This window comes from Notothenia rossii (genome assembly GCF_949606895.1).
Source record: "Notothenia rossii genome assembly, chromosome: 10".
In the NCBI taxonomy this organism is placed as follows: Eukaryota; Metazoa; Chordata; class Actinopteri; order Perciformes; family Nototheniidae; genus Notothenia; species Notothenia rossii.
Window position 1 is genome coordinate 9,947,904 of NC_136908.1, and position 67,437 is coordinate 10,015,340.

General features: G+C 39.3%; 6 protein-coding genes across 13 annotated transcripts in view; all 6 read left to right on the forward strand.

Annotated features, from left to right (window-relative positions):
• LOC307021256 (uncharacterized protein) overlaps positions 1 to 1,461 on the forward strand; it is a 6,114-nt gene extending 4,653 nt beyond the window's left edge. For all 4 annotated transcript variants that reach the window (XM_079653213.1, XM_079653216.1, XM_079653215.1 and 1 more), the window contains one exon: positions 1 to 1,461. This exon is cut by the window's left edge and continues 830 nt beyond it. In XM_079653213.1, coding sequence (XP_079509339.1) covers positions 1 to 1,395 — 1,395 coding nt within the window. In that variant the 3' untranslated portion in view covers positions 1,396 to 1,461.
• Positions 1,462 to 1,593: 132 nt separating this feature from the next.
• Positions 1,594 to 4,707, forward strand: LOC307022070 (uncharacterized protein; the record flags this gene model as incomplete). Its single annotated transcript, XM_079654643.1, has 3 exons — positions 1,594 to 1,624; positions 2,930 to 3,791; positions 4,574 to 4,707. The coding sequence occupies 3 exons, from the start codon at positions 1,594 to 1,596 to the stop codon at positions 4,605 to 4,607; spliced, it is 927 nt and encodes a 308-aa protein (XP_079510769.1). The 3' UTR covers positions 4,608 to 4,707.
• A 5,189-nt stretch (positions 4,708 to 9,896) lies between these two features.
• Positions 9,897 to 12,347, forward strand: LOC307023367 (uncharacterized protein). Of its 2 annotated transcripts, XM_079656596.1 has the most exons (4): positions 9,897 to 10,279; positions 10,373 to 10,490; positions 10,606 to 10,779; positions 10,944 to 12,347. In XM_079656596.1, exons 2-4 carry the CDS (start codon positions 10,437 to 10,439, stop codon positions 11,574 to 11,576), a joined length of 861 nt encoding a protein of 286 aa, XP_079512722.1. In that variant the 5' UTR covers positions 9,897 to 10,279; positions 10,373 to 10,436; the 3' UTR covers positions 11,577 to 12,347. The 2 variants fall into 2 exon arrangements, with proteins under 2 accessions (XP_079512722.1, XP_079512721.1); XM_079656595.1 differs by lacking the exon at positions 9,897 to 10,279 and having other exon boundaries at positions 10,331 to 10,490.
• A 19,205-nt stretch (positions 12,348 to 31,552) lies between these two features.
• Positions 31,553 to 37,034, forward strand: LOC307021779 (uncharacterized protein). Of its 3 annotated transcripts, XM_079654207.1 has the most exons (7): positions 31,553 to 31,617; positions 32,345 to 32,400; positions 32,798 to 32,829; positions 34,500 to 34,537; positions 34,647 to 35,029; positions 35,144 to 35,273; positions 36,571 to 37,034. In XM_079654207.1, the coding sequence occupies exons 2-7, from the start codon at positions 32,380 to 32,382 to the stop codon at positions 36,621 to 36,623; spliced, it is 657 nt and encodes a 218-aa protein (XP_079510333.1). In that variant the 5' UTR covers positions 31,553 to 31,617; positions 32,345 to 32,379; the 3' UTR covers positions 36,624 to 37,034. The 3 variants fall into 3 exon arrangements, with proteins under 3 accessions (XP_079510333.1, XP_079510331.1, XP_079510332.1); XM_079654205.1 differs by lacking the exons at positions 31,553 to 31,617; positions 32,345 to 32,400; positions 32,798 to 32,829 and adding an exon at positions 32,971 to 33,900; XM_079654206.1 differs by lacking the exons at positions 31,553 to 31,617; positions 32,345 to 32,400; positions 32,798 to 32,829 and having other exon boundaries at positions 32,974 to 34,537.
• A 12,247-nt stretch (positions 37,035 to 49,281) lies between these two features.
• LOC307022412 (uncharacterized protein) lies at positions 49,282 to 52,607 on the forward strand. Of its 2 annotated transcripts, none has more exons than XM_079655224.1 (5): positions 49,282 to 49,386; positions 51,005 to 51,027; positions 51,121 to 51,238; positions 51,354 to 51,527; positions 51,675 to 52,607. In XM_079655224.1, the coding sequence occupies exons 1-5, from the start codon at positions 49,384 to 49,386 to the stop codon at positions 52,302 to 52,304; spliced, it is 948 nt and encodes a 315-aa protein (XP_079511350.1). In that variant the 5' UTR covers positions 49,282 to 49,383; the 3' UTR covers positions 52,305 to 52,607. The 2 variants fall into 2 exon arrangements, with proteins under 2 accessions (XP_079511350.1, XP_079511351.1); XM_079655225.1 differs by lacking the exon at positions 49,282 to 49,386 and adding an exon at positions 50,848 to 50,863.
• Positions 52,608 to 59,338: 6,731 nt separating this feature from the next.
• On the forward strand, positions 59,339 to 61,923 carry LOC307021778 (uncharacterized protein). Its single transcript, XM_079654204.1, has 5 exons — positions 59,339 to 60,120; positions 60,246 to 60,628; positions 60,740 to 60,869; positions 61,018 to 61,445; positions 61,626 to 61,923. Exons 1-4 carry the CDS (start codon positions 60,009 to 60,011, stop codon positions 61,326 to 61,328), a joined length of 936 nt encoding a protein of 311 aa, XP_079510330.1. The 5' UTR covers positions 59,339 to 60,008; the 3' UTR covers positions 61,329 to 61,445; positions 61,626 to 61,923.
• Positions 61,924 to 67,437: the final 5,514 nt, after the last annotated feature.

Genomic DNA, 67,437 nt, shown 5'->3' on the forward strand with positions numbered 1-67,437 from the left:
AATGGAGAGAAGCTAATCACTGACTCACTCAAGCTCTTCAACCGCCTCATCATCATTAGTGAGCGTGAAGTCAAGACCAAAGAAGCTTTGCGCTTTGAGTTGACGCCAACACCAATGTCTCTATTTGACAAGAATCAGAAGTTGCGAAAGCCAGACAAGGCTGCCCTAGCAAAGTTCCTGAAGGCTTTTGTGGAGCCTGTTGAAAAACTAACCTGCACAAGCCTGGTGGTTGATGGCGGTTGGCTCCTGCACAGCGTCAAATGGGAGGCTAACCTCACGTGGAAGGACATCACTGAGAGCTACCTCCGGTTTGTGATGTCCATGGGTAGCCAGCACGTCCGGATCACTGTGGTCTTTGATGGATATGGTAGCTCCACCAAGGACCATGACCACCTGAGACGAACCAAGAATGCATGCTGTGACATTCAGATTCGTCCAGACTTAAAAAACATCATTCCGCGGGAAAGGTTTCTTGACAACAAGAACAACAAGGCTCAGCTCATTCTGCTCCTTGCTGAGACCTTCCAAAGAGCTAGGATCAGTGTTCAACTATGCTCTGATGATGCTGACACCTCCATCGTGTCTGCAGCACTAAATGAGGCAATAGAGTCTTCTGTTGAGGTGAGGGCTGAGGACACAGACGTCCTGGTTATGCTGGTCCATCATAGGGCAAACCACCCGGTCTTCCTCACGACAGCTAAAGATACATCTTATGATGTCAGAAAGATTCGAGAGGCACTCCCGGAGAGGTACCGTAAATACCTTATATTCCTACATAGCTTCTCTGGCTGTGATACTGTATCAGCAATTTCTGGGTTTAGCAAACCAACGTTGCTCAGCAAGCTCTGCCAGACTGACAAATCAGAGCGGGCCATGGATGTGTTCTGTGACATCAGAGCCAAGAAAAGTGACATCATCGAAGCTGGCTGCGAACTGTTCAAGAACATATTCCGTGGTAATCCATCTGGAGATTTGGAAGATTTAAGATTTGATATCTTCAGCAAGCGGGCGGCAGCTGGGAGCATCAAGCCTGAGAAACTGCCTCCAACTACAGGAGCTGCAGCACAGCACTCACTGCGGGCATATCTCCAGACCAGAGATTGGCTAATGCTACAAAGTCCATCTTTGGATGTCCTTGAGTATGGATGGAAACAAGGAAAACATGGTTATGAACCAGTCCCTACAACAGATCCCATGGCACCAGATTACCTTCTGAAGTTAGTCTGCTGCAACTGCGCAGGTGACTGTGGCACTCTCAGGTGCTGCTGTAAAAAGCAAGGAGTCAAATGTATTTCTGCTTGTGGGAACTGTCATGGTAACTCTTGCCAGAACATCAACCAGCCAGATGATAATAATAGTGAGGGAGATGCAGGGGAGTTTGATGAGGTTTGTTAAAATGTCAACTAATAACGCTAGTTTTGATTTGCAATTGTTCAATAAAACCACTTTTTATGGATTGTTTATGGAGTTGGAGTCATTTTTACTCAAAACCAATGACTGGGACAGATTCAGCACCCCTAAAAACCCCTAGTTAGACATCTCAAAAGTCACTTTTGGTAGAAACATTTTTTTCACTATTTTTACCCACGCCCTATGGGCACCCTAACTTTGATTGGCTCTCAAGGCAATTCCCAGAGGATTTGGCTGTGGATAAATCGGGAGGTGTTACTAGACACCTATAGGAACATATGGTAAAAAAAGCTATTGGTAATAAATTATTTCACGATATGGCTAAAAAAATACCTAACTTTCCCTAACTATAAAGGATGTCAGTGGATTATCCCTAAATTAGTAGATTTAGGGAACGTTTACAGATAACAGATAAAGCTAGGATACCGGATCAAGTTAGCAACACACGTTGAACAGCCTTTTAATTGTAAATTCCGTTCTCTTAATGTCATTTCGTCCAACGTTGTTGAATTAGAGAAGAGGGGCTTCTAAACGGGATTGTATGCGGGGTTGGAGGGAGTTAAATATTAGATAAATATAACTTTGGTGCGTGTAAGAGTGAGTGTTTTTAGCAGAGCCATATTGTGTCCTTGTGATTATGTTGATTATTACCTGTCTGTATAATGTTGCAGCTCAGCTGATTTTGGATTGATGGCAAAGGGAGAGGGACTTAAGTGAGAGTGAAAACACAAGGTAAGTTTAATACTACTGTTTTATATAAGTAAGCATACTAAACATGTATTCTATCACTGTATTATATAAGTCATCTTGTTAGTAACCTACTGTATGACAGGTGGAGGGGCATTGATGTTACAGGTGGAGGAACAAAACTGCAAGACTGCAAACTCACAAGAGAGAGAAATCAAAGTTTGTTCTCCAGAGAAGAGGTTGATTTCATTTCATTTATTTCATATTTTCTAAAGATGTGGAAATGGCAACAAAAAAAAACTTGAGAGCTGCAACCAAGACAACTGTAACAACATGAGTAGAGAGCCACCAAGGTTTTTGTTGTTTGCTTTCCTCTGGCTGGGTGCTGGCAGGTGGAGGGCAGTGATGTTACGGGTGGAGGGGCAGTGATGTTACGGGTGGAGGGGCAGTGATGTTACGGGTGGAGGGGCAGTGATGTTAGCTGTTACACACCAGGCTCAAACTTAACACATTGCATCCTTCTTTGCAGTGTCCTTATTCCTGGAAGGGGAATCTGAGATTCCTGCAGAGTTTTGTAACCCGTTGGTCCGCACGCAAAGCACATTTTTAAAGCCTTCTTAATTGTCTCATTGCTCCATTTCATCCCCTTTGTGGTGAGTCTGCCTAATGCTTTAAGTTGGTCTTTTGAAAACGTTTTCTTATATTTGTTGTCCCTAATTTTCATTGTTTTCTTGAGAGCTGCATTTTCCTTCCTGATTTTTCTTAGTTCAGACTTTGCTTTTTTGGTGATTCCTTCTTGGCTCTTTAATTTTCTCTTTAATTTTTTTAATAGATCTGTTTGACTGGCTGCTGGTTCCCTCGTATGCTGACTGGCTGCTGGTTCCCTTGTATACTGACTGGCTGCTGGTTCCCTCGTATGCTGACTGGCTGCTGGTTCCCTTGTATGCTGACTGGCTGCTGGTTCCCTCGTATGCTGACTGGCTGCTGGTTCCTTCGTATGCTGACTGGCTGCTGGCTCCCTCGTATGCTGACTGGCTGCTGGTTCCCTCGTATGCTGACTGGCTGCTGGCTCCCTCGTATGCTGACTGGCTGCTGGTTCCCTCGTATGCTGACTGGCTGCTGGCTCCCTCGTATGCTGACTGGCTGCTGGTTCCCTCGTATGCTGACTGGCTGCTGGCTCCCTCGTATGCTGACTGGCTGCTGGTTCCCTCGTATGCTGACTGGCTGCTGGTTCCCTCGTATGCTGACTGGCTGCTGGTTCCCTCGTATGCTGACTGGCTGCTGGTTCCCTCGTATGCTGACTGGCTGCTGGCTCCCTCGTATGCTGACTGGCTGCTGGCTCCCTCGTATGCTGACTGGCTGCTGGTTCCCTCGTATGCTGACTGGCTGCTGGCTCCCTCGTATGCTGACTGGCTGCTGGTTCCCTCGTATGCTGACTGGCTGCTGGTTCCCTCGTATGCTGACTGGCTGCTGGTTCCCTCGTATGCTGACTGGCTGCTGGTTCTCTCGTATGCTGACTGGCTGTTGGTTCCCTCGTATGCTGACTGGCTGCTGGTTCCCTCGTATGCTGACTGGCTGCTGGTTCCCTCGTATGCTGACTGGCTGCTGGTTCCCTCTTATGCTGACTGGCTGCTTGTTCCCTCGTATGCTGACTGGCTGCTGGCTCCCTCGTATGCTGACTGGCTGCTGGCTGAGTGGGTGGTGTCCACCCTCCCTGTCTCTCCTCACTAGCCATGTCCTCTCTTTCTTCACCCTCACTTTCCTTTCTCTCAGTCTCCTCATCCCTTCTTACCTCAATATTTGAGACTAATGTAAGTAGAAGACATGGCACTGTAGATTTTCGAAACATTTAAAATATTATACCACTTAAAAATAAGAAATATGACTTTTGTTACTAAGAGTTCATACTTATTATACCTGTGTCACCTTTCACACTATAGCTGTGATCATGAGCTATGGGCTTTGTAGATACAGATCCCGGGGTGAATCGTGGTGCAGGGGCCCTTCTCTTTTTGACCACAGGGCGATGCACGAAGATGGTGGGTATAGCCTCTGCTCTCAGCCTAGTCTTGCCCTTTTTTGTCTTGACAAACTGGTCTGCATCAAAATGTGCCTGCGGAGTGACTTGAGGTTACTTCATACACAGAACAACTCAGTTTTGTCTGCCCACATACATATTCCATAGTGATTGAATACACAGTATTAGGAAACAATTTATACTTACTGGACATGTTATACTCATTACATACTGTATATAAAATATGACCAAGAATGTGAGACAACTTCATAGAAATTCATATCACATCTGTTACTGATGCCATTTGTCATACTTTGTTAAACTCACAAATAATAAAGTTCCATAACTTCAGTTGGGAACAAAGACCACACCTTATCTCCCCAAGGCAATTTCTCATCCAATAGGTGTGCTATATAGGTGTGTATAACCCTTTCTCCTGTCTGTTACTCCCTCTTTCAGCACAAGAACCAGAGGGGGATTCAATGGAGCCTGAATACCTGCACTGAGACCCTCACCCTGCACCCTGAGTCTCAACTCTCAGTGTTTTTCAAGCCTTTCCCTGTTTTTTTGTATTAAACAAAACATTAAGCTTTCCCAATGGTGTGGTTTTCGTTTTGTGAAAAAGTGCAAATGCAGTGTTTGTATATAATTACCTCACATATTTTTTTGCTGTTGGTTGTAAAATGGCTCCTGCTGACTTGAGCCAGCCATTTTTTCCTGCGCTCTGTGTCAGTGGGGAAGCCGTACATTCGTACTCCTTTCTCTGAGCGATTTGAGCATCCCCAGGCAGCACAGCAAACCATGGTGGCGACTAGGAGGCAGCACAGCAAACCAGCACAACACGGAGGAAAAGGCACAGACAAACTGCATGATATGCTATTCAATGTTTATTGAATTCCATGTATTTGCAATGGATGTTCCTAAAACAACACATTTAACATCATCATCATCATGCTGCTGCTGCTGCTGCTAGTCCTTTGATAGTCACCTGTCGGTCTCCTGTCCTTTCTGAAAGCCATAAAGATTACATTAGTCATTTAGATAACTTGTGTCCTCAATTACCATGGGATTACTGAAACTACCATGAATTTAAGAAAATGGTAGCAATGAATCTAATCTGAATTTTGAAGCATTCCTTTAGATCCCCTCCCTCTAAATATATCAATAAACATTAGAAAGTGATGCTCCTGACTACCATACAAGTTTAAGAAGATAATATTGGTTTTAAAGAATTCAAAGCTATAAATAAACAGCAACAGGCTCTTTAACCAAGGCACTGTTAGCCTAACATGTAAACTAGTTGTTCACACCAATCCTAATATTATCACTTAATATTAGCAAATTCTATTTTATTTTTTAAAACATATTGATGTAAATACATACACATATCGATTTGTTGTATAAATATTGCAAATCAAAACCTTTATTCACTAATAATTACCAAAAATCGTAGTTCTATCTCCTGTTATCAATGCATTCACATTGCCCGCCATGAACTTCCGGGGAACGATCCTCGTCTGCATGAACCACGTGACGATAACCGTTTTTGGACTTCCGCTGTCTTAACTCTTCTATCTATATGGCGCTGGATACTACCCCAGTTCCTCACGAGTCTAAAAAACAACTCACGTCAACGCACGTAAGCAACGTGGGCGCCAACGTGAGCGCTCTCAAAATGAGACCAAAATATTTGACGGCGCTGATTGGCTGAAATTATGTTTCGGCGGCACAGTTTACTATTGAGACTTTTGCAACGTGCTGGTTGCTGCTGTTTGGCTCTGGGGCAGCGCCCGTAATGATAAACTAATGCCAAGGGCAAGGTCAGGCAGGAAACATGTGACTTATCAGTAACTTTAGACATCGTAACACAATTTTAAACAAGATTTTATTGTAGATTATACATTTTACTGATACCAATTGTATGATATTTACCTTGTTCATTAAAAATAGAAAATAAAAAAAATATATATTTTTTTAAATATATTTTTTTAATTTAATTTAATTTTTTTTTTTTAAAATTGTATGTGGGAAGAGGGGGGGCGGCGCCCCTAGCGCCCCTAGGGGCCGGCCGCCACTGCCCAACAGCATTTTAAAGTCTAAATATCCCTGCACATGCAGCAATGACATTTCTGCTGCTATCTTTGCAAAACGAGTTAACAGTCACATCTTATCTGGATGAGTGCTGCAGAATACCGTTTTTATAAGGGATACATGTGTGTGTAGTCTTTCATATTAAACATGATCGCTGGTAGATAGCCACAGTAGTCGTCACAGTTTAGCCTGGGCGGGTCACAGTTTAACACAGATGAGGGACTTCTCCACGCTGCTTTCAAACTGTGAGTAAACACCGTGTGCTTCATTGGGAGGCTGTCTGAAGGTGTACATACAGTAGGTCTCAAATGGACTTAGTATTACATTAGGAACGATATTCAGTGATAAATCGGGCAACAATAGCTGGTTTTAATGATTTATTGGAGCTTGCAATGTTTTGAACAGACATCCCCTGTCAACTCGTTTTTATTTTTGTAGTCCTCGCTGTTCGTGTCCGGATATCGCCATCGTAACCACAACCTCACACACTGGTACTGAATGTGTTACGGTTGAGTGAAAGAAGCAGGACCCAAATGCAGATAACTCTGATTAACCTTTATTTCAAGGATAAAAAGAAAATAACTTGGACCAAAAAACAGAACACACACCGATGAACTCATTCACAAACAAAAGACGAACCAACACTGAACACAGGAAAAGACAAGACTAAATACAGGGAGGGGTAATCACAAGACGAGAAACAGCCGGGCAGGGGAGGAGAAACACAAGGGCCACAGGTGAACACAATCAGACAACTAGACACACTAGGGAAACTAACGACAGGAGGAAAAACACAGGGAAAAGGACCAGACAATAAACCAGGAAGAAAACAAGACAGGGAGAAGAGCAAAATAAACCCAAACATACAAAACTACAAACGTGACATAACATAAGAATCTTGACAGAATGTGCATCAAAGTCTTCCTACCGAGCCAAATATACCAAAAGATGTATGTAAACTGTGCCCCAGTTGATCGGGAAACCAGTTATTCGGGAAACCAGTTAACGGGGAAACCAGTTAATCCGGAACACCGGCACCTCCGCAACGCCTCACATCGCAAATAAAATTGCATCCTATTTTGAGCGGAGCCCAGCGCTGGTACGCTGCTGAGCCGTAACATGGCGCGTTTGGTGGAATAGCACCCATTGGGTGGTCGCGAGCGTTGCGAACGCTGCGGCGCTGCTGTAACGCGGCGGCGCAGCCGTAACTCGGCCGTAACCCGGCCGTAACGTGGCCGTAACTCGGCCGTAACGCAAAGCAGACGGACCCGGTGGAATCTAGGGGTGAGGAGGAGCGCGAGGAGGAGCGCGAGGAAGAGCCAGCGGCAGCATGCGGCTGAGCTGCACCCTTTCTTCCTCTAGCCGATTGAAGCGCTGTGTGACCGAGGTAATCGATCCAATGAGCCCCTCTGTGGATACGGGGGCCCCAAGGAGATCCTTTCGGTCCTTCCTGGACAGCGCAGTGAGTCCCAACCACACGTGACGCCACTGTGGCCAGGGACATCACACGTCCAGCAGCGGCGGCCACACCGTGGGTCAGATTGTTCATCTGACCAATGCAGCGGTCCGAATAGTTGCGGGGGGGGCGGGTGTGTCCTGCTGAGGGGTGACCAGGGAGACCCCTCCGCCCATCCGGCTGCCTGTGGAAGCAGATGAGCCACCAGGCTCTCATCAAGGGGGGGCACGCCGAGACACTCCATGTCCGAGCGGCCCTGCACCCTCAGGATTCCCGACAAACCTGCCACTGGAGCCTTCATTCTTAGTGGCTGCCACCACTTTGCCTCCACACATTGCCAGATATCTGGCAACGGGGGCGAAACGAAGGCCGGTTGCGCCGGACGCACCGGGCTGTAGAACCCCTGACGAAGGAGGCTTACCGGCCTCGGTGGCAGTGGTGCGGTAGGCCTACACGCTCTGCCGCCATGGTCATCACCGCAGGGTTAGGGTCCTGACGCTTAGACCTGTGTGGCTGACCCTCCTGGGTGCCGGACCCGGAAGCACCAGACAACGAGGCTTCGTCGTCGTCTTCCTCCTCGACGAACGGGGCCGCCTGTCCCGCCGTATAGTACAGCTCAAACAACACAAATGATCAATACTTACATATATTTTCACTTGTAGTATTATAATAATTGAAATGCTGGTTCTTCTGGGGGTCTTCTGTCCATGCTCAGCTACCGCAGCTGCACTGTACAATCGCCGGAGGACTGGGCTGTCACTCAAAAACTGAGTAGCCAATGGGAATGCACTCCTGAAAGTCCCGCCAACCTGGGATGTTTGTGTCAGAATCGAAAACAAAAAATGAAAAGATATGTTAAAACAGAGAACAAAGACTTATAGTTTACATGATTACACAAATGATGTGTTTGCAACTTATAGTTTTATTTTTTTTATTTACATTTATTTTGCTTGACTCATGAGTTGCACTGTATGATCTATGGTGTAGTGGGCTGTCACTCAAAAACTGAGTAGCCAATGGGGACACACCCCTGAAAGTCCCGCCCACCTGGGACGTTTGTGTCAGAATCGAAAACAAAAAATGAAGGAGCACAAACGAGTGAGCTGCAGCGAGGGCAAAAGTCTGATCATTGAGAAAGAAGCAAAGAGAATTGCAAAAGAAAACGTATGTTAAAACAAAGAAAAAAGACTTATAGTTTGACACAGTTTTTTTTTCTCTTAAACTCTTAGTTTTGCTTGATTCTGAGAAAGTGTTGCTTTATCTTTATGACACAAAACTAATCCCATACTTGCCTTGCCCCGCCTTTACATAATGCAACCGTTTAAGGCGTGGTAGTTCAAAACACGATTCATTTATTTCCGTTCATTTACTCCTGGCCAACCATGGTAAGTAGCTGCTTTTAAGCGCTTTCCTTTGCTAATATTTGAAGTATTTCTGAATAAATTCTATATTGCTAATTTACCTTTTGTTGTCAGTGAAATATGTAAGTGTTATAATCATGGTTTAATGTGTTGTGTGTTATTACTTATTTCTCACTTTATTTTTCCATTGCAAGTGATTATTTTCCAGAGAATAATTAGTATTCCGATATCATCTCTACTATCTATCATGGTCAAAGCCAAAATCATACTAAACATAAAGTTGTAAACACACTGTTTCTTTTCTTTTTAAAACTGACTATGAAGTCATAAGTAACCTAAACATATTTAAAGATATCTCAAGACTTGAGATTCTCAGGTGAGGTTGAAAATTAGCCTTTCCATAATGTTTAAAAGGAGTTTAGCTTGCCAGCCTTAAACAACAAAAATGTTGCTAGCCCCAAACTTTCTCTTTTAACTGGTCGCATGCCTGGACAGTTTCCAAATAATTGCAGGGAAATGTCTAATGTGGGACAGAAGAAAGCTAATCTAACACAGTTCAAAAGTAAAGATCATCAATCGTCATCCTGATACATGTTTCTCCATTAAAGGTTAAAAATATACTTTGATAATAATATCTGATTAATTTTGGGGTAAAACGACGGAAACCTGCTTAGTGCAAGTAGGCAGTTTGACCAACTATTAAAGGACAATCTTCCAATTTAGCCTAGACAATTATTACCTTAAAAGGTATATCTGAAGTTATTGTGTTTGAATCCAGAGAAACACATCAAAACCAATCTTCAAAATCTCATTCAAACTCTTGAGAGGCTTTTTTCTGCTGAGGAGAAAAACTCAAAGTTATCGATATTTCTCTTTAGATTCATGAGCATTCCACAAAGTCATTTGATCCAATATGTTTATGGGATTATACTTTAAAGATTTTTTACACAAATTAGATGCTTTTCCCATTTATATGAAACATGACCTTATTGTTATCACAACGTTTTGACTAAATAGTTTTTGGTTATTGACTAAAAGTTATAAGCACACTTATCACTAAATTCATTTATTTCCATTCATTCACTCCTGACCTACAATGGTAAGTAGCTGCTTTCAACTGCTTTCCTTTGCTGATATTTGAAGTATTTTTGAATAAATTCTACATTGCTAATTTACTTTCTATTGTCAGTGAAATGTGTTATAATCATGGTTTAATGTGTCGTGTATTAATTCTCACTAGGCTTCTAGAGAGCAGAGGTGAGTACGCTGATTCCCTGAACAATACACTAATACTGACTTGGCATTTAAAATGACTGAAAACAACTTAATACTGACTATATATTATTATAGACAAGAAGAATTTGAGGAGAGGACAGACCCTTTCAGAAGAAATGCTTATGTGATTATCAAAAAAATGATGCAGCTGAACCACTCCAGTGAAAATCGAACTAAACAGTTAGTAGATGAGGTATGTATGATGTGGCTTTTATGAACTTTTGAAATTATGTGTTTTTTGGGCATAATGCATCTTTCATAGAGCATTACAGTTACACACATTGAAAATGGCATGTCTTTTTTGACAGATTCTTCACAGCATCTTCTTTTTGGGAAGGATCAACACACCACCAATTTCACCGGAAGATATTTTGAATGACAACGAGATGTTAGATGCGTTGAGGCTCTGCTACCCTCTGCCTTTTGAACTTTATTCCTCTCAACTACCCAGGAGGAGTCCATTCTCATGTGTGCTCGACATGGTAAGATTACAGTTAGTCAATTCTTCTATTTATATAGTTGCTTTTCCCCCTAAAATCATCCTGAAATATAAGGGTTGTATGCACATATTCAAACATGAAGTATGACATAGTTAATGACTTGTAGGGATTACAGCAGCTTGATAACATTTCCAAATTATTTTCAGATTGTTTTCCTGGAAGGACGAGAGAACGAAAATGAAATAAAACGGAAGCTTCAAGAGATCATCAGAGAACTCCATCTTAAAAAAGATGAACCTCTGGTCTCCTCCACCATCTGCGTCTCTCAGAACACGGAGAACCCAAACTCAGAAAAGTACTACGGGGTCTCCATGTCCACTTCTGGCAAGTTTCCTGGGCAAATCATGGTTGCTGCGTCCTGTCTTCCTGGTAGCTGGGACAATCATGTTGCTGGTGCAGTGATGAGTTTCAATCCAAACAAGAGCAAGAAATCATATTTTGATGGAACCATCAAACTGCCTGAGCATGTAAGGTGCAAGGCGTATAGCCTCCACGAGGGAGAAGCAGTAGTACCACCTTGCATATCCTGTGTGAGGTTGTTTGGTTTGGGTGGAGGTAATGAGGAGATGTTTCCCTATGGCAACTGTGCTGAGGTTGAAAGTTTGAGCAAAATGTTTAAAAATGATTCAGGAGTTAGGGAGCAAGCACGACCAACATCTGAGAAGTTCACAGATGAAAACAGGAGAAAGGCGAAGAAAAGTGTCAGGGATGTACTCAAGAATTTGCCGAACACATTTAAATCAAAAGGTCATTTTGAATTCTACAACCCCTCCGAGTAAATGGAGGGGGGAAATATTGGACATTAAATATTGATAAGTCTATTTAGCATGGTCTTTTATTATTTAGTGACCAGACAGATATCTTGTGATATTATTCACAAATACTTAACCTTCAAACAAATCATCTCATTTTGATCCTCTTGTGAAATTCCTGTTCTTCATTCAAATATGTTGTGGTGACTATTGCCACTCAATATCCCCTGGGGGATTGGTTAAACTGGGTAAACTAATTGGATGCTTGCAATTTCCATGTACAAAGAAGTTTTTAGCTTTCAATATGTTTTATTTACAAAGAAAAACAGCGTGTTCACAGACACGTTAAAAAAACTATTGCTCTCCCAGTCACGATCAATCACACCTGTGCCAGGAGATCAGTTATAAGTAAGTAAAACTTTATTTATATAGCACCCTTCTCAACACGGATGTAAAAAGTGCTTTACAGTACAGTACACAATTCACAGTACAACTAAAATGTAGAATAAAAGGCATAAAACAACAGCAGGTAATATATAGGATAAAACATCAATAAAAGACAGCTACTAACTCAGTTAGTTATGTGTTGTTGCCACATTACGCCATCTATTGTTCAAAATAACAAAAACATATAAACCATTCTAATGGGTGCAACATGTCATTCTTTAACTTTGCTACTTGATAGGTTTAACAGTGAATTTATAAATGTAAATGTTTGTCAACTGTTTGAATGAAGCATGCAGGCAATGATGTATTGATCATATTATTAAAAATTCAATAAAAATAATGTATAAGGTTCATATTTGTTTTTTTTGCTTTCCATTGCAACTTCAAGTGATTATTTGCCAGAGAATAATAAGTACTCCAATATCATCTCTACTATCTATCATGGTCAATGCCAAAATCCTACTAAACATAAAGTTGGAAACACTGTGTTTTTGTTTTTTAAAAGTCTGACCATGTATTGGCTCTTAAAGTCATTGACAACATCCATAATGTAAAAATGTGTTCAGCTTGCCAGTCTCAAACAATACAAATGTTGCTAGCCCTAAACTTCCTCTTTTAACTTGTTGCATGCCTGGACAGTTTCCAAATAATTGATCATTTCTAATGTGGGACAGAAGAAAGCATTTATTTGATTCTCAAAACAGTTCATTGGGTTTACTTTGACTTTTTCCCATGAATACCGGACAAGTAAAGATCATCAATTGTCATCCTGATACATGTTTCTCCATTAAAGGCTCAAAATATACTTTGACAACATTATCTGTTTACTTTGGGGTAAAACGACGGAAACATGCTTAGTGCAAATATGCAGTTTGACCAACTATTACATTTACAGTCCTCCGATTTAGCCTAGACAATCTTATTACCTTAAAAGGTATATCTGAAGTTATTGTGTTTGAATCCAGAGAAACACATCAATTACCTCCTGGTAAAACCAATCCTGAAATTCTCATTCAATACTCTTGTGAGGCTTTTTTCTGCTGAGGAGAACAACTCAAAGTGATCGATATTTCTCTGTAGATTCATGAGAATTACACATAGTCATTTGATCCAATATGTTTAAAGATTTTTTACACAAATTAGATACTTTTCCACTTTACATGAAACATGACCTTATCGTGATCACAACGTTTTGACAGGTTATTGACTAAAAGTTATAAGCACACTTATCACTATCACATTGGAAATACGAATTAGGGCATTTCAATCCAAATCATCAATTCTATAGTCAAAGTTAAGTCAAGTTTCATTTTATTTATAGCTAAACCTCACTTTCCCATCACACTCTGATTTTAATGGGAATTTGCTCATTAAAGGACTATGCAGTAGGAAGTCTAATGTTAGAAAAATAGAGAGTTACACAAAGGACAATCATGTAAATAATTAATTATTGAGTTGTTTGTCAGGGCACTTGCCGTAGACGTCTTCTACTGATGAATTGTATGTTTAAGCAATAGCTCACGACAGGCCGCGGTGTATGGTCATTATATCACAGCTAAGGGACGTGGTTTTATGCAATTATAAAACAGCTTTTGTCTGTGTGACTACTCCGTTTGATACCTTTGTTGTTTACCTGACAACAGATATAACAAATCAGTATTATATTAGGTATCCTTCAAAGTGACTCCTCTCACATGGAACGTTTACAGAGCGACAACACTTCAGAGGTTCCGCCCACTGATCTCCTACCTTGTCAGGCAAGGGAATGAACATTCAATAAATGAAGAACACAAAATTACTAAATATAAAACACAGAATGTGTGTTATTATACTAAATGATTTACAAATAAACCCCACTGCATATTTACAACTGTTACGGACCCGTAATGTTTTCATTAATTGTAAAGCAATTGTGTTGAAACGTGCTATATAAATAAAGAGTAAGATAAGTGGTTAAAACACGCTGGTATAGCAGATGTAAGAATGAAAAAAGCACAGTGCGTTACAAAGTGAGTGAAAACAAATCTGATCATCAGACCGCTAAACCAAAAGCATCTGGTCTCCCGCGCCTTCTGTGTCTCTCAGAACATGAACAACCAAAACTCAGTCTGTAGGCACTACGGGGTCTCCATGTCCAGAATGTCGCCTGATTTCTGCCGTATCACGATTTCTGCGTCCTGTCTTGAATACTGGGACAGTTATTGAACATCCGGGTTTTGATGGAGCCATTACACTTTGCCGTTGCCAGACGTTTAAACTTTTCACGGGGGAGAAAGTGACCATGCCTCCTTGCAAATCATGTCAGAATTTGTTTGGTTTGAAACCTAAACCGTTTCCCTATGGCAACTGTGCTGAGGTTGAAAGTGTGAGCAACTTGTTTAAAAATGATTTAGAAGTTAGGGAGCAAGCACGACCAAATCCTGAGAAGTTCACAGATGACATCAGAGAGACGGCTGTAGAGAGGGTCAGGGCAGATCTCATGGAAATGTTTGCCTGAAGGACTTACACAGGATATTCAATTATACAACCCACAGTTGTAGAATTGATTTGATTGAGTTGATGATGAAAAAGGGAAAATATTGAATATATTGATAGGTATAATTGTTATGGTCCTTTTTCATTAAGTGACCAGACAGATCTCTTTTGATATTAGTCTCAAGAACTTAAACTCAAATCTCACTTTAATCCTCTGTGTTATGAAACATGAACTTATTGTTATCACAAAGTTATTGACTAAAAGTTATAAGCACATTATCCCATTGCAAATAAGAATTAGGAAACGTCAAACCTAATCATTAATAGTATAGTCAAAGTTTGGTCACGTTTTGTTTTGGTTATAGCTAAAACATACTTTCTCTTTTTAATTTAGTATTTGCTCATTAAAGGTATATTCAGTAGGAAGTCGTAAACATATCTGCTAGTTAAGCTGACTGTGTTACAGAATGGTGAAAATGGAAACCAGAGGTAAATCAAGTTAAAACATAAATAAAAATGATTAGACAAAAATGTTTGGAGATATATTCAGACTTTTCTATCTTTGGTTTAACAGTAGAGCTTGTGCACAGTCAGCTCTGAAAGTATTATCAAAAAGTCCAAGAGAGCAGCACATGTAATGCTCCTTTGGAGGACGCCAGACTTTGATTGTTGTGTGAACTCGGTGAAATTTAAAGGACGTTCACTTTATGACATTTTTCGAATTCTTTCGGCTGGATCACTATGAAAAAGTTTGGCTTTAGGGAATCTTTTTGTACCTGATTCTATCTGCAAATCTTCAGAAATCCAGAAATTGACATTATTATTCAGATGTTCATTGTCAAATTTCAGACGGGCCTTTCATGAGCCTTCTCCAGCAGGGGGGCCTTCAGGTGCTGCAGGATTTGATCCATTATGGTGTAGTGTGTAACCAATAGTTTTCTTGGTGACTGTGGTCCCAGCTGCCTCGAGATCATTAACAAGTTCCTCCTGTGTAGTTCTTGGCTGATCCCTCACCTTTCTCATGATCATCAATACCCCACAGGGCCAGATATTGTGTGGAGCCCCAGACCGAGGGCGACTGATGCTATTTTTGTGTTTCTTCTATTTCCGATCAATCGCACCAACAGTTGTCTCCTTCTCACCAAGCTGCTTTCTGATGGTGTTGTAGCCAATTCCAGCCATGTGAATTCATCAGAGGGTCTAAGGACCTCAGGGGAAATCTTGTCCTTGAGGTCCTTAGACCGCTCTTTGTTCTTGCCCATGGTGGAAAGGTTGGATTCTGATTGATTGATTCTGTGGACAGGTGTCTTTTATACAGGTAACTAGTTTACATTATGAGTACTTTCCTAAAGGAAGAGGACTTATGTAAGCGATCTGTGGGAGCCTGAATTCTTGTTGGTTGCAAGGGGGATCTCTTATATGATGCACATATCTCAATATTCTTTTTGATTTCTGTCTCTCATTAGTAAAATAAAGCTACCATTGAAATGATAGACTGTTCATTTCTTTGTAACTGGGTAAACTTGGGATCAAATACTTATTTCCTGTTTGTTGTGTGAACTCGGTGAAATTTAGAATGACGTTCACTTTTTCACATGTTTTTATGGACTTATGAGCCACATTTAATTTAAATGAACTGTTAAATTATTTCGGCTGGATCACTGTGAAGAAGTTCGGCTTTAGGAAATCTTTTTGTTCCTGATTCTATCTGCAAATCTTCGGAAAGAGGGCACTTTTTTTGTTTCAAAGGGCCAAGCAAAAAATAAAGTGTGTTATTTTAATGAATGATGTTTGACCACTGCAACAGTATTTCTGATGTCTCGTAATCGACAATGGTGTATTACACAACAAGTTTTTCAATTCAGTGGGCCTCAGTTGATGCCTCTGTTCCGCATCTGATCTGAATCTATTTTTACCGGATTTTATCACGAAAGCTTCAGAGAGAGGGCCCTTGTTGACGCCTCAGTTTTGCATCTGATATTTCTGTTTCCTCTTCTATTCACATTGACCCATCTCTTTGCAGGCATCTTTTGCATTGCGAAAATCTCCCTGCATGTCACCTTGAAAAACAACAACACTCTCTGTCAGATGTAACAAACTGGTCGTCAACAACAACAACATAGAAACATCAAACATCTACAGTGTGTGGGCGCAGCGAAACCCGAGTACACTGGAAGATCTTTGTTTGATGCAAATTAAATGTAAAAGGCAGAAAGAGAAGCATGTGTTTCCATACATACTGAAATGAGTGGATAAATCATATTTAATACAACAGATGTAAGAATGGAAAAGTGTTTGCTTATTATGCTTCATCTGTATGTACAGTCGATATTGAAAGTAAGTAAGTATCTACAGAGAAGGAAACACATATTTGATCCCTTGCAGGTTTGCCCACTTACAAATAAATTAACAGTCTATAATTTTAATGGTAAGTTTATTTTAACAGTGAGAGGAAGAAAATCAAAAAGAAAATCCATAAATTGACATTATATAAAATATAAAAATGTATTTGCATGTAACTGTGGGAAATAAGTATTTGATCCCTTTGCAACACATGTCTTAGTACTTGGTGGAGAAACCCTTGTTGGACACACAGAGGTCAGACTCTTCTTGTAGTTGCTCTCCAGGTCTGTGAACATCTCAGGAAGGATGTTGGTCCACTCCTCTCTGAAGGTCCTCTCCAAATCATGAAGCTTTTGAGGCTGATGCTGGGCCTCTCGAAGCTTCAGCTCCCTCCACAGATTTTCTATGGGATTAAGGTCTGGAGACTGGCTAGGCCCTCCATCACCTAACTGCTCTTCTTCTTTAGCCTCTCCTGTGTTGCCTTGGCCGTATGTTCAGGGTCATTGTCGGGCTGGAAGACCCATCCAGGACCCATTTTCAGTGTCCTGGCTGAGGGAAGGAGGCTATCGGCCAAACATGGCCCTGTACATCCTCTCCTCAATGCAGTAAGTCGTCCTGTCCCCTTAGCAGAGAACCCCCCCCTAAGCCTAATGTTTCCACCTCCATGCCTGACGGGGAGATTGTGTTCTGGGGTTATAGTCAGCATCTCTCTTCCTCCAAACACGGCGTGTCGAGTTGATGCCAAAGATCCACATTTTGGTCTCATCTGACCACGTCACCTTCTCCCAAGCCTTCTCTGAATCATTCAGATGTTCATTGGCACATTTCAGACGGGCCGTTCATGTTCTTCTTGAGCAGGGAAACCTTCAGGTGCTGCAGGATCTGATCCATTATGGTGTAGTGTGTAACCAATAGTTTTCTTGGTGACTGTGGTCCCAGCTGCCTCGAGATCATTAACAAGTTCCTCCCGTGTAGTTCTTGGCTGATCCCTCACCTTTCTCATGATCATCAATACCCCACAGGGCCAGATCTTGTGTGGAGCCCCAGACCGAGGGCGACTGATGCTCATTTTGTGTTTCTTCTATTTCCGAATAATCGCACCAACAGCTGTCTCCTTCTCATCAAGCTGCTTTCTGATGGTCTTGTAGCCAATCCCAGCCTTCTGCAATCTCGTCCCTGAGGTCCTTAGACAGCTCTTTAGTTTTAAGGTTGGAATCTGATTGATTGAGTCTGTGGACAGGTGTCTTTTATACAGGTAACAGGTTGATATCAGGAGTACTTTCTTAAAGGAAAATTACTTATTTAACCGGTCTGTGGGAGCCAGAGTTCTTGCTGGTTGAAAGGGGGATCAAATACTTATTAATAATAATAAACAAATGAATGTATATCTCTTATATGATGTACATTTCTGGATATTCTTTTTGATATTCTGTCTCTCATTAGTCAAATAAACCTACCATTGAAATTATAGACTGTTCATTTCTTTGTAAGTGTAAACTTGCAAAATCGGCAAGGGATCAAATACTTATTTCTTCCACTACATGTATATTCGCAAGAAGTGACAAACAAATCAGAGACAGAATACTCAAAGCATTTCCTCATATCAAACACTTCTTCTCTATATTCTATAGGCTCATGATTAAAACTGAACCCTTATCAAGTGTTTGCTGACTTCACATATATCCTGCAACTGAAAAAGTCTTTAAGCGGCCCTATTGTGCTATTTGGGGTTTTCGCTTTCCTGTAGAGTGTTATATAGGTTTTTGTACATGTAAATGGTCTGCAAAGGCTAAAATCCCTGTGTTCCCTCCAGAGGGAGTTTCTCTCCCACACACTCTGCATGAAACACCTCCGTTGGACTCCTTTGTTAACTACCATAACATAATGACATCACAATGTAACACTCACGCTTCTATTGGCTTGCGCTCCGACACTTTAGATTTGACAGACTAAGGGGCATCAGAGCCGGCCAGCTAACCAATCAGAGCAGACTGGGCTCTGGTTTCAGACAGAGGGTGAAAAGAGGTGCTGCAGCACAGGCAGTATGAGAGAAATAAAGAGCTTTTTGAACATTAAAGCATGGAGACATGTCACAGTAGAGACACTAACTACAAATATGAAACCTGGAAGTGATAAGAATAGGACCCTTTAAAGACTGGTAGCTGATTTTAACTGAACATGGTGTTGCTGCCATCTAGTGATGCTTCTTTGCATCTGAAACAAATTATTTCAGAGAAAAAGTAAATTTGAGTTTGAATGTAAATCATTGGGTTATGTTTAACATAAAGCAGATGTGTAAACTTTTTGATAAGTTTATAGGAACCTTTACATTGTTGTTGGTGTCTCTTGATGGTTTTTGTGTTTGCATATTAAGATACTGGTTAGATTCACACCATACTTTAATAGACCTTTAAATAAAAAAAAATGTTTTAATTAATGTTTGTGTCAAAGTCTTTTACCACCTTTACCTGTGACAGGCCAGACTGTTTCTTTCACAGCAAACAACGACAGAAGGCGTGCTGTGGTCCGCAGAATCATTTCCCATATTTTAAAGGGAATAATAGGAAAAGTGCAGCAGGTATATTCACAGCCACCTGTCATCAGACGGGCTTATTGAGTGCTATAGGGGTATACACCTTTATAGCTTATAATTAAAACATTTACCCCAGAGCATTAATGTAATACTGTGCAAACAAAACCAAATACATGCATTCTTGTACTCAGGAGGGACATTGACAGAGGAGTACTGGAAAAGTACACTATGAAAGAGTTTGGCTTTAGGGAATCTTTTTGTATCTGATTTTATCTGCAAATCTTCGGAAATACAGAAATTAACGTTATTATTCAGATGTTCATGGTCAAATTTCAGACGGGCCTTGCATGAGCCTTCTCCAGCAGGGGGGGGGGCCTTCAGGCGCTGCAGGATTTGATCCATTATGGTGTAGTGTGTTACCAATAGTTTTCTTGGTGACTGTGGTCCCAGCTGCCTCGAGATCATTAACAAGTTCCTCCCGTGTAGTTCTTGGCTGATCCCTCACCTTTCTCATGATCATCAATACCCCACGGGGCGAGATATTGTGTGGAGCCCCAGACCGAGGGCGACTGATGCTCATTTTGTCTCTCTTCTATTTCTGAATAATCACACCAACAGTTGTCTCCTTCTCACCAAGCTGCTTTCTGATGGTCTTGTAGCCAATCCCAGCCTTCTGCAGGTCTACAATCTCGTCCCTGAGGTCCTTAGACAGCTCTTTAGTTTTGAGGTTGGAATCTGATTGATTGATTCTGTGGACAGGTGTCTTTTATACAGGTAACGTTGATATCAGGAGTACTTTCTTAAAAGAAGATGACTTATGTAACCGGCCTGCGGGAGCCAGAGTTCTTGTTGGTTGCAAGGGGGATCAAATACTTATTTCACACAATTAAATGCAAATGAATGTATATCTCTCATATGATGTACATTTCTGGATATTCTTTTTTATATTCTGTCTCTCATTAGTAAAATAAACCTACCATTGAAATTGTAGACTGTTCTTTTCTTTGTAAGTGGTTAAACTGGCAAAATCGGCAAGGGATCAAATACTTATTTCTTAAACTGTACATGTATATTCGCATGAAGTGACAAACAAATCAGAGACAGAATACTCAAAGCATTTCATCATATCAAACACTTCTCTAACCGGTCTGTGGGAGCCAGAGTTCTTGTTGGTTGCAACAATTAAATGCAAATTAATGTATATCTCATAGGACCCCTGAAGACTGGTACGATTACCTGAACCATCAATCAATGAATCAATGAATCAATCAATCAATGAATCAATCAATCAATGAATCAATCAACCAATCAATCAATGTTTATTTATATAGCCCAATATCACAAATGTTACATTTGTCTCAGTGGACTTCACGGTTTGTACAGAATATCAGTATGACAATACGACACCCTCTGTCCTTAGACTATTAAAAAAAGAAATCATGCTTCAAATAAGTGGGGGTATGGCGTACCCCCGTGTCCAACGCCCACTACACCACTGACTGCAACTACAAAAAGCTAAGGTTTGTTTTCTCATCAGGAAATGCAGACCGGCTCAAACAAAAGATTTTTAAATCATCATCCTCACGATCATTTAATGTATCATATGTTCGCCTAATTGACATGAAAGCACTAATAAATGTAGTTTCATCCACTTGAGTTTACAAAAATAATCGATTTGTTTTTATATCACATCCGACGGGAGGAAATTCAGCAGCTCTCACTACCGATTTTTAATCCTAATTTAATCATCATCTTCACCACGAGTATTTATGTTTATGTTCGCCGAATTGACATGAAAGCACTGACAAATATGAATATACTGTAGTCAACTTCATTAAAACATTATTAACGTGCCTAAACTCAGTAATTCACCATTTCTACGCATGACCACACACTTTGTCCGTGTTTGGCTCTCTCGCCGCACAGTGAAGCGTTCCCGCGTCGACGTCACTTCCGGCTTCCCCCAAAACCTCAAAATGAGTCGAAGGAATTTTCCCGCGATGTTCGAAATTATTGATATTTATCGGAACGGTATCGCTTTTTCTTTTTTAAACTGAAGGTTCGAGATTACTAGTAGCCCACTATTTCATTGCACAACAGTTGTTGTGTTCGTGTCACAGGCTCTTTAAGTGACCAGACAGATCTTTTTGGATATTAGTCACAAGAACTTAAACTTCAAACAAATTATCTCACTTTAATCCTGTGTTGTGAATTTATTTATGTGGAAATCAATATGTCATGCTTTATCTTTGCTACTTGTTATGTGTAACAGTAAATATATAAATGCAAATGTGTGTCAACTGTCTGAATGAAGCATGCAGGCAATGATGTATTGATCATGTCGTTAACAATCAATTCTAATAACGTACGCTAAGCTTCATACATTGTTTTGTTTTTTTCTCCTGTCACTTCAAGTGATTATTTGCTAGAGAATAATAAGTTATCCAATATCATCTCATCTATCCTTATTGTTATCTATGGTCAAGGTCAAAATCATACTAGACATCAAGTTGTAAACACACCGTTTTTTTGTTTTTTAAAAGTCTGACCATGCAAAATATTTGAAAATATCTCAAGACTTGAGATTCTCATTATGTAAAAAATGTGTTCAGCTTGCCAGTCTCAAACAATACAAATGTTGCTGCTAGCCCTAAACTTCCTCTTTTAACTGGACAGTTTCCAACTAATTGAAGGGACATTTCTAATGTGGGACAGAAGAATCATTTATTTGATTCTCAAAACAGTTCATTGGGTTTAGTTTGACTTTTTCCCATGAATACCGAAAAAGTAAAGAGTTGAATCAACTATTAAAGGACAGTCCTCCGATTTAGCATAGACACTCTTATTACCTTAAAAGGTATCTGAAGTTATTATGTTTGAATCCAGAAAAAAGTTGACTAAAAGTTATAAGCACACTTATCACTATCACATTGAAAATAAGAATTAGGAAACTTCAATCCAAATCATTAATACTATAGTCAAAGTTTAGTCACGTTGAAGTCGTAAACATATCTGCTGTTTAAGCTGACTGTGTTACAGAATGATGCTGTGAAAATGGAAACCGTATGCTATGCCATTTCTCCACATAAACATAACAGTCTGCAAAGAAACGGTTGTCTCCTCTGTGCTCCACTTCCTACTTGGCGCACCGGTAACTTTCTTGTGCGAACGAGAAACTAACAAAATACTTCCTCGTTCGCACAAAATACTATCTTGCGCGCACGATACTTTTTTTTCCCTCCATGAACCTTTAGGGCTCCGTAGTAAATCAAGATAAAACATAAATACAAATGTTTAGACAAACATTTTGGAGATATATTCTGATGTCTCTATCTTTGGTTTAACAGTAGAGCTTGTGCACAGTCAGCTCTGAAAGTATTATCAAAAAGTCCAAGAGAGCAGCACATATAATGCTCCTTTGGAGGAGGCCAGACTTTGATTGTTGTGTGAACTCTGTGAAATTTAGAATGACGTTCACTTTATCACATTTTTTGAATGTTTTTATGAGGACTTATGAGCTTCTTTCAATTTAAATGAACTCTGTTTATGCTAAATTTTTTCGGCTGGATCACTATGAAATAGGAAATCTTTTTGTTCCTGATTCTATCTGCAAACCTCCAGAAAGAGGGCAAATTATTTGTTTTAAAAGGCCCAAGCAAAAAATAAAGTGTGTTATTTTAATGAATAATGTTTGACCACTGCAACAGTATTTCTGATGTCTTGTAACCGACAATGGTGTATTACACAACAAGTTTTTCAATTCAGTGGGCCTCAGTTGATGCCTCTGTTCCGCATCTGATGGACTTGGTCGGACTTGACCCTTTTACTCTTCAAGTTGCATAGTGAAAATTAGTAGGCTAGTAGTCTTACTGCCATTGTGGGCAGTGTCCGTCAAACAAAAAACGTAGAGCCAATCAGGAACTGAGAATTTACTCCAACTCACTTCCTTTTCAATCATACTCTCTCACACACATAACGATTCTTATGCACACACTCTATCATTCTGTTTTATACACATACATACAGGGGTTGAATTGGGATTTGATATGTGGGGGGGCTCTGTTTTAATGGTGCGAGGGGGGGGGAGCTCGGCGCTCAGCGGAGTCCGGGCGATGCTGCTCCTCCAAGGAAGAGACGGTCACTAAGCCGTAAAAACTATATCCGGTCACAGAGATCTGCTATTTTAAAGTGAAGTCAACATATGAACACATATGAACCCTAAAAAGTTTTAACATATCGTTTTTTATAAACATATGACAAATGTGCGAGGGTGATGACGTCAGAGCATCGTCCCATGTGCCGCGGCTTAGCCCCGGACAGCCTCGGCCCAATTTAACCCCTGCCTATATAGTCATTCACATTAACTATTATTACCTCTTTTATAAGCTATTCACTGCTATTCTGTTTTACATATATGACTATTGTTATTAACATGAAATACTATTCCATCTTACATAGGTTATTATTCTGTCTTACATACATTGTTTACCGATTACACATACTACTATCCTCTTTCACATACACTATTATAATGTGCTATTAGATTATAGTTGTTTGTGAAAGACCATATTGGTGTGTGTACGAGAGTATGATGGTGCGTTTAAGAGATTTAGTTTTTGTGTGTGAGAGAGAATAGTTATTTATGTATGATAGTATGATAGTAAATGAAGGAAGGAATGACAGTGCGTTAAAGACGGAATGATACTGTGTGTGAAAGATTCTGGTGGTGTAATGATATTGTTTGTAAGACCAAGTATGAGTTGTGAGCTAGACGGCCTCTCATATTAGCGCCTCATGGCACAAAAACTCACACCCTACAAAGAACCATGGGATATACAGATAACCATATCTCTCTTCCTGTAGTGTCATAAAAACCCCTCCCAAAGACATCTGTTTACCACACATACATTTACATGACATCCCCAGGATACAGCTGTTACATTTCATTATGATTACACTGTATTAAGCTTCATCATTTCCATAACAATACCTTATTATGGCAGTCATAACATAATGTAACCGTATAAGGCGTGGTAGTTCCTAGAGCTTACGAGTTACACACATTGAAAATGGCATCTCTTTTTTGACAGATTCTTCACAGCATCTTTTTTTTGGGAAGGATCAACAAACCACCATTTTCACCGGAAGAGATTGTGACTGATGAGAAGATGTACGATGCGTTGAGCTACTGCTGCCCTCTGCCTTTTCAACTGAAGTCCTCTACCCAACTACCCAGACGGAGTCCATTCTCATGTGTGCTAGACATGGTAAGATTACAGTTTGTCAATCCTTCTATTTATATAGTTGCTTTTTCCCCTAAAATCATCCTGAAATATAAGAGTTTTATGCACATATTCAAACATGAAGTATGACACAGTGAATTACTTGTAGGGATTACAGCAGCTTGATACAATTTCTAAATTATTTTCAGATTGTTTTCCTGGAAGGGCGAGAGAACGAAAATGAAATAAAACAGAAGCTTCAAGACATCATCAGTGAACTCCATCTTAAAAGAGGCGTGTGGTGCAGTGGGTTGAGCGTTGGTGTTCGGATCAGGGGGTCACAGGTTCAAACCCCACTGCAGTCAGCATGTTGTTGTGTCCCTGAGACACTTCACCCCAAATTGCTCCTGTGGGGATAGCCCACAGTATTGAGTATGTAAGTCGCTTTGGATAAAAGCGTCTAGCAAGTGACATGTAATGTAATTAAAAAAGATGAACCTCTGGACTCCTCCACCATTCTGCGGATTTTATCACGAAAGCTTTGGAGATCATCAATACCCCACAGTGCGAGATCTTGTGTGGAGCTCCAGACCGAGGGCGACTGATCCCCATTTTGTGTTTCTTCTATTTCCGAATAATCACACCAACAGTTGTCTCCTTCTCACCAAGCTGCTTTCTGGTGGTCTTGTAGCCAATCCCAGCCTTCTGCAGGTCTACAATCTCGTCCCTGAGTTCCTTAGAAAGCTCTTTAGTCTTGAGGTTGGATTCTGATTGATTGATTCTGTGGACAGGTGTCTTTTATACAGGTAACAAGTTGATATAAGGAGTACTTTCCTAAAGGAAGAGGACTTATGTAACCGGTCTGTAAAATACTTATTTCACACAATTACATGCAAATGAATGTATATCTCTTATATGATGTACATTTCTGGATATTCTTTTTGATATTCTGTCTCTCATTAGTAAAATAAACCTACCATTGAAATTATAGACTGTTCTTTTCTTTGTAAGTGGGTAAACTTGCAAAATCGGCAAGGGATCAAATACTTATTTCTTCCACTACATGTATATTCGCAAGAAGTGACAAACAAATCAAAGAGAGAATACTCAAAGCATTTCATCATATCAAACACTTCTTCTCTATATTCAACATGAGCTCATGATTAAAACTGAACCCTTCTTTTATCAGACTGATCTGGCAATAAGCCCTTTCAAGTGTTTGCTGACTTCCCATATATCCTGCAACTGAAAAAGCCTTTAAGAGGCCCTATTAGAGTAAGGTGTGAATCAAACCAATATCTTAAGGTGCATACAGGGGCGCCGTAAGGGGGTGAAAAGTTAGGACGATTCTAAGGGACTGACAGGGGCCCAAACTATTTGAGAACATTCAGAAAAAAATGTTTAAATAACCAATGTGATCATCTTTTCATGGGGCCCAAAATCCCTGGCGGCGCCCCTTATACAAACACAAAAAACAGCAAGAACAATGTAAAGTTTCCTATAAACGTATCAAAAAGTTTACACATCTGCTTTATGTTAAACATAACCCAAAGATTTACATTCAAACTCAGATTTACTTTTTCTCTGAAAGTATTTGTTTCAGTGGCAAAGAAGCATCACTAGATGGCAGCACCACCATGTTCAGTTAAAATCAGCTACCAGTCTTTAAAGGGTCCTATTCTAATAACTTCCAGGGGTCATATTTGTAGTTAGTATCTCTACTGTGACATGTCTCCATGCTTTAATGGTCAAAAAGCTCTTTATTGTTCTCATACTGCCTGTGCTGCAGCACCTCTTTTCACCCTCTGTCTGAAACCAGAGCCCAGTCTGCTCTGATTGGTCCCTAGTTGACGCCTCAGTTTTGCATCTGATAGTTCTGTTTCCTCCTCTTTTTGCATTGACACATCTTTTTGAATGCATCTTTTGCATTCACGATGTCTCCCTGCATGTCACCTTGAAAAACAACAAACACTCCCTGTCAGAAGTAACAAACTGGTCTTAAACAACAACATAGAAACATTAAACATCTACTGTGTGTGGGCGCAGTGAAACCCGAGTGCACTGGAAGATCTTTGTCTGATGCAAATGAAGTGTAAAATGCAGAAAGAGAAGCACATCTTTCCATATACAGGATAATGAAATGAGTGGATAACTCATATTTAATACAGCTGATACAGCAGATGTAAGGATGGAAAAAGGGTTTGCTTATTATGCTTCATCGTACAGTCGATATTGAAAGTAAGCAAGTATCTCTATTCGCAAGAAGTGACAAACAAATCACTTCTCCTTCCTGGCAACCAGTGTGACTGCCCTCAACACTGGCAAATAAATCATCCGTATTTGCACCATGCACACATGAGGAGGCTGATAACTGCATCCTACTGCACCTAGGAGATGTGTGAAGGAAGGCTATAGCAAGGTGCCAATACGCACAGTTGACACGGATGTGGTAGAACTGGCAGTCACAGCAGCCCAATCCCTCAACATCACTGCTGTGGGTTGCATTCGGAGCTGGGAACAGTTTTCGGCATTTAGCAGCTCATGAGATGGCGAGATCACTAGGTCCAGATCGATGCATAGCCTTACCAATGTTCCATGCATTTACTGGATGTGACACTCACTTTCATAATATCAAACATTTCTTCTCTCTATTCAACTTAAGCTCATGATTAAAACTGAACCCCTGCTGACTAAACAAACTAAAACGACCTGTCAGAAGTGAGCAAACTGGTAGTGTGACATTCATTATCATGTGACAACATCAAACAAAGCCTCAGTGCACTCAGAGGTGGAAGAAGTACTCAGATTATTCAGTAAAAACAGAAACAAAGTCTGTAAACATTCCTTAGTAAAAGTACTGCATTCAACATTGTACTGTACTGTAATATCTGATCATCACTTGAATGTTGCACTTGGTAAAGGTGTGGTTTATTTGAATCACCTTAGGCTGGGCTCACGTGAACAGCAGCAGCAGCAGCAGCAGGGTTGAGGCTGTGTGTGTGTAATATGTTCATGTTTTAATAAATGCCCACGTCGGGTTATATTTTTGGACGTTCTGCCTCTGCCTCCTTGCTTGGTCGGGCTGCTCAACGGTCAGTCTCACAATCATTCAATAGACTTACTGGATAGCTTAATTAATATATAATATATTTATAAATTGATTGAAATTGTTCATTTATAAGCTAAATGTTTAAAGAAGCTGTAAATGACGTAACGAAGTTGCCTTAATTAAAAGGAATAACGCAATTAATTTCATAGTGGAATTAGATGGATAAATACTTTATTTCATGTTATTTTATAATCGTTAAATATGGCATGATTTAATACAGTTTGTTATACATGTTAAACCGATATGCGTATGTGTTTCTTGTGCCTAGGAACTAATGTTTGTTCATGTGCTGGTACTGCGTGTTTTGATGTTACATTGTAAAACTCAACGTGTGTTGACGTCTTTTTTGAAGCTCTGCTGAAGTCTGTGATAAAGTTTTAATGTGACAAGAAGTCTGTGACAAAGTTATGCAGAAAAGGAACTAAATTAATCTCCTTTCACGACAAGCGGCCAACGAGGTATTTGTTTTATGTTTTCATTTTCTTATTTTCATTCATATGTGTAGCACAATATGCTAATATGTTTGGCTATGTATACGTGTCATTTCGGTGTTGTAGTTCTCACGGCGTAACGGAATAGGGGAGGCTACAGGATGAAAACTCCCAAGAAATAAAGGCCCGTTTCAAAGAACCAACCTGTGTCTGTGTCGTGAAAAGAGCTACAGTGAGAAGTCGTTGTCACTTGTCGTGAAAGGAGATTAATTCAGTTCCTTTTCTGCATAACTTTGTCACAGACTGAATCTGTAAAATAAATATAGTGGAGTAATAAGAACATAATTTTCCTGCAAAAGTATGAAGCAGGATTTTATTTGTTACAAGTACTTCAATTAATTACGAGTACTTGAGTAAATGCACTTTGTTACATTTCACCGCTGAGTGCACTGAAATATGTGAGTATGATTCAAAAAGAGTGCACGAGCAGAGATGAAATTCAGAAACACAGAACATACAGAATTTGGATCAAATGGGCTTTCATCAGACTGATCAGGCAACAAGCCCTTTCAAGTGTTTGCTGACTTCACATATATCCTGCAACTGAAAAAGTAATTAAAGGTCTATTAGAGTACGGTGTGAATCAAACCAGTATCTTAAGCTGCATATACAAACACAAAAACATCTAGAGACAGCAACAACAATGTCAACTTTTCTATACATTTATCAACAAGTGTACACATCTGCTTTATGTCAAACATAACCCAATGATTTACATTCAAACTCAGATTTACTTTTTCCCTGAAAGTATTTGTTTCAGTGGCAAAGAAGCATCACTAGATGGCAGCACCACCATGTTCAGTTAAAATCAGCGACCAGTCTTTAAAGGGTCCTATTCTTATAACTTCCAGGCTTCATATTTGTAGTTAGTGTCTCTACTGTAACATGTCTCCATGCTTTAATGTTCAAAAAGCTCTTTATTGTTCTCATACTGCCTGTGCTGCAGCACCTCTTTTCACCCTCTGTCTGAAACCAGAGCCCAGTCTGCTCTCATTGGTTAGCTGGTCGGCTCTGATGCCCCTTAGTCTATCAAATCTAAGATGTTGGAGCGCAAGCCAATAGAAGCGTGAGTGTTACATCCTGATGTCATTATGTTATGTTATTATGAGTCCAACGGAGGTGTTTCATGCAGAGTGTGTGGGAGAGAAACTCCGTCTGGAGGGAACATAGGGATTTTAGCCTTTGCAGACCATTTGCATGCACAAAAACCTATATCACACATACAGGAAAGCAAAAACCCCAAATAGCATAATAGGGCATCTTAAATAAAAAATGTTGTAAATTAATGTTTGTGTCAAAGTCTTTTACCACCTTTACCTCTGACAGGCCAGACTGTTTCTTTCACAGCAAACAACGACAGAAGGCGTGCTGTGGTCCGCAGAATCATTTCCCATATTTTAAAGGGAAGAATAGGAGCTCTATAGGGGTATACACCTTTATAGCTTATAATTAAAACATTTCCCCCAGATCATTAATGTAATACTGTGCAAACAAAACAAAATACATGCATTCTTGTACTCAGGAGGGGACATTGACAGAGGATTACTGGAAAAGTACACACTAAAAGTACTTCACAGTTGTGGGGGTAGTTTCAGTAGAACTGAGTCCAACAGGATCAATCTCACAAAGAACTATTGGCAACAAAAAAGAATTCCTTCATCAAACTGAGCAGAAGTAGCTTGATTTTGTTCTCAGCAGGGGACTTTCTCAACAAATACACAGTAAAAGTACTTCAATGTATTGTTTGTATAGGTTAATAATACAAAGTCAAACAGTATCAAATGTATTAAGAATTAATGGTCAAATTGTATTTTTATCACTCATCAAATATAGCAGGAAAAAAATGAGGGCTGATTTGAAAAAACAAAAGTCCAGAATCGCTGTATAGTTTAAATCTCCTAACAATGTTGTCCATTTTAGACATAGACTTATTATATTTACAGCCCTTATAACATTAGTTTCTGGACTCAATGTGTGTCTTGGCCATTTTCATTGTGATCGCTTCATTTCATTTCATTTCAAACCTTTATTTAATCAGATTGGTCCCATTGAGATCATAGATCTCTTTTTCAAGGGAGACCTGCAGCATATAGAATTCGCTAAATTCTCCTTGTTTATAATATTATCACCGTTCCTCTCAGACGCTCTTCCATTTAGGCTACTTCTTTAATAAAGAAAAACAAATGGTCCGTAGATTCACGGATTGAGGAGATATTTTGATCGTATGACAGATCATAGCTCATAAAATGTCCTATAAAGTCGAAACACTGTAAAGTTCTTGAAGTTTGGCTAACGTCGACCCCTGCAGTAAAATAAATACACTCTTATTATACCAAAGACAGGTTATTAGGGAAGACTGGAGGGATTGTGATTGGTTGTTCTCGTCACCTGACAGGCGGTGCACACTGCTGCTTCCAAAAGTTAAAATACTTTTTACCATGGATGTACAATAAGATATTTATAACTAAGGATACCTCGATATCTTCGCAAGTGGCATCTATGCTAAATATGTAAATATTATTTTTCCTCGGAAGAAGTGCTCTCGGCAGCATTACTCTCCACATATATGAACTTTTGATGTCTAGCCAAAACACTGTGTCATAACAAAGGTGTGGCAACCTGTTCAAACCAGGAACAGGGAGTGTTTAAAGGTTTAAAGTCGCTATAAATGTGAATGCGACAATTCGGAATATATTTCCAAGACACAGACGACTTCTGTTAAGGGCAATGTGTCCTCAGTTATTTTATGTATAGAGAGATTGTGTCTATTCTGTACTGTGTTAGAAATTAAAATCAATGTTTGAATGGGGAAATGTAGTTTAAACATGCCGTCAGTTTTAATGCAGTTTTACACTGAAAAACCAGAAATTCTTGTGCACAACCAGCTGTTAAGCTTTATTCTGAAACTCTTTCATCTCCGGTTGGCAGTTAGCATGTGGTAAATTTACAATTTCCTAAAGAGGTGAATTTAGTAGCGAAATGATATGGAGTGGTGCAAACCGAAGCCTACTGATTTAACACTACAACTATAGATGTCGAGATACTACCATACTGAATATTAAATGAAGGTACAGTTTATTTGAATACATTATTGTTTACAGACTAGAGTAGCATGTGACAACATCCGGAATGACCGGAAACCAAACCAGCCGAGAAGTATTGTTTAGAGTATTGATTACAGCGTTTAGAATGTGTTGCATGAAAAGTGATGAAAGAGAATATGAGGAGAAAAGGCGAATTAAACATATATTGAATGTGAGAAGAACCTATCCTCTGTTTAAATGCAACAACGGACATTGAAGACGAGGCGAGCCGGCTGGCGGGGAGGAGCCAGTAGAGGATATATAACAACACCGGACGAGGGATCGGGACTCTTCTCTTCTCTTCCCTAACGGGGAGCGGATCACAGCTGTTTCCTAAACCTCAACAACTTACGTCGACTGTTTGGGTAACTATTATTTTCGTTTGTATTATTTATCTCACGGTTTGAGTTTACTTCAGTTTGAGGTGTCTTTGTAAAACAGGTAGGCCAACATTAACGTAGAATATGTTCAACAAGAGTTACTGTGTTATTTTATTTTTGCGTGTTACGCATATGTTTAGGCTGCTTAACATTATATTCAGATAGAACCTTGCCAATTGTGTTAATAGGTTTAGGAGGAGCACTCAAAGAGAAAAGGGTGTTGTCTGGGAATGTCTTTAAAAGGAAATGCAAAGGTTTTCCTGCTGGTTTCTGGTGTATAGCGTATAGGGACAAATACATACCGAGTATTTCTCATAAAATCCACACCATTCGAATTAATAAAATGATCATGTGTTTTATTTATTGAAACGTCTGTCTGTCTGTGTAACTCAAGCATTTTCGGATACTTTCCAATATCTGTGAAATTGTTGTTCAATACATTTAATAAAGAAATGTGAGGGATCAACTTTTGAATATTAATGTTTTTAGGAAACAATATCTTTAAAGTTACATTTAAAACACACATTTTAGAATATTAACATTGAAATAAATAAACCAAAAATATTTTCATTAAAATAATTGGGGAAATTTCAATTGTCCTTATTTCATAAAAAGTGCTCATTGTTATATATTTAAAAATAGTTTTTTGTTTTAATCTTCATCTCAGAACTCAGATTTCATGTATTTATTTTAACAACCTTTCTGTGCACAGATTTACCGTACTCCAAAACATTCTCCCCAGCGACAATGGCAGTTTGTGTTGTTGAAGTGAGTACCACATGTTGATGGAAAAAGAACTATGCATTTATTAATTAGTTAGATGTTGTTAAATGAAACAGACTATTAAAATTGTAAATTTGAACATTTATATTGCAACATTAAATGCAATATTAGATAAGCTATACCTTATCAGCTCAGCCAACATTTTTTAATGCTATTTATCCTTTATAATAAATACAAGTTTAAATATAACTATTATTATATTGTTTACTATTGTTTTTTTATTAACATTTTTATTGATTAGATTCGATGCTCTCCGTTGATATAGTGTATCATAGTGTTTCCGAAAAGACCCAAATTCTGTAATAATGTTATAATGAGTAAAGGTTTTGATTTAGATATTTTTTTACCACTGTTAACAATTGTTTTGTTTTCCTTGTAACAGAAAGCTGGGGTGGAGGACAGTCCGGAGAGCAAGTAAGATGTTTTATTTTCTGTTAAGGGGGGTGGGTTAAAACAACAATGTCAGACAACATCTTACTTTGGTACACAGTCTTTCCTGTTCTCTTGTTTCAGTCAATCTTGTAACGATGTTGAATATTAACTACGTCACATGTAAAGCAACTTCAACATGCTTCCAACTTCACAATTAAAAGCAAAATGTATCTATAAAAGAAAATGCCAGAACCTATTTACAACCTTAATTTAAAATGACTTCTACACCTTTTCATTAAGAGACCATCAAGTGTCTTTGAGAGTTTGGAGTGAAGAATGTGGTTCAAAGAAGATTTGCAATTTTGCTATGCACATATAAGACCTGAACCACAAAACTAACTGCGTCATGAACTCCTTCAAGAGGAGAGACAAGATCCACTGGATTGAACACTGACGAGAGACAAGAAGAAGTAGGATAAAGATGGGAAATGTGGATAACAGGAAGAGCAACAGGATCAACATTGGCTGAGTCATTTGGAGGATACAAAGCTTTTTTCTTTAAATGTAACTTCATTACTGGATTTTTTAAACATATTTTGGAATTAAGTAAGAACAACCTGCTTGTTTACTCTTCATAATGATGTCATTAATTGTACATTGTCAATAGTATGGCATGGTCAATCTTATTTATTTGTAGGAATCACAGCATCTCATAATTTCTGTTTGTGTGGTTTTTGGTAGCAGCCACATTCAGGCGTATCATGGATTATAAAGTAGTAAAACTAGAAGGACTGCAGGTAGTTGATTCACACCATGATGACTAAGTGGCTTGTCTTCAATGTTTGTCATTTTCTAATTTTGATAACGGAGAAATCAAGTGGCCAAAATGAGTTTCCCCTTTAGGGTGGATGGCTCACCCTTATAGATCACGTATTATATCTGCGGTTCCTTTGTATTAAGTCGAAACAAGAATATTGTGACAGCGTCTAGAAGAGTTTTGAGTAAAGAATGTCGTTCAAAGAAAGTCCATTTCCAGATGTTGCCAATCACCTGGACCACAAAAACTCCCCTGTGTCATGAATACCTGGAAAGATGGAAGACTACACAGAGCAGGTAACAAATGGACTGATTTAATATGTTCTAGTCTTTGCGACCACTCAAATAACGGTTTAAACACGTCAGCACTCGCCCATTCAAACACAGTCACCATTACCCTTGACACCAGGAGCAATTTGGGGTTCAGTATCTTGCCTATAGGTACAAATTCAACATGTTGACCAGAGGGGGCGGAGATTAAACCACCAACCCTTCGATTGATAAAAGACCACTGAGCCACAGACGTCCCAACATCTTCTAAACAAAGAGGAACAAAGGCGGAGCAAACATTGGCTGTGTGTCTCCTGGAGAATGAATCAGAGATGTGTGGAGGGATATATGAGCCATGACTTTAACCAACTCAAAGTCCTGGGGAAAAAGAGACGGACAAGGTCTCAAGATGGCTGATGGTTTGTGTACATCGGTACTGAAAACTGAATTCAGGACACACTGGCATTGAGCCTAATGGCTGTTGAACATGTACTGAAAATGAAGCTGAATCAAGAGTCTCCTGGGATCACAATCATGTAAAGAAATGTGGAAGAAATGGACTGGAGCTCACTGATTAACTTGCAGCCATTCATTGGGAAACATTTTTTGTCTTCTCTTCCATTCAGGTCATTAGATCTGCTGTTCGGGAAAAAAGGAAGAAAAGGTGAGATAAGATAGAACTAAAGAGAAATGGTTGTGTAGTTGATTAGACTACACTCTTTTTGCCTCACATTTAATAAAAACTGTGAACTTTTGTTCGGCATGTGTTGCAGGTCCAGATTACCTGAAAGGGGTTTTAGATTGTGTGTCCAAAGAGAAAAGGCACAAGATATTTGACTTAAAAAAACCAGCTGGCGCCAGATGGAAGATAGGACCCCTGGAAGACACCATTTACAGTGAGGAGCCTAAGGTAGTGAATGGGTGGGGGAAATTCTATCTTCCCGAGATAGTAAGCATGCAGGTTGTAGGTGTAGTGGAGGGGACCTCCTGCCCATGGGACCAGCTCGTTCTAATGATCTGTGAGGATGAAAAGCTGTATGCCTACGATGGAGAGGAGCTACATTTGGTGGCTTCAAGCCCGAAGCAGCTAAATGAAGAGGGAATAAGCTATCCAGGATCCAAGACATACTACGAAGGGGAGGCCTTCAAAGACGTGGTGAGAAGTTATGGTAAAATAGCTGGGAACAAACAGCTTTGTGTTTGCTGAACCTGATCGTTTATCACCTGCGGGCACCGACGAATGTTTATTTATATAGTCTTTTGTGTGTAGACCAATGATGACTGGGAAGAAGTGCGGAAAGGACCTACGGGGATGTGGCTGGAACGAGAACATCTTAAACTGGTGACAGACAAAAAGGCCAAATTTATGGAATATCTCAAAGTCACAGCCGCAGCAAAGGGTGAGTATATTTTTCTCTGCTTCAGGGCAAAGATGAAGGTCATGCATTTAGTGTCACTAGGGGTGGGTATCGTTAGGATTTTATCGATACCGATACTGCTTATCGATACCGGTATTTTTCGATACTCTTATCGATACTTTTCAATAATTTGGTGCTCAAAATTATAGACATAATTACAAGATGTGAAGATTAAACAACAGTCATTTTATTGTAATTTATTATTTAATGTAACTTTTTCAATATCATACCAAGCAGGTGTGAGTGTGTTTGACAGTGTGTCTCTAGTGGAAAGGGGGCGGTAATTAGGGGCAGTTCATAAATCCATGTAAACGTGACCATTATTCAGTTAGAACGAGACGCTGCCTGCGCACCTCCTAAACCGGAAGCTCCAGTCGGCTAACCATTATAATCCGTTAATTGCGTTTATTATTTATAATTGTAATGATGGATTATCCGTAATCATTGTAAAGTTACACAGAGACATTGGGATTGACCGTTTTTATGACCTTGAACACAACTTTTGATCACAAAACAGCAAAGGTAAGGCATGATTATCATCACGGCTACGTGAAGTGAAGTTGTTTTTCTTGCTCTTTCCTGGCTGCTAGTTCAGTGAGTTTGTTCGTACAGTGATGAGACTTATACCAATGGAATCTGTGGAATCTCAGCTTTCATGTGATATGTTGTTTGTGCAGATACAATGATGTAGAAAAGATCGCTTTTGCCAGTTATATGCTAAAGTAGTCGTTAGCCCCGTTAGCCCGTTTTGCTAAGTGTTGATTTAGACTGTTGGTGTTGGACTTCTGTTCCGTGTAGGTAAAATGGTTAATATTGTCTGTTAGCTGAGTTTCTTCCCGTTAAGTGGGTATGGATCATTAATAGGTTGTTAAATGTTAAGAAGCCTGGAGACGCTGTTTCTAGCAAGATGTTGCGTCTGCCCTTATGGTCTGCCCCCGGGATTCTCACAATAATAAGAGCGCTGTTAGGAGAGTGGCATTCACAGTGGCCAATCAGAGTGGTAATCAAACCGGATACGTCACACGGGATGAGGGTTCCCAACCAACCAGATTTGTTTAAACTAAGGAAGTAGTGTAATTCATATACCGATAGCAGCACCGTTTGTCCAGCGGCTTAATAACGGTATACCAATACCTTCCAATCAGGTACCGGTACTGACTTAGTACCGGTTCTCGATACCCATCCCTAAGTGTCACTATCATGTTTCTTCTGTATTGAGTTATCTAATTTGCTCATTTGTTTCTCTCTCTCTCTCTCACTTCCTCTTTCTTTCTCACAGCCGGTCCCTCCCAGAAGCCCGTGACAAGTCCCCAGGTCCTTGTCAGTCGGTGACGTCACTTGTGCCCAAAAATACTAATGTACATATTTCGGATGTGCTCCTACATTGTCTGCTTGTAGTTGTTGGGGAAATATTTTCCTGTGCCTATAACTTTGACCCAGTTTATCAGTTTGTACTGCCCTCGCTGAGCACAGGCCTGCAACCTTGGGCTGCTTTGCTCTCAGTGTTTTGTCTCATTATTCCTGCCTGTTGGCATAAGCTGATGGAGGTGTTCTAGTGCTCCTCCTGTTTTATCTTGTTATGCACAATGTTGATTATTCTCTCAGAGCCAGCTAAATAAATGGGTATGGGGTAGAGATCTTCAGAATTGGTTTGGCAACCGCTGTGTCACCTCGTGGCACACGGCATGTCTTGTGAAATCTCCGGCCGAATCTCCAAATAAACCATCAGTGTTTGCCATCAAAGTTCCTGCTCTCCCTGTGTCTCTCTGAGTCCTTTCTCCATTGCTTCAGAAGTTTCCATCACAGTAGTTAATTAATAAAAAGTACAGGAGCTTGGGAAACATGCACTTTTAACAGCCTGAGATCTGCATAATACATTGTGAAAGGGAACATCTTGATTTTGTTCCCCCCACAAATGATTAAGTCTTAAAACCTGTTAAGCCCCAAGCCTGTTTTCCAGGTCTCAGGCTTGAAAATGACATTCCCAGAACAAATGACCATAACTACACTTTTAAAAGGGGAACATTAATAATCTTTTTTCTCAAAGCAATGAGAAACCTGTGAGTTGGATTTAGAAGAGTCAGAATCAATATAGATTTTTTTTATTTTAAAGTAAATTCAGATTGAACACAGTAAAAAAATGTAAATTTTTGGGGCCTAAAGGCACCCTACAGCGAGAATGTGTAAAGGTGATTCTGATTCTTCTGATTCTTACTACCTGTCAAAGATGGAGAATCTTTAACTCAAACTGAAACATATTTTTTAGAAATAGTGCCTTCATCTCAATACAATGGGGAATAATAATTTATTTGTACTAATAAAAGAGAACATGTTTAAAATTGTTCTGGAGGGATTGGATTCAGCCTTCTCATTTCTGCAGTGACTCACTATCACCTCTATGGGAAAAAGTGGTACAAAACAGCGATGGTCGGGGCTAGTCAGTTAGCATGCTAATTTCAATGTATATATCTGCTACACAATACATAGACATCTTTGACATAACGTTAACAGTGTAAAAATGTCCTATTCTGTGGATATTGTTAGCGTTGTGTTGATTAAAGTGGGTTTCATCCCTCCGATTCTATCTATCTATTTATCTATGTGCACCTGGGTGAAAATAGCTACAAAAACTGCGAGCCGGCACGCAAGACGCTCCGCTTCTGAAACGGCCCGGTTGGTTATGACGCTGGAGGAGGTCGGACCAAAACCGTGGCGCTGCAGGACACGGTGGAATCCTAGGCTACTAAGCGCCCAAGCTTGCTCCAAAAGTCATGTCCAAACTGTAGTTAAAGAAGTTTTTTCAGAGACGAATACTCAGTGGCGGTGGGTGGAAAATATTGTTGGTTGGGCTATGGAAATGGTGACAAAACCATACTAGGGCATTTAAAATCAGGAGACTAAATTGTGTGTGTGTGTGTGTGTGACTTGCCAACCCTCCCGATTTTCGCGGGACACTCCCGCATTTCTCCCTATTTCTGACAAAATCAGATTTACTCGCGACTGTTTCCACTCGGACTTTAATACAGCTACACCATTGTTTGGTTTCCATGGTAGCGCGTGTCTTTAGCAGCACGTGCAACTCAAAGTCTGAGAGGGTGAGGAAGATGAAAACTGAACAAGAATCGACAACTCGACCCTCTGATCACTCCTTTCCTGTAAAATACAGGTCCAGCCCACACATACAGTATGCTCCATGGTGCCACAGGCATTGCCCTTACAACTAAAATAAGCATGTAAATGTTAATCTACAGCTCCGGCGATCCACTAGCACCGGATTCTACACCTGCAGACAACTACTGGAGCGTCACCTTGGATACAAAGTCCAAACAACTCACAGACACACAGGCCAGGGCGCTGAAAGGGCGCCCTTTGACATCAGATCTGACGACGCTGATTGGCTGAAATTATGTTTCGGCGGCATAGTTTAAAGATAGCAACAGTCAGCTTGTTGGCTGCTGCTGCTCTGGCTGAGGGCTCCTTTCTACCGCCCGGACGAGAGAGGGTAATGATACACGCTGCGGCCAGGCAGGAAACATGTGACTTATCAGTAACTTTAGACATCGTAAAACAATTTTAAACGAGATTTTATTGTAGATTATACATTTTACTGATACCAACTATATAATATTTACCTTGTTCATTCAAAATTTAAGAAAAATATATATATTTTTTGCAAATATATATTTTTATTTATTTTTAATGACAATCAAACATGTGGGAAGAGGGTGGGCGGCGCCCCTAGCGCCCCTATGGGCCGGCCGCCACTGCGAATACTATATACGAGAGAAGGTAAACATGCACAAAAACACAAAATATACTCTTTACAAAAACTTTATGTTTTCGGATTTTGTCATTTAAATGAAATGGTAATATATGCGGAGTTGCTCTATGATGAGCGAATGTAACTAGTCTAACCAAGTCAAATGTTATTTGCACAGCAGCAGTCTGGCTGATGGACATAATTGTGTTTATTACAATTTAAACATTTACTTTCAATTCATTCACAGTATGGTATAATGAGACAATAACAAGCTACAGATGCGGACAGGTGCCGGTATGATTTGACTGAGGGGGATGAAAAACAGGCAGAGCCCAGCGCTCTGAAATCTGTGATGCGACCAGCTGGCCTGCATTGTTATCACCCAGGGAGAGCGTCTCTTCAACCCCTGTTCATACTAGGAAACAGCCGTGGACAGCTGCTAAAGGGAGGCCTACAAACAATCCTCCTAAACCACCAAGTGTGCCAATCCAGAACAGATACGCTCCACCGACACAGAACTGGAGATCTCTTTCTGATTACCTGGATAACTTGTCCTCTTCACACAGCAGGGTAAGGACCAATCGTTACTCCAAAAGTAAAAGACCACAGGGAAAGCTAACGACTGAGCCTGAAACTCTGATTGTGGGTGATTCTGCTGTAAGAGATGTCGGAAGAAAAACACCAAAGTACTTGGAGAAGATACTGCATATTGGGGCCGAACATCCGAATGTGAAAAATGTGGTACTGCACATTGGAACAAATGATGTTGTGAAACAACAGTTAGAAGTGCTTAAAACAAGACTTTAAATATCTGCTGACCTTATAAAACAAAAGCGGAAGCCTGTTAAAAGGCAAAACGCTGACAAATGGTTTGACCAAGAATGCAAGACCATCAGAAAAGACCTGAGAAAAATAGCAAAGGAAAAACATCGGCAACCAAACAACCCAGCCTTACGCATTAGATACAATGAAGTTTTAAACAAATATGAATGTACAATAAGCAACAAAAAACTAAATGATACCCACATGAAACTTGAAGATATTGAGAAAGCCATTGATCAAAATCAATTCTGGGATCTGTGGAACAACTTCAACACAAAACAACCACAAGCATTACCCATCCAATGAATTCTAATGAATTCAGATCAATGTATTACAAAAGAAAAACTCCAAACATTAGAAGAAACTATTAAAGACAACCAAAACCCCCTGGATTTCCCGATGACTTGGGAAGAATTGACCACACAGACACAATCTCTCCGGCCAAGGAAAGCTTGCAGCCCAGACAACATTAAAAACGAAATGCTCAGATGCAGCACCCCAGAGATGCAGGGTACAGTGTTTAAGCTGATCAATATCATATTGCAGTCAGGATGTTTTCCTGACATCTGATGCAAAGGGCTCATTTCCCCCATTCATACGATTGGAGACAAATCAGACCCTAAGAACTACCGTGGCATCTGTGTCAGCAGTTGTCTGGGAAAATTATTCTGTAGTATTCGAAATAAAAGAATACAAGATTTCCTTAACAAACAATCCATCTTGAGTAAAAATCAAATTGGCTTCCTTCCAAAACACCACACCACCGACCATGTATATAGCCTTCACACTTTAATTAACAAACATGTACACCTAACAATTTTTTTAAAATATTCAATTGTTTAATTGATTTCAAGAAAGCTTTCGACTCTATTTGGCATGAAGGGCTCTACTATAGACTTCTACATTGTGGTATAGAGGGCAAAATGTATGATCTGGTTAAATCAATGTATTTAGAAAATAAGTGTGCTGTTAAAATTGGAGACAAACAAACTGAATTCTTCACCCAGAGAAGAAGTGTTCGTCAGGGTTGCAATTTAAGTCCGACCTTATTTAATGTATAAATAAATGAACTTGCTGTTCAGTTGGATCAATGTTCCTCTTGGCCTTTCCCTCCTACTGTAGATAGAGAGGTGAAGTGTCTGCTTTATGCTGATGACCTTGTTCTGCTGTCTCCTACTGAACAAGGACTACAACAACAGCTGGACATAGTAGACCAGTACTGTAAGAACTGGGCCCTGGCAGTCAATATGAAGAAAACTAATGTCATGACCTCAGTGTAGAGGCACTCAAACAGGAGAACAGTGTGCTCCGTGTTCAGTTAGCCAGTTTACCATAAATAATCATATCATTGAACATAGTATGAGTTAAACCTACCTTGGTTTAACCATAACAGCACCAGGAAGTTTCAACATGGTAGTGAATGCACTGAAAGAAAAAGCCAGAAGAGCTCTAAATGCAATTAAGAGAACATTTTATAATGTCCAAATTCCAATTTAAAATCTGGCTAAAAATATTTGATAGTGTGATCCAGCCCATTGCGCTGTACGGTAGTGAAGTATAGGGTCCACTCAGTCACCAGAGCTATACCCGCTGGGACAAACATCCAACAGAGTCTTTACATGCAGAATTCTGCAGATACATTTTACGTGTACAGAGAAAAACACCAACAAATGCATGGAGAGCAGAATTAGGCGGATACCCACTGATCATTAACACTTTAAGAGCAACATGAAGAGATCTATGGATACATCTCAACATCCATAAGAAACAGAACTGTAAGCAGTTTTTCTTTTTATTTATGGGTATTTTACAAATCACCCCCCTTTTAAACTATATTGTTGTTTATTAATAAAAGCTTTTTTTTAGTATTTTATACTATAAGAGAATAGATGAAAATCTATTCTCTTATTTTTTTATAACTATAATGATCATATAAAGGTGTGCCTTTACCTCACTGAGCTGAGGTTATCAGAGCCTCTCAGTCTTTCAGGAGAGAGCTCTCTAAAGCGCTCCCCCCTGCGGCCACTTACACAGTAAATTCCATGTTAATAAAATCTGTATACGTTTTTTGGGAGTTTGATTTATTTTAAATGAACACAAATACAAAATCAAAACCGATAATTCCACACTAAAACCATTATTTAAAAAAAAAGAACTATTTCACATAAACCTCTGGTTTTGACTGGGGCTGGGGCAGTTCATCTTGATTTGGGGGGTGGGGGGAGGGTGGTGAGCAATAGTTTATGGGCGCTGTATGCAATATAGGCGTAGTTCTGTAAGTATAAGATAATAAGATGTACTTTGTTGATCCAAAATCGGGAAATTGTGTTGTTATGAAATCAAATCTTTTTTTTTTTTCTAACTTTTTTTAATTTTTATTTCGGCGCCCCCCATAGGTTGATGTGCCCTTAGCATTCGCCTATACTGCCTATGTCAAGGGCCTACCCTGGGAGAGTCCTCTGCTGTCAGACTGAGAGACTGATAACTACAGCTCAGGTGAGGTTAAGGACTCTCTGAGTGTTTAGATAGTTAATTTAGTCTAAGTTATCTCAGTGGGTGTCAAACGGTTTGGTCACCATTTATGTAAACACATATTTCCACTTGAAGGGGGAGTGATTAGTAAAATATGCATGAATAAAAAGAAAAACAATTTAAATATGTGAAAAAGGGTAAGATAAACTTTTAAAACTTGTTGAGAGCTAAAACTAGTCTTTGCTTCTGCCTTCTACACTCACAACTATAAATGAACCAAAAATAAATAAATAAGCAACTTTCAATTTTTTTTCAATATTGGATATAGTATGTTATTGGTTATGGCCATGTTCTTAGGATTTTATGATTATTTAAATGTATAAAGTTCTGTTTCATATAGGTGTTTCCATAGATCTAGTCTATTTATTTCCCCCTCAAAGTGCACCAGATTGATGCATTTAACTCCAACATTTAAAACAAAAAATCTTACCCTGGGGGGCACCGGACCCCCCTAGAGGGTTTGAGGTCCACCCCCAAAAATGTGTTCACATAGATAGGTTCCCAAATACATTTGCACATTTTTAAATAGTAACCCCTGTCCATATGTTTATTTGTGGGTAGTACATTTAAACTATAGGGCTATCACTATGGGCAGCAACGCTTTCAATATTCACAAATAAATCCAGCAAAATGGCACAAAACTGTAGTGGCCTGGCTGGGTGTATAATTGCCGGCCTGACTTATTGTCCCAGTCCCAGAAGAAGACGACATGTATCAACAAACCACCGCAGCCCGGACTTGTATCGGAGCAGCGGAGGAGTGATGAGGTATCTAGAGATCTGACTCCAGCGGGCTGCTTGTGTTTCTGTTCATCAGGACATCATAGGACCAGCAGATCCTGTGTGAACGCACTACGTTAGTCAGTGGACGTCCGACAACATGCACACTAACTTGTATTGCAGCTATAGGCTATACTTTGGTTTAAATTGCGTGAATAAACTAGCTAGAGCTCAAGTTAATTACATTCATCCAATGTCAGAAGGATTACCTTTTAACAAACGTTGTAATGCTTTTCTTTCATTTTAATTTGAGTAAAACATTGAAGATATAACATTGTATTGTTTTCTTTTTACACTGACTCAGGTATAATTAAAAGACTACGTCAGTCGAAGCTCAGCTTTGGTAAGGAAGAGACAGGACAGGCAGAGAGAAAGAGAGAAAGAGAGAGAGAGAGAGAGAGAGAGAGAGAGAGAGAGAGAGAGAGAGAGAGAGAGAGAAAGTGATGGAATTCAGGGAGGAACTGCAGGTACAGTCAGACACAAATAATGTAGGCTTAATTACTCAGCTGTACAGAGCAGCAGTGGTACAAACCAAGAACTATGGCAAGTCTGAGAATAATGTCATTGTAATTCAAATACTAAAACTACACACTCATCATGTCTCATACGCACATCATCTCATCATTTCTATATCTTGCTTAAACCCACAGTGTGTAAAACAGGCCCGGTAGAGAACATGGCTGGGATGTCCGCAGTCCAAAGCAGAGAACAATGTCAGAGAAAGTAAAGTGAGAGATTAGTAGTTATGTGAAAGTAAGCTATGCACACAGAATAGTTTATGTGTTGATGTCTCTGAGAGCTGAGAACTGCTGGATCTGTCTGACCTCAAAGTGCCAGGGATCTACAAGGACTTCACCACTGCTTCTGCACCATAGGTATCCCTGTGAGGTGCCACTAGTGGACTCTGCTCTCAGTAAAGTTCAAGCTGGCAGTCCCTTGTCACATGAACATCACCATGACAGCTAGAAGTCACACCGCTGCCCACCACCATGCTCCACCACGGCCAGATCTACCACTGGCTGGCTACAGACTACAACCATCTGCATGCGTTTTTTGTTGTTGTGAACATCAACAGCTGCCCTTAAGGGGATAGTTCTGCATGGTCTTTAGAAGTGGGGTAGTGTGTATATCCATAATCAGTGTATTACCTACAGTAGACCAGTGGAGGAACATACAGGAGCAGAGCTATGTACTGCTGAGGACGTGGGCAGAAGCAACATTTATTTTATCCACCCAAAAAAGCTGTATCAGTTTAAGTGTATGTTATTTAATGCTAAATATAGCGATTTTTTCAGGTGGGCCTTCATTTTTGGGTGCATAAAATAGGTTTTGCTGCTGTGCTGGTATTCCTGTCTCTCCTACTAACTGGGGTTGTGCCGACCGCTGTCTTCAGGGGCGCCGTAAGGGGGTGAGCAGTTAGGACGATTCTAAGGGCCCGTGCAGGACTGGGGCCCAAACAATTTTAGAACATTAAGAAAAAACAGTTTAAGTAACCAATGTGATTATCTTTTCATAGGGCCCAAAATCCCTGGCGGCGCCCCTGGCTGTCTTCTGGAGGTTATACACTGACTGGATAAGAACCTCATACAGCCCCATTTCAAACCATCCAAACTATCATCTTAAAGTCTCTTGAGGTCACCTGCAGATGAAAATATGCTGATTCAACACATATACAGAGACAGTGACGTGATCCAAGGGATAAAAGAGACAACAGACCTCTGTGTGTCTCTACCTACATGCACAGCTGCATCAAATGTCTGTTGATATATTACAATTAATGTCAATAAACATGTGTCTTGAGAATTAAGCCTGGTGTTTCTTAAATCACTGTAGTTGTTCAGAGTAATGAGATACAGATACATAAAGCAATGATCATATTTGTAACCGACTCAAAATCTGATCAAGACAAAAAGCTTTTGTAACATTTAACAACATTCAGTACAATTTATTTTTCAAAATAGCTTTATTTAACACAAAAACATAATACCATATAGTAACACAACTCCACAACCCCCCCTAACCAAACACACATTTTAATCAATTAAACACTGCAAACAAAATAAGCTAACTGAACCAAAACACAAAGCCTCTAACCCAGAGGTGTCAAACTCAAGGCCCGGGGGCCAAATCCGGCCCGTGACTTCATTTTCTGTGACCCCACAAGAGCTTGCAAAGAATATTATATGTTTATTATACGGTTACATGCCGATTTACAGGAGCACGTTGCCCATGAACTGCATGTCCCACAATGCATCTCAAATTAGACTTTTTTCTCAGAATTTGACTTTTTTTCTTCTAAATATGGCTTTTTTCTTAGAATGTGCTGTTTTATCAGAATTTGTTTTTCAAGATGTTACTTTTTTTTTTAAATGTCACTTCCATTTAAAAAAAATGTCACTTCTTGTTTTTAAAATTTCACTTCCTTTTTTTTAAATGTCACTTTAAATGACTTCTTTTTTTCTCCAGAATTTGGCTTTTCTTTTTAAATCATTTTGTGACATTCTCACTGAAGAGACTTGCAATTATTTGCCCCAGACTTCTGCTTTCAGACGTAGTTAATTATGAAGTTATTACCCTATGTGATAATAATCCAATGCAGAGGCAATAATGTAATATAATACATTATTTTATATATATATATTTATATACGTATTTTTAAATAGTCTTAAAGTTACAACCGGCCGTTTGAGTGCAGCCATAATGCTGATGTGGCCCGCGATTAAAGTGAGTTTGACACCCCTGCAGTCTAACCCCTAATAACATCCCTTTATTAGGGAACAGCAGATTGATGACTTCCCCCATCCCTGCCATTTCGAGTTCTCTGTCCATTGTTCAACGCTGGGTATGTCTACCAGCCATGTCGAGACCTGAAGTCAGCATTGAGCTCTTCATAACACCATCAATAGAGGATTGATAGACAATATACTTGACATTGTGAATTTAAAAGTGAGGTGCATGCATGGGACAGTTAGGAGTTGGGTGGGAACCACTTACAATCCCACATTGAGTGTAGAAATCAAAAAGGGAGGAAACGGCATGCCTTTGGAATGCTGACACTGGAAGGGAAATATTTCCTTATTGACCCCAAACACAATAAATGTTACTTTCCTTAATAATATACTGTACATTTTATAAATGCCAAATTTGTACTTGGAAATAATATAGATCCTTTGACAACAGCAAAAAGATCATCCTTTAAAATGTTACGTCAATCAGTCAGATTTTATGGTGATTTATATATTTTACACTGGTCCCATAATAGGAATTATGGATGTATAATGCTGTGGGTGGAGGGGGGAGGTGGGTGTAGTGTTTTATTTAAATGGATATTTAGATAGTCAACTAAGAAACATAAAGTACTTGAAACATACATTTTGGTAACAATTTTGAATATGATCATTTTCTTGATCTTTAAACTCCTGGGGTCAAAATGACCACCAAGGATAAAGGGTGTAAAGCAAATGTGAATATAAAGGAGGGTTAAGAATACATTAGATTTTCGTTTCACAATATCCTAAAGTCTATTTTTAACACACTATTGAGTTGGCTTTTACATTATATTTAAAGGTCCCATGTCATGGCCGATTGTCGAACCTCAGATTGAGGAGGAACAATGCGGATTCCGTCCTGGTCGTGGAACGACGGATCAGCTTTTTACTCTCGCAAGGATCCTGGAGGGGGCCTGGGAGTACGCTTATCCAGTCTACATGTGTTTTGTAGACTTGGAGAAGGCGTATGACCGGGTTCCCAGGGAGTTACTGTGGGAGGTGCTGCGGGAGTATGGGGTGAGGGGGTCTCTACTCAGGGCCATCCAATCTCTGTACTCCCAAAGCGAGAGCTGTGTCCGGGTCAACGGCAGTAAGTTGGACCCATTTCAGGTGAGGGTTGGCCTCCGCCAGGGCTGCGCTTTGTCACCAATCCTGTTTGTAATATACATGGATCAGATTTCGAGGCGTAGTCGTGGGGGAGGGGGTCTGCAGTTCGGTGGACTAAGGATTGCACTACTGCTTTTTGCAGATGATGTGGTTCTGATGGTTTCATCGGTCTGCGACCTTAAGCACTCACTGGATCGGTTCGCAACCGAGTGTGAAGCGGCTGGGATGAGGATCAGCACCTCCAAATCTGAGGCCATGGTTCTCAGCAGGAAACCGAGTTCCTGCACCCCCCCCCCCCCCTCCCTAGAGCCCAGTGGCCGTCTGCGAGACAGCGAGACACAGCGAAACCCAGGCCGAAACCAGCCCGAACACACACACACACACACACACACACACACACACACACACACACACACACACACACACACACACACACACACACACACACACACACACACAAAGGCTGATGCGTTGACTGGGACAGATGGAAAGATGAGGCTGATGAGACGGAAGAATCGTCAAGGAACGAACTAGGGGCAGAGAAATAATCATATTTTAACCCTTTAATTGCACGACCAAGAAGAACTCTATGGACAAATTATTTCTTTGCATTTTTTTTATCAAATAGGACACAAATAACCACAAACCATTTTTATTTTTTTTACTGACCACACAGTTTTGTTTTTATGAGCCTCTACCAACTGGTCGAGAATACATTTTTTTCTTTTATGGAAGATGAGCAATATATACAACCAGAAATATTCATAAAAAATATAATAAATAAAAAAATAAAAAAATGGAAAAAAGTAATGGAAAGTGTTTTTCATTACACTCTTGTTACAAAAATGTTTTGTGCACCAAGTGATATAATTCTGTTCAGTAAGTGCTCTGACACTAAAATATGTCAAAGATTATGGTTACCTTACAAAAGTTGACCAAAAAGAGTGATTTCTTCAGGAGTGATGTTTAGTATGCCAAATTTCTCAGTGGAAGCTAGCTGAAGGGTATTCAGTTCGAACCACAGTGACATCTAGAGGTTGTATTGTGCATAACATGTCAACCAAACGATAGAGCTGGCTGAATCAGATGGAGTTACACTTTTTAATTTATTTTTCAACAAGATATCAAGACACAAAATGTGCTCTACCAAATGGTGGCGCTGGCTGTTAAAGGTTAAGACAGCATCATCCTAAGAGGCCAACAAGAGTGACAGGATGTGTCACTTTGCTGAAGGATATACCAGCTATCCAGGATATTCTCTGAAGATTTCCCAAGGGGTAAAAGCTGCTGGAGTACTGACTGGAAGTAGTGCTGATATCATGTCTACCATATCCTCAAAAAATACTCTGTCCAACAATATAAGTCTAATGAAAAATTTGTATTTAAGATGCATTCTTGTACTAAGGAGGGGAATTTGAAAAATAATACCTGAAAAAGTACTTGTTGGTGTAGTTAAATTAGTATACTGAGTCACACATCACTCTCATTAAGAATTTATGGCAGAACATCATTTCATCTCTCATCAAAGATAGCAGAAAACATGCATTATTGTACTCAAGAGGGGAGTTAGAGAGAGTACACAGTAAAAGTACTCTAAATAGTATTTATCAATCCTCAACCTCCAAGCTATTTTAATATATAGTTTTGAAGAAAAAACCCTCGATGCTGACATGACCACGCAAACGGGAAATACGGCCGCATCAATTCAGCAGTGTCAGTAACATCAAACAGAGAGATATACAATAAGATAGGGATTCATGGCTGACAGTGCAAGACAGACAGACCAACAGACCGACAGACGCGCACACACATACACACACACACACACACACACACACACACACACACACACACACACACACGCACACACGGACAGACTGTCTTCCGCATGTTTTGCATGTAGCCATATATTCAATGTTGTGCAAGCACTGCACTGTCTAGGCAAAGAGTATGAACCTTTATGTTGAATATCACAGCGCAATCATAGGGCAAACTAGCCAATCAGAAGCAAGGAGGAGACACACCCTGCTATGGAACGAAACATTTAGTGGTATACAGAAAAACTAAAAAACGAGCTGAATTGCAGTTTTTCCGTTTTGGGGCAACATTGAAAAACAAAAAAACGACCCGTTTCTGTTTTTATTTTTGTTTCAATTATAACTAAAAAACAAACGGTTAAAACGTACCTTCGTACCTTTATCTTTATGACACAAAACTAATCCCATACTTGCCTTGCCCCGCCTTCACATAATGCAAGTTCCGTTTAAGGCGTGGTAGTTCAAAACACGATTTATTTATTACCGTTCATTTCCTCCTGACCTACAATGGTAAGTAGCTGCTTTTAACTGCTTTCCTTTGCTAATATTTGAAGTATTTCTGAATAAATTCTACATTGTGGTGATTGACTCCGACTCCCGTCTCTCGGCACTACAACATTGCAAATTTACTTTCACTTGTAAGCAGTGATGCAGTGGGGATTTTTTAACTGGGTGGACGGGGACGGGGACGGGTGCTGGGGGTCGGGGCAGCACACTTTTTGTGGACCTCTGTGTTGCCTGTCAGCGCAACTTACATGATGCCATTTAGATGTTATAATAATAAAGGGCGGTGCCGGCTTTAAGCGAACCGATCCGGCCACACACACACACACACACACACACACACACACACACACACACACACACACACACACACACACACACACACACACACACACACACACACAATCTTGCAACTGATAACACTGGAAATGATTTTATATTTATTTGACTATGAAAAAAAAATCATGCTTCAAATAAGTGGGGGTACGACGTACCTCCGCATCCAACGCCCACTACACCACTGGAAGTGTAAGTGTTATAATCATGGTTTAATGTGTCGTGTGTTATTTCTCACTTTATAGAATAATTAGTACTCCAATATCATCTCTCCTATCTATCATGGTCAAAGCCAAAATCATACTAAACATAAAGTTGTAAACACACTGTTTCTTTTCTTTTTAAAACTGACCATGCATTGGCTCTTGAAGTCATAAGTAACCTAAACATATTTAAAGATATCTCAAGACTTGAGATTCTCAGGTGAGGTCGAAAAGTAGCCTTTCCATAATGTTTAAAATGAGTTTAGCTTGCCAGTCTTAAACAACAAAAATGTTGCTAGCCCCAAACTTTCTCTTTTAACTGGTCGCATGCCTGGACAGTTTCCAAATAATTGCAGGGAAATGTCTAATGTGGGACAGAAGAAAGCTAATCTAACACAGTTCAAAAGTAAAGATCATCAATCGTCATCCTGATACATGTTTCTCCATTAAAGGTTAAAAATATACTTTGATAATAATATCTGATTAATTTTGGGGTAAAACGACGGAAACCTGCTTAGTGCAAGTATGCAGTTTGACCAACTATTAAAGGACAGTCCTCCGATTTAGCCTAGATAATCTTATTACCTTAAAAGGTATATCTGAAGTTATTGTGTTTGAATCCAGAGAAACACATCAAAACCAATCTTCAAAATCTCATTCAAACTCTTGAGAGGCTTTTTTCTGCTGAGGAGAACAACTCAAAGTTATCGATATTTCTCTGTAGATTCATGAGCATTACACAAAGTCATTTGATCCAATATGTTTATGGAATTATACTTTAAAGGGTTTTACACAAATTAGATGCTTTTCCCATTTATATGAAACATGACCTTATTGTTATCACAACGTTTTGACTAAATAGTTTTTGGTTATTGACTAAAAGTTATAAGCACACTTATCACTAAATTCATTTATTTCCATTCATTCACTCCTGACCTACAATGGTAAGTAGCTGCTTTCAACTGCTTTCCTTTGCTAATATTTGAAGTATTTTTGAATAAATTCTACATTGCTAATTTACTTTCTATTGTCAGTGAAATGTGTTATATTCATGGTTTAATGTGTCGTGTATTATTTCTCACTAGGCTGCTAAGGCTGAAGAGCAGAGGTGAGTCAACTGATTACCTGAACAATACACTAATACTGACTTGTCATTTAAAATGACCAAAAACAACTTAACACTGTCTATATATTATTATAGACAAGAAGAATTTGAGGAGAGGACAACGCCTTTCAGAACAAATGCTTTTCGGATTATCAACAAAATGATGCAGCTGAACCACTCCAGTGCAAATCCAACTACACAGTTAGTAGATGAGGTATGTATGATGTGGCTTTTATGGACTTTTGAAATTATGTGTTTTTTGGGCATAATGCATCTTTCATAGAGCATTACAGTTACACACATTGAAAATGGCATCTCTTTTTTGACAGATTCTTCACAGCATCTTTTTTTTGGGAAGGATCAGCACACCACCAATTTCACCGGAAGATATTGTGAATGTTAAGGATATGTTAGATGCGTTGAAGCTCTGCTACCCTCTGCCTTTTGAACGTTATCTCTCTCAACTACCCAGGAGGAGTCCATTCTCATGTGTGCTCGACATGGTAAGATTAGTTTGTCAATTCTTCTATTTATATAGCTCCTTTTCCCCCTAAAATCATCCTGAAATATAAGAGTTGTATGCACATATTCAAACATGAAGTATGACATAGTGAATTACCAGCTTGATCAAATTTCTAAATTATTTTCAGATTGTTTTCCTGAAAGGACGAGAGAAGGAAAATGAAATAAAACAGAAGCTTCAAGAGATCATCAGAGAACTCGACCTTGATAAGAGGGATCCTCTGGTCTCCTCCACCTTCTGCGTCTCTCAGAAGAACCCAAACTCAGCCAGGTACTACGGGGTCTCCATGTCCACTTCTAGCAAGGTTCCTAGGAAAATCATGGTTGCTGCGTCTTGTCTTCCTGGTAGCTGGGACAGTTATGTTGCTGGTGCAGTGATGACATTCAATCAAAATACGAGCAAGAAGCCATATTTTGATGGAACCATCAAACTGCCTCAGCATGTAACGTGCCAGGCATATAGCCTCCACGGGGAAGGAGCACAAATGGATCCTTGCAAATCATGTGTGGAGTTGTTTGGTTTGGGAGGAGACGACACAAAGAGGTTTCTCTATGGCAACTGTGCTGAGGTTGAAAGTGTGAGCAACTTGTTTAAAAAAGATACAGAAGTTAGGGAGCAAGCACGACCAACATCTGAGCTGTGCACACCTGAAAACAGGAGAAGGGCGGAGGAAAGTGTCAGGGATGATCTCAGGAATTTGCTGAAAATATTTAAATTCCCATCTGACGATTTTCACTTCTACATCCCCTCAGCGTAAATGAAGGGGGGAAATATTGGACATTAAATATTGATCAGTCTATTTAGCATGGTCTTTTAATATGTAGTGAAATTACAGATATCTTGTGATATTATTCACAAATACTTAACCTTCAAACAAATTATCTCATTTTAATCCTCTTATGAAATTCCTGTTCTTCAATCAAATACATAATGCTTTATCTTTGCTACTTGTTATGTGTAACAGTAAATATATAAATTCAAATGTTTGTCAACTGTCTGAATGAAGTATGCAGGCAATGATGTATTGATCATGTTGTTAACAATAAATTCTAATAACGTACGCTAAGTTTCATACATTGTGTTGTTTTTTCTCCTGCCACTTCAAGTGATTCTTTGCTAGAGAATAATAAGTAGTGCAATATCATCTCATCCTTATTGTTATCTATGGTCAAGGTCAAAATCAAACTAGACATCAAGTTGGAAACACTGTTTTTTATGTTTTTTAAAAGTATGACCATGCATTGGCTCTTAAAGTCATTGACAACATATTTGAAGATATCTCAAGACTTGTTGAAAGTTGAAAAGTAGCCTATCCATAATGTAAAAAATGTGTTCAGCTTGCCAGTCTCAAACAATACAAATGTTGCTAGCCCTTAACTTCCCCTTTTAACTTGTTGCATGCCTGGATAGTTTCCAAATAATTGCAGAGAAAAGTTGAATGTGGGACAGAAGAAAGCTAATCTATCAATTGTCATCCTGATACATGTTTCTCCATTAAAGGTTAAAAATATACTTTGACAACATTATGTGTTTAATTTTGGGGTTAAACGACGGAAACCTGCTTAGTGCAAGTATGCAGTTTGACCAACTATTAAAGGACAGTCCTCCGATTTAGCCTAGACAATCTTTTTACCTTAAAAGGTATATCTGAAGTTATTGTGTTTGAATCCAGAGAAACACATCAAAACCAATCTTGAAAATCTCATTCAAACTCTTGTGAGGCTTTTTTCTGCTGAAAAGAACAACTCAAAGTGATCGATATTTCTCTGTAGATTCATGAGAATTACACAAAGTAATTTGATCCAATATGTTTATGGAATTATACTTTAAAGGGTTTTACACAAATTAGATATTGTCTTGGAAAAAGTTGACACTTTTCCACTTTATATGAAACATGACCTTATTGTTATCAGAAAGTTTTGACAGGTTATTGATTAAAAGTTATAAGCACACTTATCACTATCACATTGATAATAAGAATTAGGAAACTTCAATCCTGATCATTAATAGTATATTCAAAGTTTAGTCACGTTTTGTTTTGGTGATAGCTAAACCATACTTTCTCTTTTTAATTTAGTATTTGCTCATTAAAGGTATTCAGTAGGAAGTCGTAAACATATCTGCTGGTTAAGCTGACTGTGTTACAGAATGGTAGAAAATGGAAACCAGAGGTAAATCAAGATAAAACATAAATAAAAATGATTAGACAAAAATGTTTGGAGATATATTCCGATGTCTCTCTCTTTGGTTTAACAGTAGAGCTTGTGCACAGTCAGCTCTGTAAGTATTATCAAAAAGTCCAAGAGAGCAGCACATGTAATTCCCCATTGGAGGAGGCCAGACTTTGATTGTTGTGTGAACTCTGTGAAATTTAGAATGACGTTCACTTTATGACATTTTTCAAAATCTTTCGACTCATTTTGTGTTTCTTCTATTTCCGAAAAATGGCAGCAACAGTTGTCTCCTTCTCACCTGCTGCTTTCTGATGGTCTTGTAGCCAATCCCAGCCTTCTGCAGGTCTACAATCTTGTCCCTGAGGTCCTTAGACAGCTCTTTAGTCTTGAGGTTGGAATCTGATTGATTGATTCTGTGGACAGGTGTCTTTTATACAGGTAACTAGTTGAGGGTTACAATAGTCAATGCTGCACAACAGAGTGGGTCAGTTGCCGGTTCTTCTTGGTGAAACAGGAACTGTGAACTGCTCTTCTTGAGAAACAGGAACTGTGCATTGCTAAATAGAAAAACAGAAACTTGTTCAAGACACTGTGTCCGACCCCCCGACAGTTAAAGGTTAAACATAGGTCCAGCAAGGGACATGAACTGAAACTGTGTCATCATGAAATTGCTGCATTTGGTTTAACCATATAAGCCTAGGTAACATAAGCAATTCCCACTATCAGGAGTACTTTCTTAAAGGAAAAGGACTTATGTAACCGGTCTGTGGAAGCCAGAGTTCTTGTTGGTTGAAAGGGGGATCAAATTCTTATTTCACACAATTACATGCAAATGAATGTATATCTCTTATATGATGTACATTTCTGGATATTCTTTTTGATATTCTGTCTCTCATTAGTAAAATAAACCTACCATTGAAATTGTAGACTGTTCTTTTCTTTGTAGGTAAACTTGCAAAATCGGCAAGGGATCAAATACTTATTTCTTCCACTACATGTATATTCACAAGAAGTGACAAACAAATCAGAGAGAGAATACTCAAAGCATTTCCTCATATCAAACACTTCTTCTCTATATTCTATAGGCTCATGATTAAAACTGAACCCTTCTCAAGTGTTTGCTGACTTCACATATATCCTGCAACTGAAAAAGTCTTTAATTAATTAAATAATTAAATACAATTTAACTAATTAAATAAGTCCCTATTATGCTATTTGGGGTTTTTGCTTTCCTGTAGAGTGTGATATAGGTTTTTGTGCATGTAAATGGTCTGCAAAGGCTAAAATCCCTGTGTTCCCTCCAGACAGAGTTTCTCTTCCACACACTCTGCATGAAACACCTCCGTTGGACTCCTTTGTTAACTACCATAACATAATGACATCACGATGTAACACTCATGCTTCTATTGGCTTGCGCGCCAACACTTTAGATTTGATAGACTAAGGGGCATCAGAGCCGGCCAGCTAACCAATCAGAGCAGACTGGGCTCTGGTTTCAGACAGAGGGTGAAAGAGGTGCTGCAGCACAGACAGTATGAGAACAATAAAGAGCTTTTTGAACATTAAAGCATGGAGACATGTCACAGTAGAGACACTAACTACAAATATGAAACCTGGAAGTTATCAGAATAGGACCCTTTAAAGACTGGTAGCTGATTTTAACTGAACATGGTGGTGCTGCCATCTAGTGATGCTTCTTTGCCACTGAAACAAATACTTTCAGAGAAAAGTAAATCTGAGTTTGAATGTAAATCATTGGGTTATGTTTAACATAAAGCAGATTTCTTTTGATAAGTTTATAGAAAACTTGACATTGTTGTTGCCGTCTCTAGATGTTTTTGTGTTTTTATATGCAGCTTAAGATAATGGTTTGATTCACACCATAATCTAATAGACCTTTAAATAAAATTAATGTTTGTGTCAAAGTCTTTTACCACCTTTACCTGTGACAGGCCAGACTGTTTCTTTCACAGCAAACAACGACAGAAGGCGTGCTGTGGTCCCGCCGAATCATTTCCTATATTTTAAAGGGAAGAATAGGAAAAGTGCAGCAGGTATATTCACAGCCACCTGTCATCAGACGGGCTTATTGAGCGCTATAGGGGTATACACCTTTATAGTTTATAAAACAATTCCCCCAGAGCATTAATGCAATACTGGGCAAACAAAACAAAATACATGCATTGTTACTCAGAAGGAGACATTGACAGAGGAAAACTGGAAAAGTACACAGTAAAAGTACTTAGTAGTAGTAGTTTCAGTCGTACTGAGTCCAACAGGATCAATCTCAGGAAGAACTATTAGCAGCAAAAAAGAATTCCTTCATCAAACTTAGCAGAAGTGGCTTGATTTTGTTCTGAGCAGGGGACTTTCTCAAAAAATACACATTAAAAGTACGTCAATGTATTGTTAGTAGTAGGTTAACTGATACAAAGTCAAACAGTATACATTTTATTAAGAACTAATGCTAAAATTGTATTTTTATCATTCATCAAAGATAGCAGAAAAATAAATGTAATATGGAGGGGACTTTGACAGAGGATTACTCACAAAATACACAGCAAAGATACTTCATTTTATTTCCGGTAGCAGTCAAACTAGCCCAGTACCGAGTCCAACAGTGCCAGTTGTATTAAGAACTTGTGGTAACAAATATTTGTATCACTCATTGAATATAGCAGGAACAAAAATGAAGAGAGCTGATTTGAAAAAACAAACGCGAGAGACGGCTGAGGTGAACGCAGTCCAGAATCGCTGTATAGTTTAAATCTCCTAACAATGCTGTCCATTTTAGACATAGGCTTATTATATTTACAGCCCTTAATAACATTCGTTTCCGGGCTCAATATGTGTCTTAGCCGTTTTCATTGTGATCGCTAAATTCACCTTGTTTATAATATTATCACCGTTCCTTCAGCCGGATAGCCTACTGTAGTTCTTCAAAGTGTATTTTAGCAAAGGAGTGCGTTTGTTTTGAAATCACTTCCGTGAGTTTCTCCCCGCACCTCGCTCCACTGACCATTAGACCATTTGGTAAGGTAAAAAGCAAAAAGCAAAAACGCCTCTCAGACGCTCTTCCGTTTACTTGTAAACGATTTTAAAGAAAAACAAATGGTCCGTAGATACACGGATTTAGAAGATATTTCGATCGTATGACAGATCATAGCTCATAAAATGTCCTATAAAGTCGAAACACTGTAAAGTTCTTAAAGTCTGGCTAACATTGACCCTGCAGTAAAAATAAATACACTCTTTAATATACCGAATGCATGTTATTAGGGAAGACAGGAGGGATTCTGATTAGCTGTTCTTGTCACCTGACTGGCGGTGCACACTGCTGTGTTCCAAAACTTAAACTACTTTTGACCATGGATGTATAATAAGATATGTATAGCTAAGGATACGTTCATAAGTGGCGTCTATGCATAATTTTTTCCTCAGAAGAAGTGTTCTCCGGGAGCATTTCTCTCCTCATATATGAACTTGTTATGTCTAGCCAAAACACTGTGTCATAACATTACATTACATTTGTTAGACGCTTTTATCCAAAGCGACTTACATACATTCAGTACTGTGGACAATCCCCTCAGGAGCAATTTGGGGTGAAGTGTCCTGCCCAGGGACACAACGACATGCCAACTGCAGTGGAACTCGAACTTGCTACCCCCTGATTCGAAGTCCAGCACTCTACCCACTTAGCCACACCTAACAAGGGTGTGGCGTGTTGTTCGAACCAGTAAGAAAGAGTGTTTAAAGTCGCTATAAATGCGATTACAATTCTGAATTTAAATCGAAGACACCAACGACTTCAATCTACTATTTGGATAACTATTATTACCGTTTGCTTACTTCAGTTTGAGGAGTCTTTATAAAACAGGTAGGCTAACATTAACGTAGAATATGTACATCAAGAGTTACTGTGTTATTTTATTTGTTGCATTTTACGCATATGTTTAGGCTGCTTAACATTATATTCAGATAGAACCTTGCCAAATGGGTTAATAGGTTTGGGAGGATTACCATGGGGTTAGATTTGTCTCAATAATATTTGTGTTAACATAAAAATAAGTTGTTGTAAATGTGTGATTTGTAAAAGTAAAACATCTTCCACAAATACATTCAAAAGACTTGAAAACTCACAAAAGAATGTGCAAATGTAAAACGGATCTGCAAATATTTTCACAAATAAGATGAACATGTTTTATTTAATGAAACATCTGTCTGTGTTACTCAAACATTTTGGGATACTTTCCAATATCTGTGAAATTGTTGTTCAATACATGCAATACAAAATACGAGGGATCAATTTTTGTTTTTATGAAACATAACTTCAAAGTTACATTTAAAACACGCATTTTAGAATATTAACATTGAAATCATGCAAAAAATATTGAAAATAATTTTAGTTGTCCTTATTTCATAAAAAAGTGCTGTTTCTTATTTATTTAAAAATAGTTTTTTGTTTAATCTTCATTTCACAACTCAGATTTGATGTGTTTATTTTCAAATAATTGTTTCTTCCACATTTGAATTTAACTACGTTTCTGTACACAGATTTGTGGCTGTTTGTGGCATGATGGCAGTTTGTCGCACGATGACAGATGGTCCAGTTCTTAAAGTAAGTACCACTACTTGATGGAAAAAAGAGGGCATTTATTAATTAGTTAAATGTTGTAAAATTAACCTTTCTTAAAATGGTAAAATTGCACATTTGTATTGCAACATTTAAATGCAATATTATATGAGCTATGTAATCTACCAATTAGCTCATAGCCAATATTTTGTCATGCTATTTAACCTTCATAATACGAGCACGTTTAAATATTGCTATTATTATTATTGTATTATTATTATTTTTTTTTATTATTAGATGCTCTTAGTTGATATAGTGTATTTCATAGTGTTTTCAAAAAGGTCCAAATTCTGACATATTGTTATAATGAGTAGAGGTTTTGTTTATTATATTTTATTTATTACTAACAATGCATTTTCTTTTCCTTGTAACAGAGAGCTAGATTGGAGTACAGTCCGGAGAGCAAGTAAGAAGTTTTATGTTCTGTTAAGGGGGTGGGGGGGGGGGGGGTTAAAACAACAATGGCAGACAACACCTTACTTTGGTACACAATCTTTCCTGTTCTCTTGTTTCAGTCAATCTTGTAATGTGGAATATTAACTACGTCACATGTAAAGCAACTTCAACATGCTTCCAACTTCACAATTAAAAGCAAAATGCGTCTATAAAAGAAAATGCCAGAACCTATTTACAACCTTAATTTAAAATGAATTCTGCAACTTTTCATTAAGAGACCCTCAAGTGTCTTTGAGAGTTTGGAGTGAAGAATGTGGTTCAAAGAAGATTTGCAATTTTGCTATGCACATATAAGACCTGAACCACAAAACTAATTGCGTCATGAACTCCTTCAAGAGGAGAGACAAGAGGCACTGGATTGAACAATGACGAGAGACAAGAAGAATTAATTGTACATTGTCAATAGTATGGCATGGTCAATCTGATTTATTTTTTAGGAATCACAGCATCTCATAATTTCAGCTCGTGTGATTTTGGTAGCAGCCACATTCAGGCGTATCATAGATTATAAAGTGGTAAAACAAGAATATTGTGACAGCGTCTAAAAGAGTTTTGAGTAAAGAATGTCGTTCAAAGAAAGTCCATTTCCAGATGTTGCCAATCACCTGGACCACAAAAACTCCCCTGTGTCATGAAGACCTGGAAAGATGGAAGAATACACAGAGCAGGTAACAAATGGACTGATTCTATATTTTCTAGTCTTTGCGACCTCTCAAATCACGGTTTAAACACGTCAGCACTCGCCCATTCAAACACAGTCACCATTACCCTTGACACCAGGAGCAATTTGGGGTTCAGTATCTTGCCTGAGAAAAAAATTCAACATGTTGACCAGAGGGGGCGGAGATTAAACCACCAACCCTTCGATTGATAAAAGACCACTGAGCCACAGACATCCCAACATCTTCTAAACAAAGAGGAACAAAGGCGTAGCAAACATTGGCTGTGTGTCTCCTGGAGAATGAATCAGAGATGTGTGGAGGGATATATGAGCCATGACTTTAACCAACTCAAAGTCCTGGTGAAAAAAAGAGACGGACAAGGTCTCAAGATGGCTGATGGTTCGTGTACATCGGTACTGAAAAACTGAATTCAGGACACACATGCATTGAGCCTCATGGCTGTTGAACATGTACTGAAGCTGTAGCTGAATCCAGAGTCTCTTAGGATCACAATCATGTAAAGAAATGTGGAAGAAATGGACTGGAGCTCTCTGATTAACTTGCAGCCATTCATTGGGACATTTTTTTTGTCTTTTCTTCCATTCAGGTCATTAGATCTGCCATTCCCACAGACAAATGGGAAAACAGGTAAGCTAAGGTAGAACTAAAGAGAAATAGTTGTGTAGTTGATTAGACTACATTCCTTTTGCCTCATATCATAAAAACCTTGATGTAACTTTTTTCAAATGTATTTTGTTCGGCATGTGTTGCAGGTTCAGATTACGTGAAATGGGCTTCAGATTTAGTTACCAAAGAGTATAAACACAAAACATTTGAATTAAAGAAACCAGCTGGTGCCAGATGGAAGATAGGACCCCTGGAAGACACCATTTACAGTGGGGAGCCTAAGGTAGTGAATGGGTGGGGAGATTTATATCTTCGTGAGATAGTAACCATGCTGGTTGTAGGTGTAGTGGAGGGGACCTCCTGCCCATGGGACCAGCTCGTTCTAATGATCTGTGAGGACGGAAAGCTGTATGCCTACGATGGAGAGGAGCTACATTTGGTGGCTTCAAGCCTGAAGAAGCTACGTCAAAATGGAATAAGCTATCCAGGATCCAAGACATACTACGAAGGGGAGGCCTTCAAAGACATGGTGAGAAGTTATAAAATTGCTGGGAACAAACAGCTTTGTGTTTGCTGAACCTGATAGTTGATTACCTGCGGGCACTGACAACTGTTTATTGATATTGTCTTTTGCGTGTAGACCGTGAAAGACTGGGAAAAAGTGTGGAAGAGCCCTACAGGGAGAGCGCTGAAAAAAGAACATCATAAACAGGTGATGGAACACAAGACCAAATCTATGGAATATCTCAAAGCAACAGCTGCAATACAAGGCAAGTATATTTTTTTCTGCTTCAGGGCAAAGATTACATTTGTGCATTTAGTGTCACTATCATGTTTCTTTTGTTTTGAGTCACCTCATTTGCTAATTTGTTTCTCTCTCTCACTTCCTCTTAGTTTCTCAAGTCCTGTCCCTCCCAGAATCCCGTGGCAAGCCCCTAGGTCAGTCGGTGACATCCAGGGCCGCCCCTTCCTACACTCAGATCACGCAGACTGCGCGGGGCCCTCACCTCGCGGAGGGGGCCTCACCTCGCGGAGGGAGCTACACCTCACAGAGGGAGCCTCATCTGAAGCGCAACTGCGGCGCAATTAAGCGCGCCGCAGTTTCACCGCTGCCAGGCTCCACTAGCACCCACCCGCCCTCCCCCCGTCGACGTTCACGACACATAGGGCCTCCTCACATGACTTTGCGTGGGGCCAAAAGTTGCCCAGGGGCGGCCCTGGTGAAATAACTTGGGCCCAACAATACAATAAATATTACAGTCTAAAAATAGTCAATTACAAGTAATAGTACTGTATTAAAACTTAGGTTAGGTCTGCAGCATAAAATGCAATAGAAATCCAGCCAGGTTAAGTGTCTTTATCCTCATAATATCCTGCTGGGTAGTTAATCTAAATGCAGGAGTGCAACTCCTGCATTTAGATTAACTGAAAGAGTTTCCACTAGCACCCACCCGCCCTCCCCCCGTCGACGTTCACGACACATAGGGCCTCCTCACATGACTTTGCATGAGGCCAAAAGTTTAGAGGTTAAGAGGCTTTATCCTCATAATATCCTGCTGGGTAGTTAAGCTAAATGCACTTTAATACAGGGCTAACTCCTCTTGCACTTTACGTAGCTCTTGTATCTTATCTTGCACTTCGCATGTCGTTGCTGCTAGATTGTACTGCCATGTGGTAAATACTTGTATATGCTGTTCTTGCTCTTTTGCACTTTTTGCACATCATTTATTTAATTTTTGCTATGTTTGTAAAATGTAATTTTCTTAAATGTTTTATGTGAGGCTTAAATGAGCTCAAAGCTAAATCTGGCGCTGTCATCTTGACACATTTCTAATGTTTTAAGTGTTCATCACTGTGCATTGTCCCTGCAAAATAAACAATGAAATGAAATTAAGCCAATGTTGTAAATAAGAAGCTTGTTGAATTATTGATTTGTGGATTTTTTCAAAAATAATTCAATACATCTACAGCACGTGCACTCCGCTCTGCATCAGCCAAACAGCTCGCTGCACCGGCACTGCGAGGGGGACCCAAGTTCCCATCAGCAAAAACACGTGGGTTTGCTATCCTGGCTCCAAAATGGTGGAATGAGCTCCCCATTGACATCAGGACAGCAGAAAGCTTACACATCTTCCGGCGCAGACTGAAAACTCATCTCTTTCGACTCCACTTCGAGCGATAGAATTACTAACAGAGCACTTATATACTAATAAAGGACTGGCTTATCTAAAGCCAGTTGAGTAGCACTTGAAATGTTTGGCTCTATGAAACCTGATGTACTTATATGATTCTGTTTTCTTCAAGGTTGTATCTTCCTGTTCGAATGTACTGACTGTAAGTCGCTTTGGATAAAAGCGTCAGCTAAATGCAATGTAATAATGTAATGTAATTCACATCACAAGTCACAGCTGCCAGAGGTTCTGACTGCACGGGAGAGTGCCACGTCAATTCTGAAGAACTCTACCCCAGACCCATGTATTTAGCTAGTCCAGAGAGAACAATCAACATGGCAGGAACAGGGAGACAAAACACTGAGAGCACAGCAGCCAAGGTTACAGGTGCGTGTGCTCAGTCAGGACAGTATGAACTGATAAACTGGGTCAAAGTTATGGACCTTAGAAAATATTTCCCCAACAGTGAACACCTTTAACATTTTATATGGGATGCATATGATTTCGACAGCAACTTCATAAAGACACATATCGACGGTCTAATAAAACCAATTTCTATGCTAGTGAATCGAGCAGCACGAGGGAAGTTCCATCGTCCTGGAAGGTGGCCACGGTGACACCGAACTTTAAATCTGGGGATAAGGCAATGATGTCCAATTACAGACCAATCGGCATCCTCCCCTGTGTCTCTAAGGTAGCTGAGAAATGCGTGTCAAAACTAATCACCAAACATATAGACTTTTCGTTCCAATGCAGTTTGGTTTTCGTGCTCACCACTCCACTGAGACAGCTAACTGTGTCTTTGTGGTAAAGGTTAAATCTATGTTGGACACGAGCCCATATGTAGGTGCTGTCTTCCTTGTTCTCAGGAAGGCTTTTGACACTGTTGACCATCAAGTGATTCTTACAAAGCTGACTCATTTCAAGTTTTTGGCAGTTTCGATACATTGGTTTAAGTCTTACTTATCGAACAGAAAACAGTGTGTTTTGGTCAACGGTGCCAAATCCCCCTACCTTGTGAACCCTGTTGGGGTTCCACAAGGTTCCATTCTTGGACCGTTACTGTTTTCTCTGTACATTAATGACTAGCCTAATGTATGTCCTGAGTTGAATGTGCAAATGTATGCCGATGATCCGGTCATCTTTGTACACGGGAAAAAGACTGAAATAATCTCATCCTGTCTCTCACATGCATTGGACAAGGTTCAACACTGGCTGAACAACATTTGCTTAAAGTTCATTGCAAAAAAAACGTATGCATGATGTTCAGTAAACAAACGGTCAAAATCAAGAGATCCAACGTGTTTTTAAACGGAGCAGAAATAGAACTAGTCTCCCAGTTCAAGTATCTTGGAGTCATATTGGACTCAAACTTGACTTTTAAGAAATATATTTAGAAAGTATCCAATACCGTTAAATTCAACTTGCAAAATGTGTCAATGCTGCAAAGTCATACCTCCACTGTATGATTCTATCCCACATTGAATACTGTTTGACAAACTGTTTGTTTGCTTGTGCCACAAACCTGAAACCCATAGAACAGCTGTTCAAGAGAGCTATCAAGGTGTTTGACAGAAAGCCAAATTCATACCACCACTGTACCATCCTGGAAAAACACAATTTCTTGAGTTTTGACAATTTCAAGTCTTTTAAAAGTATGTGTTTTTTTTATAAATGTTTCCATGGACTGCCCCCCCCCCCCCCCCCACGCCTCCCTTCGGGGAATTCATCCACAAAGAACACACTGGACGCTGCACTAGGTCAGAAACCAGAGGAGACTGTGAAGTCCACCGCAGACGGACCACTTTTGGACAAAATGTCCTCTCCATTAAGGGCAGCTCTTTCTGGAATAGTCTCCCAACTGAGATACATCATCAAAACAATGGAAGAATAAATGAGAAGGTAGCGTTCATACCTTATTCTGACCATGATAACAACTGCTTTAAATAAGGTGTGGTAGTTCAAAACATGAGGCAGGGCTTAATTCATTTATTCCCATTCATTCACTCCTGACCTACAATGGTAAGTAGCTGCTTTTAACTGCTTTCCTTTGCTAATATTTGAAGTATTTCTGATCAAATTCTACATTGTTAATTTACTTTCTGTTGTCAGTGAAATGTGTAAGTGTTGTAATCATGGTTATAATGTGTCGTGTATTATTTCTCAAAAGGCTCCTCGAAAGAAGAGGTGAGTCAGCTGATTACCTGAACCATACACTAATACTGACTTCTGCTTTTTTATTTTCTAAAGACAATTTATTACTGATTTTATATTTGTATAGGAACAGAAAAGTTCTGCAGCACGAAAAATCTCGGCAGAACATAAAGTCTTTCCTAAGCAATGCAGAAGGGATTATCCATAAAATGTTGGAGCTGAATAAGTCCTGTCAAGGTGAAGCTAAACAGTTAGTAGATGAGGTATGTCTGATGTGGCTTTTATAAACTTTTGACATTATGTTTTTCTTTCATAGAGCTTGACAGTTACACACAGCATTACAAATGGCATCTCTTTTTTTACAGATTCTTCACAGCATCTTCTTTTTGGGAACGATCAGCACACCACCATTGTCACCGGAAAATATTTTTTCTGATAAGGAGTATTTAGATGAGTTGAAGCACTGGTACCCTCTGCCTTTTGAACATTATCTCTCTCAACTACCGAGACGGAGTCCATTCTCATGTGTGCTCGACATGGTAAGATTAGTTAGTCAATTCTTCTATTTATATAGTTGCTTTTCCCCCTAAAATCATCCTGAAATATAAGAGTTGTATGCACATATTCAAACATGAAGTATGACATAGTTAATGACTTGTAGGGATTACAGCAGCTTGATAACATTTCTAAATTATTTTCAGATTGTTTTCCTGGAAGGACGAGAGAACGAAAATGAAATAAAACAGAAGCTTCAAGAGATCATCAGAGAACTCCATCTTAACCAATGTGAACCTCTGGTCTCCTCCACCATTTGCGTCTCTCAGAAGAACCCAGAGTCAGAAAGGCACTACGGGGTCTCCATGTCCACTTCTGACAGGGATCCTGGGCGAATCATGGTTGCTGCGTCTTGTCTTCCTGGTAGCTGGGACATTCATGTTGCTGGTGCAGTGATGAGTTTCAATCTAAAAAAGAGCAAGAAGCCATATTTTGATGGTACCATCAAACTGCCTCAGCATGTAACGTGCAAGGCGTATAGCCTCCACGGGGAAGGAGCACAAAAACCTCCTTGCAAATCATGTGTGGAGTTGTTTGGTTTGGGAGGAGACGACACAAAGAGGTTTCCCTATGGCAACTGTGCTGAGGTTGAAAGTGTGAGCAACTTGTTTAAAAGTGATACAGGAGTTAAGGAGCAAGCACGACCAACATCTGAGCTGTGCACACCTGACAACAGGAGAAAGGCGGAGAAAAGTGTCAGGGATGATCTCAGGAATTTGCTGAAACCATTTAAATTCCCATGTGATTTTCACTTCTACATCCCCTCAGCGTAAATGAAGGGGGGAAATATTGGACATTAAATATTGATAAGTCTATTTAGCATGGTCTTTTAATATTTAGTGACCAGACAGATATCTTGTGATATTATTCACAAATACTTAACCTTAAAAACAAATCATCTCATTTTAATCCTCTTGTGAAATTCCTGTTCTTCAATCAAATATGTTGTGGTGACTATTGCCACTCAATATCACCCGGGATTTGCTAAACTGGGTAAACTAATTGGATGCTTGCAATTTCCATGTACGAAGAAGTTTTTAGCTTTCAATATCTTTTATTTACAAAGAAAAAAAGCGTGTTCACAGACACGTTCAAAAAACTATTGCTCTCCCAGTCACAATCAATCACAGCTGTGCCAGGAGATCAGTTATATGTGTTAACAAAAACATACAAACCATTCTAATGGGTGCAACATATGTCATTCTTTAACTTTGCTACTTGTTAGGTTGAACAGTGGATTTATAAATGCAAATGTTTGTCAACTGTCTGAATGAAGCATGCAGGCAATGATGTGTTGATCATGTCATTAACAATTCAATAAAAATAATGTAAACTAAAGTTCATATTTGTTTTTTTTCTTTCCATTGCAACTTCAACTGATTATTTGCCAGAGAATAATTAGTACTCCAATATCATCTCATCTATCCTTATTGTTATCTATGGTCAAAATCAAAATAATACTAGACATAAAGTTGGAAACATACCGTTTTTTGTTTGTTTTTCAAACCCATTAACTGACCATGCATTGGGTCTTAAAGTCATTGACAACATATTTGAAGATATCTCAAGACTTGAGATTCTCATGTGAAGCTTATCCATAATGTTTCAAATGTGTTCAGCTTGCCAGTCTCAAACAATACAAATGTTGCTAGCCCTTAACTTCCTCTTTTCACTGGTTGCATGCCTGGACAGTTTCCAAATAATTGAAAGGACATTTCTAATGTGGGACAGAAGAAATCATTTATTTGATTCTCAAAACAGTTCATTGGGTTTACTTTGACTTTTTTCCATGAATACTGAAAAAGTAGAGACCATCAATTGTCATCCTGATACATGTTTCTCCATTAAAGGCTCAAAATATACTTTGACAACATTATCTGTTTAATTTTGGGGTAAAACAACGGAAACCTGCTTAGTGCAAGTATGCAGTTTGACCCACTATTAAAGGACAGTCCTCCGATTTAGCCTAGACAATCTTATTAGCTTAAAAGGTATATCTGAAGTTGTTGTGTTTGAATCCAGAGAAACACTCAAAACCAATCTTCAAAATCTCATTCAAACTCTTGTGAGATTTTTTTCTGCTGAGGAGAACAACTCAAAGTGATCGATATTTGTCTGTAGATTCATGAGCATTACACAAAGTCATTTGATCCAATATGTTTATGGGATTATACTTTAAAGCTTTTTTACACAAATTAGATTCTTTTCCACTTTATATGAAACATGACCTTATTGTTATCACAACGTTTGACAGGTTGTTGACTAAAAGTTATAAGAACACTTATCACTATCACATTGAAAATAAGAATTAGGAAATGTCAACCCAAATCATCAATTCTATAGTCAAAGTTAAGTCAAGTTTTATTTTAGTTATAGCTAAACCTCACTTTCTCATCACACTGATTTTAATGGGAATTTGCTCATTAAAGGACTATGCAGTAGGAAGTCTAACATTAGA

Excerpts from the sequence above, each read along its gene's own strand:
- LOC307023367 (XM_079656595.1), top strand. The coding sequence starts at position 10,332 with ATGACTGAAAACAACTTAATACTGACTATATATTATTATAGACAAGAA. Across the intron at positions 10,491-10,605 it reads CTAAACAGTTAGTAGATGAG|ATTCTTCACAGCATCTTCTT; the intron begins GTATGTATGATG and ends CTTTTTTGACAG. Across the intron at positions 10,780-10,943 it reads TCTCATGTGTGCTCGACATG|ATTGTTTTCCTGGAAGGACG; the intron begins GTAAGATTACAG and ends AATTATTTTCAG.
- LOC307021779 (XM_079654205.1), top strand. The coding sequence starts at position 33,824 with ATGTTGCCAATCACCTGGACCACAAAAACTCCCCTGTGTCATGAATAC. Across the intron at positions 33,901-34,499 it reads TGGAAGACTACACAGAGCAG|GTCATTAGATCTGCTGTTCG; the intron begins GTAACAAATGGA and ends TCTTCCATTCAG. Across the intron at positions 35,030-35,143 it reads GGGAGGCCTTCAAAGACGTG|ACCAATGATGACTGGGAAGA; the intron begins GTGAGAAGTTAT and ends TTTTGTGTGTAG.
- LOC307021778 (XM_079654204.1), top strand. The coding sequence starts at position 60,009 with ATGGACTGGAGCTCTCTGATTAACTTGCAGCCATTCATTGGGACATTT. Across the intron at positions 60,121-60,245 it reads ACAGACAAATGGGAAAACAG|GTTCAGATTACGTGAAATGG; the intron begins GTAAGCTAAGGT and ends CATGTGTTGCAG. Across the intron at positions 60,629-60,739 it reads GGGAGGCCTTCAAAGACATG|ACCGTGAAAGACTGGGAAAA; the intron begins GTGAGAAGTTAT and ends TTTTGCGTGTAG.
- LOC307022412 (XM_079655224.1), top strand. Across the intron at positions 51,028-51,120 it reads GCTAAGGCTGAAGAGCAGAG|ACAAGAAGAATTTGAGGAGA; the intron begins GTGAGTCAACTG and ends ATATTATTATAG. Across the intron at positions 51,239-51,353 it reads CTACACAGTTAGTAGATGAG|ATTCTTCACAGCATCTTTTT; the intron begins GTATGTATGATG and ends CTTTTTTGACAG.